This window comes from Thalia democratica, chromosome 5 (assembly GCF_965202585.1).
Source record: "Thalia democratica chromosome 5, ktThaDemo2.hap1.1, whole genome shotgun sequence".
Classification (NCBI taxonomy): domain Eukaryota; kingdom Metazoa; phylum Chordata; class Thaliacea; order Salpida; family Salpidae; genus Thalia; species Thalia democratica.
The window spans coordinates 50,037,721-50,109,809 of record NC_139169.1 but is presented as its reverse complement, the minus strand read 5'-3'; the positions used below and the strand labels follow the sequence as shown (position 1 = coordinate 50,109,809).

Sequence of the window (72,089 nt, the reverse complement as noted above, 5' to 3'; positions counted from 1 at the left end):
TTCAATCTTTATATTACTTAGATTTTTGGGTTATAGTTTCACTATTAACACTATTAAAAGATTATTCTTTTTTAAATTTTTAGAACTTAAAATGTTGTAATGAAAATTCTGAATAATATAACGCACTTATAAAATATATGAAAAAATAAACGCAGTAATTTTCTTTAAGAGCAGATATTAAAACTATATAAAATTTTACGTACTAAAACAAAATAAAGTTATTTGTACCAAACCTATTATTTTAAATTTAATAACAATTATACTAAGTTACGCTTTTTTTAAATAAGTTTCACAAACTTAAGTTAATAATTGAAACCATTTGTTAACTTTTAACGGCTCAAGTAATTTTAGATATACATAATTTAGTTTCATGTGTTTCTGAAACTAATAAAAATAAATCATTTATAGAGTACATAACAGTTTTTTTTGTCAATAATGTGACTTTAAAAATTTTGATAATTTTAATTTTATAATTTATATCGATAAAACAGCATTTAACTAAGTGCAGATTAAATTAATTCCTTGTAACTTTATAAATAACATTTACTTTTTTTGTTATTACAAAAAGGCTTTTTCACTTTATAGTAAACATTCAACAACTTTAAAAAATAGCATTTTTAACTATTTAATACATCAAATAACTTTTAATTCAATATTAAGACTAAGTACAACAACATATTTTTAGCGTCATTTACATATAATTGCAGGGTTTTATGATGTAGTCAAAGTTTTTATTAAAAAAATAACTTTCTATTCTAAACAATGGTTATTGATTTTTTATAATTAGAATCTTACTTTTATTATACAAAAGCTATTGAAAAATAACAAGTGTTTTACAAAAACATGTGCTATTGTGACGCAATAACGACGAAAAACCGATATTTTTCCGACAAGTTCGAGCATGAATTTCTTTATTTGCCTTATCTTTATAGTTAGAAATGTGTTTACTCAGGCATGTTTCAGTTTGTTACGTCATAAAGCTTTTTAAGCTAGAAACTTTTTAAATTTACTAACTTTTAATTTAAATTTACGTGTACTAACACAGAGTAACTTATTTTTAGAACATAAGTGTCTATAAAAAAGTAAGTTAGTTTTTTATACTATCTATTTGAAATTTATTTAGTAAAAAAAAAATTGGATTATAAAGTAAAATAATTATACACTATTTATTACAGGTTTTATTATCTTCATGCACAAATTATAATTAATTATTAATAATATGATAGTTATTAGTGTTTATTGTTATACAATTAAGACATAAGTTATATAGAGTTTACTACTTAAAAATTGTTTCACACTAAAGCGATGATCACAAGTAAACAAACTAACAAGTTGCAATGGACAAACAATTTATATAGTTTTAGGTGAGTAATTAGTTGATTAGGTAATTAGTTAATTCATTGAATTTAGTAATTTTCAGCAAAATAAATTATTATCAACATAAAATTCAACAATAACAAAAAACAAAAATAAAAAGACAATATAAAAAACAAAATTACATAACGAAAACAAAGGTAGGTAAATTAAACTTAAATTTAGTCAATTAAGATTTCAAATAAAATTTTGTGAAATGTCTACATTTTCCCACCAATTCTGATCTCAAATTTAAAAGTTTGTTATTTTATATAAAACATTTAGCAGTTGAGCTAGAATTTTTTAACCCTTAGTATTTTCACACTTGTATTCTAAAGATTTAATTTGATCAAATTGTTACATATAAATATACTATTGTTACCTGGTAAGTCCTTTTATTTTTGATAACCAACTGTAGATTTTTGTGTGTTAAATTTTTTCCTGATTTTTATTTTAACTTAAGCTTAAAATAATGTAGGGTAATTTTTAACTTTATGTAAGGAATCAGCGGTATATTAAACTAACATATTTTTTGTGTGTCAACAAGTTAACAGACTTTAATAGAGCTATGCAAATCGAAGAGATACGAATTTTTGATATATATTCCAGTAAACTTCCTTCGCTAGGGTCATATTAGCAAACAATTAACTTTAAAATTTCAAATATTTAGTTATTACATGAGATAAATAAATTAACTTACCTTATAGGATGTTTTTTTTTTAAGTTAACAGGTATATCTTCTCTAAAAAATATATATTTCTTGATAAAAACCTCGATAACTTTATATTTTATATAAATGTTCAAAATTAAATTTTCACTGAACTTATAAAACCATTTAAATCAGTAAAACATTCAGTTTAAGAAAAACTATTAGTATGTGTAGTAGTTTGCAATTAGTTTTTTTGATATTTACTTGTATGTGACAATAAGTATCAGTTTACATGTAATATTAATACCTGAACAGTATTTAGTTCCTTAGAAACATAGTTTTTTTTTTTCATTTATTAAGTAGCAAGCTGTAAAACGTTTCTATAAGCGTGCTAACTTTTTACTTATAGTAAATTTTACTGCTGTTTAACAAAATAACTCATAAAAATGTTTAATTAAACATAACAACGGTAAAACTTTATTATTAATTAGTTTACTCTTATTTTTCAAATTTTCATAGTTTAATTGTGTTGTACTACTTTAAGAAAAATTATAGGCTTTAGTTTTGCCATCTCAAGCATAAAAATAAAAATAAAACTATATTAAATATTTAAGCTAAGTATGCCCTACAAACTACAAAAACATTTTGTTTTAAAACTATAATAAAATGTAACCCTAAGATAAATGTATATTTTCTTAAGAGAATAGTATTACAAACACACTAACTTATCTTGTTGCTTTTAGTTTGTACATTTTTGAATTCTAATTATTTTTATTTTTAGTTTGTGAATAATTTTTATCAGTAGAGACGTATGGTGCTATTGGTTTTTGGTAGGGGGTGCTGCAGATTATTAAATCTATCTAGTTTGAAATCTACGTATTAAGCTAGCAGTAGTTGTACTGTACAATAGTAGTCAAAACTTCGTAGTGCTCAATTTTTTTTGGAGTAATATAAAAAAATAAAATTCTTTTATAGTTTAAGGTCTTAAGAACAACATGAAAAATTTTCAAGGTTTAGGTTAATAGCACCGTTGTAATTATTTTTAGGCTTTTTTGTTCTTATTTTTGTTATATTTCTAATAAATAAAAGCAATCAAATATCATTCTACCTTTGTTATTAATCCTATTTTAAAGCAAAAGTAAACAACTTAAACCAACAAGTAAAAGCAACTTACTTAGTTAGTTAATTAATTGAACGTTATTCATTACGTTTTTAACCATAGAAGCCTTCTTAATATATTGATTAAAAAAATAAAATAACAATTTATTATTGTGCTATAAATTTACATTAGCCTTACAGTCGTCTAAAAGATAAAATACGAATTTTCATTACTAATAAGCAAGTATTTTCAAAATAAAAACTGGACTGTAATATTTTAATTTTTGGCTAAAATTTCATAATTAATGTACAAATCGATTTTTTACTAAAGTCCTTCTAGTGGTTTAAAACAATATACTAATTTTTATTACTATCGAACATGCAGTTTCGAAAAAAAAAACCTGGCCTGTAATATTTAATTTCGTGAGTATTAATTCATAGTTACTGTATGTATCTACTGGAAAACTTTTACCGAAGACCTTGTAGTTATCTAAAAAACATAAACAAATTTTTATGACTGTCAAATGAGTATTTTTGGAATCTAAAACATAGATTGTCTTATAACTGCATATAAAACAAATTGGTATAATTACACTAAGTACTTACCATGTGTAACATAATCTTATTTAATTAACTAAGTGTTGCTAAATGAGTAAGTTTAAAAAAAAATATTAATTTATTAAGCAAATACATTTTTTTTTAATTATTTTTAAATTATTTTAATCAAAAAAAAAACCTACCTATGTAAAATCATTATCTAAACTAAATATGAAGTTGTAAAAATTTTTTGCTTAAATGTATGTAAAATAAAATAAAAGTTATTTTGTGTTTTATTATGAAAAGTTTAAGAAAAAAATAATCACATTGTAGTAACTTGAAAAATTTAAAAGTAATTAAAATAAGTTAACTTTTCAGTCTGAGTTTTTAATTAAAAATTTAAAATTAACGCTTGGTGCAATTATTTTCATAAAAACTACAATTGAATACCTAATACCAATTTAAAAAATGCATAAAGCTGTTTGGTTTTACATTCGGCTTTATATAGTCCTGAATAAATTTATTTTAATATAAACATATATGCACTTAAATTTTAATAGGTTGCTTTTTAATTAGAAGCAAATCTTTAAAAGAGTTTTTTTAAATAACTTAAATAGTGTGACTGCAAATTTAAGCAGAAATGTGCAAAATTATGATAAATTTTTAAGCGGTAATTCTGTAATGTTTTTATTATCACCAAGTGTTTGAATACAGATTTATAGATAATACAAAGGTACTTAACATTAAGTTTAAGTAAAAACAAGGAGAAACTAGCTAAATGGATACAAAAGCAAATGACTAGTGTTATAACGATTATTTTTCAAGAACAAGTCATAGCAAGTCTAATTTTAAATTTAAATAAAAATTTAAGTTTTGTAATATTTGTTTTAAAGCACACCTTTCCAAAAAAAATACAATAAAAATATCAATAAAAATTAAACTGAACTCTTTCTTGTTTTATTTGTGTTTATCTGAAGTAAAAGTTTAAATATTTGTTTTGTAATTTCTATTAGTCAAATACTTTGAACTATCATATTTATTGGTATTAACTTTATCTTATTTTACTATATAGGAATACTAATATTTTAAATTATAACTTTTTGAAAATTTTTATTTTAAAAAAATTTACTTTGAAAATTTTTATTTTTTTACTATGAACATTTTTTGTTCGTTTCACTGCGATTTACATAAATTTAAATTTTAAAAAATGTTTTTTCACTTTATGGTAACTGTAACAATAGTATAATCAATAACTTTAAGAATTATAAAGAATATATTTTAAATCAAACAAATCATTTGCTTAACTTTCTTACTTTTGTCTTATTTTTTACATGATTGACAACTTTAAACTTATAGAATAGTTTACTTTTATAATCAGTTAAATTGGTACTACACATTTTATAAAGTACTGTATTCTAAATTTTAAGAATCATGTTGAACAACTAACTTTTCTACAGAATTAAAACTTACTGTACCTTAAAATGTTCTAAATTTAAAAAAGGTTTAATTTTCAGTATCCTTTAAAATCGAACGTCCTTTTATGTTAAACACAACATAAAATTTTACATAACAATAACGTATTATTGTGTACAAGTTTATATTTTATTAATTTTCAATTATTTTCTTTAAGATTTTACTAAAAGTTTACTTTTAGATGTTTCACCCAGAAAAAAATTTCAGTTTCACAGCAAATATTCAACTTAACAAGACCAACAACAACAACATCATCAGAGACAACCTACGACCGATTTCGTCCTAATTAGGATTCATCAGGCAATCAAAGTACTAAAGCGACCGTTTGTGAGTAAAGTTGAAAAAATTGACACAGCTAAATCAATCACAACGGTTTTACATTGTTATTATAGTTTATTGAACGACAAAAAAAGACGCTCAAAATGTTTGGTTCTAGGACTTTTAGAACTTTTTATAGGCGGTAAAGTACTGCTGTGGTTTTTTTTTTAGTTTAAATAGTTTCTAATTAAATTTATATATAAGTATATTTTTTAAACACTAAATTTGATACTTTTAGTAGTTTCTACAAAAATATATTTTTGTATTGATTTTAAAAGATAACAACAAACTTTAAATTCACTCGAAAAAAATTCTTATGTGAAATTTTTTAGTTACTATTGAAAACTTATCTATCAAAAAATTAACATATTATAGACCTCACAGTTATTATAAGGTCGCTTGTAACTTCTTTAAACAGTTTCACCTCATCATACGTCAGTAAAAAACCAGAAGCAGATAAAATCATTTTAGTGAAACTATAAAACAGCTTGTTATTAAAAAAAAATTTAAGATATTAATACATGAATCACTAGACGCAAAAATTTATAGTTTACATTTTCTTTAAGACAATTAAAATTTTTATAAGAAAAAATAATAGGCCGATTCTCAAAAATATTTTAGTTTAAAAAAGTTTATAAAACGCTGATCTTAATAACAAGATTATAAAAATAAAAAGAAAAGCTTTTAAATGAAAATATTTATAATTACTAAAAACTAGTGATCTACGGAATCCAAGATTCGGACTCGGATTCGGCCGAATCCCAATTTTAAAATGAGATTCGGACTCGGCCGAATCCTAAATTTCAAAATAAAACTCGGACTCGGATTCGGCGGAATCAGAAGTTTTGAATTCGGTAGACCACTTTAAACTTTTTGAATTTAACTTAATTGTTTGTCAAAATATAAATAAAATATAAAACAAGTTAATGACTTCACACTTAAGTGAATAAAAAAATGGTTTTTCACACTTATAAAAGCCTTACCAATTTTGATTTAGAGTTTTGCACTTTTTATGTTTGCTGCAACTTAAAAAAGAAAAAAAATGCAACTTAAATATGTAACATTAAAGCATATGCTTGCATACTTTTAGCTATATAGTTTTTAATAATATTTTATCATTTATTTAAATGATAATTTTATCTTATGCGAATATGTTATATCTTCAAACATTTTATTTTAAAAACTATGTTCTAAAGAAAAAAAATATGTTAACAATAAAATCTAAATTATTTGTAATGAACTGCTGTAATTACTTGCATTATTCATTGTTTAACTCTGAATATTTAGAGTATATTCAGAGCTTGCTGCAGTTATGATAGATAAAGCTTAAAATCAATGACGCAATAATTTATCAAAAAAATTTGCCTAGTGATTTATAAAAGCTATAAAAGCAGTTATATTTTTTGATAAAGAAATTTTCTAATATCGTTTTTTGGTTCTTTTGTATAGTAGTTACATCAACCAAACTAAAAATTTCATTTTTAAATTTATTTATTTACAAAGGCAACAATGTTTCTCCCCTAAGGGATCTTCAGGCCTGTAAAATAAAACAAACATAAGACGATGGACAACTTAAAAAAATACAATAATGCAAAAAATTATAATTGAATTCAAATTAAAAAATGCATAGTGCTATTACTAGATAATTAATTAACAAAATTAAAAGTTTTATAATAATGAAAAAGACTTTTTAAATTTTAAATATGAATTTTACTTACAATAGATGATTTGTTCTATATAGATTTGGATTCAGCTTATAACAACACAAAACAAAATGGCGCTTAACAAATGAGGGTACAAGTAATAACAAAAATAGAAACAAGTGATAAAAGAATTAATACGCTAAGTTTTAAAACAAAATTTCCTAAAGTGCGGGCAGGTGTAGAAGAGCTCTTGTCTTTTGTTTAAAATTCGTTTCTTATTAGCAAGTGCTATTTCTATTTTTTCCAAATTGCAAGTCTTACAGATTTTACCTATGTTCTTCATTTCTCTTATCTTATACATTATGCTCCATCTTAAATCGTAGCAGGTGTTATTGTTTTTTAGTCTCCAAATGTACTTAGAAAGCTCTTTTCCCTTGTTTTTTCATTCTTAATGTCACTAATGTGCGCATACCATCTCTTTTTGAGCTGGCCTCCTGTGGATCCTATGTATTCTTTTGTTTTGATCTGACTGGTAATCGTCGCCTTATAAACAACATTCTTCTGCAAACATTTGCCACTTAAGGGGCAGGAGTCTTTGTCGCGGCAGTTGCACGTTTTATCCTCTTGGTTGTTCTTATGATTCAGTTTATTTAGTATCTTCTTATTGTGGCTACTTATTAGTGATTTGACATTATCCATACAACAGTATGATATTTTGCAATTACTTCTGTTGAAGATCTTTTTCATGCTCTCTGTTTTGAAATGTTTGTCAATTAGGTCTAAGAATTTCCTCCCAATGTTGGTTTTTACATTAGTTTGATTTCATGATTACTTGTTTTAATACTTATAGTTTTCCAAAAATTTATTTAATGCCTACTTGTCCCATTATTTAATATCTAATGAAAGTCCATCTAAATATGACTTATGTTATATATGTTGAAAATGAAAACATAACATATAAGAGCACTATGATATAAATCAGGTATGCTATTTAAATTTAGATCAGGGTTTCCTAAACTCTTTTTGATAGGCCCTCTTTGAAGAAATTAGAAAAGTTATGGTCCCCTTCAACAATATTTAAAAAAAATTACTATTAAAACTGCCTACGACCTTTTCTTTTTGCTCTTCAATATTAATTACAGAATATCTAGTGTAAGTTTCAAATTATGACCTCCCCTTGTACGGCTTGTAGCCCCCAAAACTGCCTAAATTTTTTCCACAATATCTAGAATTAGTTTCAAAACTACCATTAAAAATGCCCAAGACCTTTTGTATCTTTTTTTATCTTCATCATCAACTCCAGAATATCTAGCGTAAACTTTAAATTTTAGTTCCCCTTTTTACGGCCCACAAAGTTTCTTCAATTATATCTAGTATTAGTCTCAAAACTACCAAAAAAATGCCGAAGACCTTTTTTTATACTCTTTATCATCAACTCCAAAATATCTAGTGAAGTTTTCAATTTATGACCTCAAAGCCCCCTGTGACCCCTTTACTGGTTACGGCCTTTTTAATTTCTGTAATATCCCCCAAGGGGTTACTTGGCTTAGTTTGGTAAACCCTGATTTAGCTAAGTAATGTCATTTGAAAATTACAATGATTTTAACCTCTTTTTTGAGTTATTATCAAGGTAAATACATAAAATTTAATCTTCTAATATTACCTTTGTACCTACAAGATGTTTTCACATGTTCAGTTGATAAAATACAGAAATAATTAGCAACTAAATGATAAATTATTAATTTCCACTTTGAATACTATTTATTTGTAACTATATGTTTTTAAATCTTAAGAATTAAGTTATTTTTAGTACTTTTTCAACTAGTATCTTTTAGTGTACTATTATAGTGTACAATCTTATAGTTGCCTAAGATACCCCTAAATTTATCACCCAACTATTATTTGAATGGGGCGTAAATATTAAAATTTTATTATTTATCAAAAAAGCACACTTTATCTACATATGAAAAGTTTCTGTTTAGATAGCGTTTTAGATTAGGGGTGGGCAACGTACGGCCCGCGGGCCGGATCTGGCCCGTAGAGTGAAAATGACCGGCCCGCGAGCGAAGTGAAAGGACCGCATCAATATTACAATTTTTTTTATAAAACTTTGTATCATATTTTTACAAGACAAAACTGTAAGAATCTAGCTTTAAATTCATCATGCTAAAAAATTACTTTATAAATTAATGTGTACTAATAATTTCATCATTTTATCCTAATATTTTGTGTTGTTCTAACTTGGTTGGAATATCTTTTTGTTAAATTACCCCAAGCAAAGTGTTTTTTTAAGTACGATATTATACATACGTACCTTTGTCAATTCTATTTTGTAGACATTATTTAAACATATGACATGTCTCAATCTACATATAAAGTTCTCAGACTTGAGAAATTTTTTGAATTTGAAGGAAACAATTCAAAAAAGCGATCAACTGTATCCATAAAGTTAGATTCCGGCCGGATCCAAAACTTTTATTTGAATTAGAATCGGACCGGATACAGATTTCGACTTTTAATTATATCTAGTCGGATTCAGGTCTAAAAAGTCGTTTTTTGGCAGGATCCGGTAAATCACTAGCTTGAAATGCTCCGGCCCGCAAAAGACTAAATTTTTCCGGATCCGGCCCTTAGAATGAAAAATTTTGCCCAGCAACATTTTAGAAAAATAATCTAAACTTCTTCTTTTTTCTCCTTTCCTTTTCGGGGAGTGCACAGACACCAAGAAAAGTGGTTAAAACACAGCTCTGGGCTTTTTTTTCATGTTTTTAAGTTACTATATTTTTAATGAGAGAAATGTTTTTTTAAACATATTAAATCTATACTTTTATAAAATTAACTTTGTTCATCCACTAAAATATCATTTTTTCTTTTATAAATTAACTCACTTTCAAGATTCAGTGCGTACCTTATCGATGTGTCCCTACTGTACAATGAAGAGTATTAAAAAAGTGAAGTATACATGTGCATGGTTGCCACATATCAAACTGAGAAAATTTTCCTGACTTTTCTAAATCAAACTCTTAATTTAAACTTATTCTAAAACACATAATCTAACACTTGAAAAATAGAAAGAAAATAAAGCTTTCGATCTAATTTTAATACAGGTAAAAACAGTTTTTTGCTGATTCCAATCATCACTTGAACCATCTGTGTATGATTGATGTATTTGCAATAAACGGCTCTATCAGCAAAATATTACCTTACAAACACAGCTTAGCTGAAAAAAGACACAATTTTTTAGCATTTTCTAACATAAATGTAACTAAATAAACGACATATAAGGAACTTTTACAATAAAAACCTTAAATTAATAACGAACTTTCATAACTTAAATCTTAAACAATAACAAGCTTTTACAATTAAAATCTTAAAACAATAAAGAACTTAATTAAACACGGTTTTATTTTTAAATGTACTAAAAAAATTTCTCCGTTTGTTCATTAGCACTTCAACTAATTCATCTAATGAAGATATGGTTTCCTTCATCTGGTCTTCTCTCTTTTAGTACTTAATTCAAAAAGTTAAACAACTTTAAAAAAAACTATATAGAGGTTTAGTATACACATCAACTTGTTACATAAAAATTAAACTAACTGCTTAATTATAAAGAACTCGATTATTTACTTAACAAAAAAGCTTTGATTCCAAAATTATGTTAAATAAAGTCTTGTGTATATATTAGTTTCACTATGGAAGTGTCCTTGCTACAGATCATCAATACTTAAAATAAAAAGCTTAGAAAAAACTGCTTGTTCAAGTAGAGTACTTGTTCAATATGTTTATAGAAAAGTTTTGCAGTTTTATAAAAGATAAATCATTAATTTATACCAAATGAAGGCATTGGCAATTAAATAATTTTGTAAATTTCAAGGAACATTTTGCAATTTTAGTCTGACTTTTAATGTATTTTTAATTAAATTTTTAACATTTGAAGGCTTTGGAGTTTTGTAAATTTAAGTTGACGAAATCTGACTTTTTTTTAAACTTTGTCAAATTTCCTGACTTTTTTTCAAAAATCCCTAATTTCTCCTGACTTATGTCACTTTTTTTTAGTTTATTCTGACTTTTCCTGACCATGTGGCAACGCAGCATGTGCTCTCAACTTAAAAGAATCATTATTATTTTAAATCCCTTTTTATTCAGAACTCCAACAAAATGTGCGTTTATCACACAGAAAAACGGGACTAGTCTAATAAACTGACTACTTCCCAATAATGTAATTGATCTAAACTCGATTCATTTTGAGGTTTTTTAAATAAACATAATTATTACAGCATACGATATTTTTCAACTTTTTTTTAAATTCTGTCTTCTTGAAAAAAAAAGTAAAAAATTGATAATTAAAACTATAACATTATCTACTAATTCTTATCGGATTATATTCTAAAAAACGTAATAAGAATTCCTAAATGCAATATTAATAATGAACTTTACCGCAAGATCAACAAAAACAGCATCCGAGACTAGCTACAGCCGGTTTCGTCCTAATTAGGACTCATCAGGCAGGCGTAGTCGCGTGACGATGGCTGCCTGTTGATCAACTCTGTTGATGATGGCTGTAATAACTACTGGTTAAAACTGATCAAACGAGCGCAGACTATAATCTCACAATAAGCTGACAATGTCTAAGAAGTTGGGCTGTAAATGATTTAGCTGTGTTAACTTTACCCACAAACCGTCGCTTCAGTGCTTCGTACTTAAACCCGCTTGGTTAGATCTCAACAGCGGTTTCACGCGACTATTCCGGGTGGGTGTCAGAATGACACAGCGACAAAATGACACGGTGCGTCACTTTGACACTGAGGGTCACTTTGGCACGGCGACAAAATGACACGGTGCGACACTATAGCATGGATTAACAAACTTATAGGCAAAACTAAACTTCTTCAGTTTTATAACTTTTAATTGTAAAACTTTGATAGTAATTAGTTAAACAAAAAATTTATTATACTATAGTAACTTGATACATTAGAAACTATATATGATACAATGCTTTAAAAATTTAAGTCATAGTATAAAAACAATGATATTCTTAAGTTTTAATTTTTTACGTTTCACGACTTTTCATATTTATGTAATAAAAAAAATTTAGCACTTTTTGTAAAACGTTTAATTAATTATTATCAGGAATTGTTATAAAAAATAACTAAATTTAATTTAATAGAGAGTTATTTCGTTGTAAGAATAAGTCATGCGTGTATTAACTCTAGTTTTAAAAATACAGAGTTAAGCTGCTTTTGTAGTAACTAGCCAGTTATATTAAATATGTTTAATATTTTAACCTAGTAGTTTGTTTAGACATAAAAGTTTTTAAAACGACGAAAGGTTATCGCTCGAAAAGCTATACCAAAGAACATTTCAGTTATCGAGTCGTAAATCACATGCTTTTATAATCTATTACGAGCAGTTAAAAATAAAATTCCAAAAACATACAAAAAAACATTGAACAATAATTATTAAGTTAGGATGTTTACTTAAAACTCTGTATTGAAAATGTTTAATAAACTTGTCTGAATAGAAATAATTAAAATAAACGATCGTTCGTGGCGCCTAAATTTATGAAAAAGTTAAAAATAGTATTATGAACAGTTGAAAGAAAATTAAGAGTCTGATGCAACCATTCATGCGCATTTATATATTTATCACTTTTAAGAAAATTAAGCACTAGAGGTTATACAACTTAAGTCCTAATAAATCAAAATTAGTTGTTCTTAAAAATAGTGTATAAAATGTTAAGTTTATCGTCAATTTAGTTAATTCTATTAAAGTTAATACTATAAGCCTTTTTTACTTTCACAAAACTTTGTAGCCTAAAATATAAAGAATTAAACTTAGAGTATGACAGTTATTATAGTATTTTTTTCATATAAGGAATTAAATAGCATTTATACTATTAGTTTTAGTATTATAACAGTAAGAAAAGTTGTATTTTGTTAAAGCAAGTCTACAATAGTCTATTAAAAGTGTGTAGTAGTGGCTTATTGAGTTTTATTTAAAGAGATGCTTGATGTAGGAAATGTTTTGCTAAAAAAACTAATCTATTTGCGGTTATTTGTACTTATACTTTTATCTATGCATTTTTAGTGCTTAGGTGCACAATTTTATTTGCGAAAGAGCATTATATTTCTATTTCTAAGTGCACGATATATGTTGCAACCAGGGACGTAGCTAGCTCAAAAAAGTTACGAATCTGCAAAAACTAAAACATCTGAAATACCACGTCCTAGCGAGAACACAGCAATTTAAACTACCTCTAATATTATTAAAATTAATCTGAAAATATGCAGTTAAGTTAATACATCAAAAATGGAATGTCGAAGTACGAGCCCTGGTTGCAACTAACATAAGTCGCATAGAGGCGCAAAATTTTGACCTTTTAAGTCAAGTGCACAATGATTTTTTGAAGATGTTGCTACTAACGTTTTGAAGTTTCAAATTAAAGTTTCACAACAAATCGTTCCCTCCCTTATTAACCACCGTTTCATTTTGTCGCTGTGCTAAAGTGACCCTCCATCCCAAGGTGACGCACCGTGTCATTTTGTCCCTGTGCCAAAGTGACTCACCGTGTCATTTTGTCGCCGTGCCGAAGTGACCCTCTGTGCCCAAGTGACGCACCGTGCAAGAGTGACCCACTGTGTCATTTTGTCGACGTGCCAAACTGACGCACCGTGTCATTTTGTCGCTGTGCCAAAGAGACGCACCGTGTCTATATGACGACCTTGTCATTTTGTCGCTGTGTCATTCTGACCCGCTCCCACTATTCCTGCCTAATGAGTCTTAGTTAGGACGAAACCGATTGTAGGTAGTCTCGGATGCTGTTGATATTGCGGTAAAGTTCATTAATTATTATTGATGGCGCAAAACATCTCAACTCTGTTGGTGATGGCAGTAGTAGTAACTACTGGTTAAAACTAAATACAATATTAATTAATTCGAAAAACTTAAAAACGATTGCTCTAAAGTTGTACGAAAAGATATAATTTTATTAAGCTAGCCATTATTTTGGACCTTTTATAAGAGCACATTAGTGCTTTATATCTCAAAAAATACCACAAATAAGTTTTTTTAATTAATAAAAATCAACATGTAGTTAAGTAAAGTTATATAAAATTAATTATAAATTACCAAGATAAAACCCTTATGGTTGAAATATTAAAACCTTTCTTTAAACTTTTTAACAGTGCATACTAGTGATTTTAACTTTTTTTATCAGTTTTACATATTAATTAATTTATAAACTAGATAATAAAAGTATTATCAATATAAAACAAATATTTTATTAAAATAAATCAAGTTTTATTATAAACACTTATAAACAAAAATTTTTTAAGCAGAGTAAAAACAGTTTTTTCTACAAAACAAATACTGAACTAACTCTGGAGTTAATAAAATTTGTTCAAGTAATTAAAAAACACGACTAATAATGAGTAAAATAATTTAAAAAAAGCTTTTAGCATAATAATTTTTGTTCAATAGTTAACTAAGAAATAAATATTCATGTCTGAGTTCATATTAAACTTAAAATTTTTAATATAATGTTTAACTGTTTTAAAGTTATGTTGGGTATGTAAATAAGGTATGCTTTCATTTTTTTTATTATCAACATTCATGAAAATTCCACATCTTATCTATCATTTCAAACTTATCACTCGTATCATGAAACTCGAAGTGTTGCAGCAATTTATTTTTGACTATGATTCCTCTTAAATTGTTAGAGCTGCTTAATTGTGTTTTCGTGGTGAGCATCAGGATATTTTTAATAACTTTTTTTTTTTTGCTCTCATTTATTGAATCAGACACATTACAATAAAACTTGTTTATTTTGTTTAATTGATTTTTTTCTAAATTTTTTAGCAACGTAGATATTTTGTTAAATAATTCCTCTAGATGTATTGATTTTTGTTGGATCTTCTTGTTCTTTTCAGTAGCTTTTGTAATCTTTGATGAGTTTTTTAAAACCTTTAGGTTTAAACATTTGCTGTTTCTTTTAAGTTCATTAACCAACTTGGTTTGTTTTTTCTGCAAATTTTATTTTTAACTTAATTCTTTTTTAAAGACTGTAGAGTATAAAAAAACCACAAAAATATAAATAAAATTTATGACTCTATTTATTAAACTCTTTGAACATAATAATGTTATTTAATTTCTTTGAACTTTTTAGTTGCACTGATGTGCACGGAGTAATCATGTTTCAAGGGTCGCAACACTTTAGAACAAAAACAATTTTGGTCATAAAATTTAAGCGATAGTCTTTACAACCTTGCTTAAGTAAGCTTAAGTTTAGACATTTACTGAATAAAATTTAAATTAATTTAATGTCATAGGGAAGGGTAAACCACCTTATTCACAATTTAATCTAATTTTATATAGTTTTTACTAAACTACAAGATGCTTTTTACAGATTTAAAAAATTCAAAATAATTTTTGAAATATAGCAGGTCAAAGTTGGAGCCAACAATAGGTTCCTTATCGGAGCTATCACCAAAACGGCAAAAAAAAACTATTTACTAAAAATCTGTCTTCTTTTGCATTTTTTGAGATAAATACCTCAAACTTTAAGGAAATGTTCCTTGGAATATTTAACAAATTCGGTCGGAATTTTTTTCTTAATTAAAAAATAAAAATCTTATATAAAAATTAACAAAAAAAAACAGTCTTGCTTTTTTTTTCATAAAAATTAGTTTCAAACTTTTAGTTCTAGTTAATTTTTTTTAATGTTTTCACATTGTTACAGAACAACTTAACTTAATTGAAACAAATAAAATGAGTACCTTTATAATTATACAAATTATACAAAAAAAAACTAATTTATTAGCTGAAAACTAACTTAATTCATGAACTTGTATTAAGATAAAAAACATATATAGATACAGTTGTTCAATTAAATATAAACAATTTATTGTCAATACATTTACTGTAGCTTCTTGATAAGGAGTAGGCAATGTTAAGTTTGTGGCCCAGATCCAGCCTGCAATCTGAAATCAGTGGCCTACAACACAAAAAAAAACATATACTTTGCAAATTAATCTTAAATTAAAAAAGATATTTTAAATGCAATCCTTAGTACAGAATAGTACTTTTTAAACAATTGCTTGATTTTAATGTTGTTTGGAAACTTTCTTAGCTTTTTAAATGTTTTCTTTAATACTCAGTCTGTAAGTATACAAGTCGCCTACTAATACTCATTAAAAATAAAAGCAAGTTATTAATGAGTAAGTTTACTTTAAAAAAACATGATTTATACAAAAATGATAATGATCAAAAACATACATTTTCACCCGAGCACATTTTTCTAATTCTGTTTGTTACCTCTTTAATATTTAAGCAGTTTGTTGAAGTTAGTGCATCAATATTTTCCACAAGATCCATTTATGGTGTAGAATATAGTTTAACTTTTAGTTTTAACTCTGTATATATTTTTTATGATAAGGAATATATACATAAATAGTAATTGTATCAGGGTTGCCACTGATTTTTGAGAAATTTATTCCAGGTTTTCTTAACTTTTTCCAGGTTTTTGAAATTACATGCTTTGGGTCTATTTTAACTTTAAAACTGTGTTAAGTTGTATATCAACAATGAAAATATACTGTAAAGCTACTTTAAATGTGATTTTAATTAAAAAAATTTTGATGTTGTTAATTTTTACATCCTTATGATAGATTTTTTGTGTTAAATCAGCATTCTACTACTTAATATGTAAAAATTGTTAAAATGCCACGTTTTTTAGTGATTTTCTAGTGATTCAAAATGCCAGGTTATTTTCTCTAATTTCTCAAATTCCATATTTTTACAAGTTTTTAAAACTCAATTGTCAAACTTTAGGAATTTCCAGGACTCTTTCAACAACCCTGTTGTAGGTAATTTTATTTTTAATTACAAAAAATTCAATGGCTTCTGTATCAAACACTAGACTACAGGGCAACCATCAATAAAGATCCAGGTGACATTCTGCAATCTAGTTTTACCCTCATAAGGATTTTTTAGGGTAACATAATTATAATGAACCCAACTACTCAGGGTTGCATAAAGTGATTAAGCTATAAGAAGTTTCTGACTTTTCTCTAAATCAAACTTTTAATTAAAACCAATTCAAAAATAAAAAACTAAACACTTAAGATGAATTGCAAAATCAAATTTTTTAGAAAATAACATTAGCAAAATGCAGTTTTAGTAATGATTAACTTTTAAACTTTTCTTTTTAAGAGCATGTTAGGGGTAACATGATTAGGGGTAACAGTGATAGTGTATAAAAAGGTAAAAAAAATTATACTAAACAAAAAGATAAAAAGGTACTGATCAAGGGTAACGGGTAACAATGATATTAAAAGATAAAAATTAATGAAAAAAAGAAAAAGCTACCAAGTGTACAGGGTAACAATGATAGTAATAATCAAAAATAAATTAAGGGCATAGGGGACTCTACCTTGATTTTTACAAGTTAATCTTATTTTGTAGAATTTAATCCAAGTTATCAGACATTTTTTAGCGATTACAAAATTCAAAGTAACTTCTGAGATATATGCAATCAAAGTCAGGTTCCTAATAAATAAGGCAAACCAAACACAAGACTTTTTCACTAAAAATCCATCTTTTTCTTCATTTTATAACCAATATTTTTCAATTTTTTACAGTAAGTCCAACACTAATAATTAAATGGATTGAATGCAGGATATTTTTAAAATTTAAATGATAAAAATCTATGAAAAAAAACATTTGTTTTTTGATTTTTTCGATTTAAAAATTTTATCTTTTAATACTAATTACATTGCAACAGTCAAAGTCTTTTAAACTAAAAGAAATGTTTCCTGTATATTTGAGGTCTCTAGTTCAAAAAATTAAAATAAATAGATTTTTTGTGACTTTTAAAACTTCCAAGAAACTAGATGATGATAAAATTGTGGTCCACACGTTTGTATTGAATTTTTTTAATAAAAGCTAATTCAGGGCATAGGGGGGTAAACACCCTTTTTTGGTTTTTGATCTTATTTTATATAGTTTTTACTAAGCTACAAGATGCTTTTTACAGATTTTAAAAATTCAAAACAATTTTTGAGATATAGCCGGTCAAAGTCGGAGGCAACAATAGGATCCTTATGGGAGGCGCAAACTAAAACGGCAAATAACTAGAAATCACTAAAAATCTATCTTCTCATATGTTTTTTGAGATAACTACCTCAAATTTTTAGAAAATGTTCCTTGCAATATTTAAAAAATTATGTCGGAACAGAATTTATAAAAATTAAAAATAAAAATTTTATAACAAATATACTAAGAAAAAACTTTTTTTTGTTTATTTTTTATATCAAATTTTTATTTTTAATTTTTTCAAAATTCCTTCTGACATAATTTTCTAAATATATCAAGGAACATTTCCTGAAAATTTGAGGTAGTTATCTCAAACGATGTAGGAGAACATAGATTTTTAGTGAAATAGCCTATTTTTGCCGTTTTAGTTTGCGCATATTGCAAGGAACATATTTCAAGGACTTTGACCGGCTATATCTCAAAAATTATTTTGAATTTTTTAAATCTGTAAAAAGCATCTTGTAGCTTAGTAAAAACTATATAAAATAAGATCAAAAACCAAAAAAGGGGTGTTTACCCCCTATGCCCTTAAACTTTTATATTCAATAGAAACTGGCTTTTAGTTTATACTATAATCTTTGTATAAGTGCAAATATTATTTTTTCTAAAAAAATGTTGGATGCATACCTATGTCCTTGATTAAAAATAATAAAATGTACAAAAGTGCCTTTGTGCAAATGTGACCCCTCATGCAAAATTGACGTGCTAAAGTGACTAAAAAGGCAAAATTAGACAATTTCACTATAAGTCTATCTTCTCCTTTAGTTGTTAAGCAATTGTATTAAAAAATTTTCAGAGCAATTTTAAACAAAATTTATACAAATTGAAAGAAATAATTTTTTTTATGAATATTTCTTATTAAAATGTAATGTAAATGGTAATAAACCAAAGTAGTGCTTAAACATTTGTTTTATTATATAAAAACCAAAAAAAAAAACTTTTACTTAGTCACAATTTTAATCTTAAGTAATTTTTCAAAAATCTGCTTCCTACAAGTTGTTTGTAATATTTTAAAGTATACTTTCTGAACATTTGAAGTAAATTGAGGAGTAGATTGATTTGTTTGTAGCATGTTTTGTGGTTGCTCTTGTAGAAAAAGCAACAAGAAAAATGTGAACATAAATGATCATAAAAATTGAAATTTGAGGGAGGAGACGGTGTGGAGCCCATGGTAGACTATGGTTTTCATAGACTGGTCATTATTGATTAACAAGAAGTTGGCAAAGTATATTATGTATGCGTATAACACTTTTAAGTACTTAATATAACTTTTAAGATCTATAAATTTACTTATGGGTTCTTCAGGGTTCTAAGTTATTACTACAAAGTTATTGTAACCGATTGAATTTTTATGCTAATGTTCAAGTACTTTATATTAACTTTTAAGATCTAAAAATTTTCTTAATGGTTCTTTATAAATGCTTTATAAATGTTTATAAATGTTTCATAAATGTTTTTAATAAAACATTAAAAAAAGCAACTAAAACAACTGATTTGCGTAGGATAATAGAATGAATTTTAGTTTTTGCAATTATTATGCTAACGTTCAAGTACTTTATAATAAATTTTAAGATCTAAAAATTACTTATAGTTTCTTCAAAGTTCCAAGTTATTACGACAAAGTTTTTGTAACAATTCAATATTTATTAATAATAAAAAACCATAAACAAAAAGCAACTCAAACCAATATTTTTTTATTATTAATAATTATAGAAATGTTACAAAAACTTTGCGGTAATAACTTAGAACTCTGAAGAACCCATAAGTAATTTTTTATATATTTAAAACTAATATCAAGTACTTGAACGTTAGCATAATAATTGCAAAAACTAGAATTCATTTGATTATCCTCTGCAAATCAGTTGTTTGAGTTGCTTTTTTTTAATGTCTTTTAATTATTAATAACTATAAATTGTTACAAAAACTTGTAGTAATATCTTGAACTCTGAAGAACCAATAAGAAAATTTTTAGATCTTAAAAACTAATATAAAGTACTTGAACATTAGCAAAAAAATTGCAAAAACTAAAATTCATTTGATTATCCTATGCAAATAAAAACCAGAACCAATAAAAGAAAAATTAATGAAATCAATGTACTCTTAAATAAAGCACTCATGTGCATTCACTATAAAAAGTACAACAAGTGTAAAAAATTTGAAAGTGACAAAAAATATATTAAATTTTGAAAATTTATTTAAATATGAGTTTGAAGATTTTATGTTCAAATTTATACATAGTTTTTTATTATTAAATTTTAAGTGTTACTTTTGAAATATAAATAATTTACATAGCCATTCAACAAGGTGCTTAAAATCAATTATTTTCTTACCAACATTTAAAAGTAATGGTCATAAATTACTAGCTTATCAGGGTAGTAAACTTTGGACAGACCTACCTATCAAGTTAAAAGACCAAAGCCATTTTGCAAGGTTCCAGGTAGAACTAAAAGAATAACTTATTAAATGATCAACTAATTCAATAGAGTTTACATAAGATGAACAGGAACATTTTTTTTATTAACAGTAGATTAGTATTCATTTTTTATCTGAGTAGGTGTTTTTTTTAGAGTAGGGGTTTATTAACTGGGTTTCAATAGCATTGGTCCAGTCTAGTTTGTAAAAAGTTGTAATTTTTTTTTCTGTTTGTTAGTGTAATAGTAAACAATTACATTCCATAGTCTACATATTATAAGTGTAAATAAAATTATTAGTCTCTAAATTTATTTTTGCCAGAAAACAAAGAAAGTTAAAAGTTTAAATCATGAGCTGAAATCACTGATAAGATTTTAATTTAGTAATAGGTTGACTTATCTTATGATTATTAGTGTTTTTTATTTTATTTATTTATTTATTTTTTTCTTCAAAAAGAAAAAACTTATTTACTATTTTTTTTACTCTTTTTTAAAATGTATAAAAGATTAATTTATTTGCCAAAATAATTGATGAATTTTAAAATTAAAAATTTCAGATAAAAACATAACCTTTTAACGTAAAGTTAGATATATATTTTATGTGTATATAATGTTCGATGTATGTGTGTAGACAATTCTTTAATTTTTTTGGATATATATTTATTTTATTTTTTAATTTAAAAAAAAAAAAATTAAATGTTGTAAAGTTTAATAGTCTCATTATTCATAGAGCTTTTTGTTTAAAAGTTTAAGTTTTTCTTCTTTTTCATTTTTAGCTCATTATAATTTTGATTAAGTTTGGTTATGCAACTCGATGACCAAGAGGTCTTTTTGCGTATCCAGGTCACTGCACTAAAAAATTTTAGAGCAATTTTTTTTTTTTTTCTGTTCAATAAACTAATAAATCAATTGTTTGAGTTACTTTTTTTTTAATTTTATTATTAATAATTATTGAACTGTTACAAAAACTTAGTAGTAATATCTTAGAACTCTGAAGAACCCTTAAATAAATTTTGAGATCTTAAAAATTAATACAAGAACTTGAACATTAGCATTAAAATTGCAAAAACTAGAATTCATTTGATTATCCTATGCAAATCAATTGTTTGGTTTTTTTTTAATGTTTTTTTTTTATAATTATTGAATCGTTACAATAACTTAGTAGTAATATATTAGAACTCTGAAAAACCCATAAGAAAGTATTGGTAATTTCCTAGGATGATGTTGCACCAATATCAAAGTGAAAATATTTTACACTTTTAATTTTCACTCAGATAAGACAATTATAGAAATGAAAAGCTCTAATTAAATCTAAACCTTCATTATTGAGACCACAAGGTAATTAAATAAGAACAAAAAAAAAGCTACTGATCAAGAAAAAGAGTTAGGTATAGCAATGATAATGGAAAAAAATATAAAAAAAATTATAAAAAAGAAAACTAAAAGATAAATCAATAAAATAACAAGGTAAGGGGTAGGGGTAACAGTGGTGATAGAAATAACTAATCAAAATTATATAAAAAAAATCTGTTAGAATTTGAGTAATAGTGTACATTACATTTCAACTCTATACTTATCTTATCAAAGTATAAAATTGAAAGTGTAAAATATTTTCACTTTGATATTGGTACGTCATCATCCTATGAAATTACCAAAATTCTAGATCTTAGAGATCAATATTAAGTACTTGAACAATAGCATAAAAATTGCAAAAAAAAAATGTAATACGCATACTTATATACACTGTCAACTTTTTAACTTCATTATTGGCACAAATGGATTAAAAAAGGGTGCTTGCAATTTTTCAAAGTTAATTTATTACTTACTTGGTTTATTTTAAAAATGTATATATAATTACTTGTAAAGTTTTTTGATTTTCTTTCATTATTGTTATAAAGTTTTCTCCAAGTACTGACCACAAGGAAATGATGTGCAGCTCAATGACAGAAAGGTTGGTAATTTTTTTAAATGATTTCGCACCAATATCAAAGCAAAAATATTTTACACTTTCTAATTTTACATTCTAATAAGACAAGTATAAAATTGAAATATACAGAAGACAATTACTCAAATTTAGACAATAAACTTTTGTTTAATAGTTTTTATCAATTGTTTTTTTATTTTTTATTATCACTGTTACCCTTAACCCTTACTCCTGATTGGTAGCTTTTTTAATTTTCTTTTTTATAATACCTTTAATTAGTTTATTATTTTAATATTACTGCTACCCCTAACCCTTATACTTGATCAGTAGTTTGTTTTGATTTTTAATTAATTTACTTTTCAGTTTTATTTTTTAAATTACTTTCTATTATTTATTTTTATCTTTACTATTACTGTTACCCCTAACACTTACCCTCAATCGGTAGCTTTTTTAATCAAAATTCATTTTATTTACCTTAAGGTCTCAATAATTCAGGTATAGTTTAGATATAGAGCTTTTCAACTCTATACTTATCTTATCAGAATGTAAAATTAGAAAGTGTAAAATATTTTTGCTTTTATATTGGTGCGAATGAAAGTTCACATTTATCTTTCTTTATAACTATCAAAATTAACGGAGCATATCTATCTTTCAACCCATATATAGACAAATATATACCGGGCTTATTATTTATGCAGGTACTATATGCAAAATTTAGTAGCTTTAGCTCTTTTCAATGAGCTATAAAAATCTACCCAGGGTTGCAAAAGGTTTTTGAAAATAATTTCAAGGTTTCTGAATTTTAAAGGTTTTTAGAGTAAAATTCTTATTGTTAATTTTTAGGTTAAGTTAATTTAATTAAAGGTAAAACGGTGTGTTAAATGGGAAAAATTTAAAAGATAGTGTAAAGCTACTATATTTTTCATTAACAGTAACTAAACAGGGAAATAAAACATTGAAAATACTAAAATATGATAGGTTTTTGTATCTAATCCAGGGTTTCTCAAACTTTTTTGCAAATGGCCCCCTTTAAAAAGTTTGAAAAAGCAATGGCCCCCTTAAACATATAGGTTACTCATAAACTACGATAAAATACACATAAGACCTTTTGTTTTTTTTTTTTGCTCTTCATCTGCAACTCAAGAATATCTAGTGTAAGTTTCAAGTTATGGCCTCATGCCCCCCCCTCTTCCCCCTTTGCTGCTCATGGCCTTCTGGGGGGCCACTTGGCCCACTTTGGGAAACCCTGATCTAATCTAAAATTCATTAGCTTTAGCATAAAATTTATATAAGTTTTTAAGTAGTTTTGGCGAAATTTAAGGTATTGAAAGGTTTTTTGACAACTTGCCTACAAGTAAAATATTTGTTTACAATGGAGAATTTAAAATTTGTCAGCTCTAGATTCAAGCTTCAGACTACGAGATTAACGAAAACTTTTTTTTAATGTCACTGAATTATGCAAAGTATACTGAAGCTTTTGTCTTATAAAACATTCAGGAGGGCAAACAAACAACTTAGAAGTTACAGTTTTAAAATTTTAAAGACAAATTATAATATATCAAAAATAATTAGATTCAAATACAACTTAAACAAATTTAATGATTTAAATAAATATATATACATAAAACATAATAAATCGATTAAAGCTTTTATTTCTATTTTATTTATTATGTACAAAAAACAAAACTTTAATAAAAACTATTTAGATACAAACTATTCTTACTTAATTTTAAAACCTAAAATTGCCAATTAATTTTATTAATGTGTTTTTAAATAATATTTTGAAAAATTATTAATAATACTTTTAAGTTAAAATTTTTAACGTTCTTAGATAGGTAAAATTGGCAACATTAATAATATAGATTCAGTATTATTTAAATAAGTTTTGTTTATTTATGTTATTTATATCGTTTTAATTTTTTGAATTGCGGTAAATTTATTTAAGTTTTGTGCTTAAATAAACGTAAATAAATTTTACTATAAATATTTGCACAAAACTGGTAAACAGACTAAAAAACACAGATTTGTGTAAATTTAATAAATATTTACATAAACTTATAAGATTTGTGAAATTTTTATATACTATCATTTTTTATATTATGATTTTTAAAGAATCATGATTGGCCCTCAGAAGTGTCCAGTATACTTAAAACTTCCTTACCTTGGAAATAATTCTGAGAGATTTTCTATAAAAATTTCTGAGAAAATAAGCCAGGTTTTCAGCTCTGTTCGTCTAAGAACAATTTTTTATACTGATCGACCTCTAAGTGGAATTTACATAGATGCTTCTCCCACCCAAGAAAAAAAATTAACATCATATATGAATTTAGTTGTCACTGTGGGAAAAACATCTCAAAGGTTTCACGTAAGAATCGATCAGCATGTTCCAAAAATCTTGAAAAGCTGTTTTGATGGTTGTTCGGATAAACCTACGAAAAAATACTTTTCGGCGATTGGAAACAATTTGTTGGAGAATCAGAAGTGTGCAAAAAGTTATAAAAAGGAGAACTTTTCAGTTTTGGTTAGAGTGGAGAACTCTTTTCAATCACATATTCTGGAAGCCTTATGCATTCAATGTTTAAGGCCTAGTTTATGTTAGCAGAAAAAGTTCCTATACCAAAGTAGAATTTTTAAATTCTTATATTAAGTAGTCTTAAAGTAAATATTTTCTCGTAATTTTTTTATAGAGTAGTTTTATTTTTACTTTTATCGCTGGTTTATTTTAGTTTGATTTTAATCTAACGAGTTGTTTTTTTGGTATAGCAAAAATTCTACAGTATAAGCATTTACTTAGTTTTTAAATTCGATTATTACGTCATTTTATATTTTAAAACTTAAAAAAAAAGTTGTTTGAATTCAGTTTAATTTAGTAAATACAATTTTTGATGAGCTTTACTACGAAAGATCTTAAATTAATTTTAGGAAAAAAGTGAAGTGTGTTTTGTTAAATCTTTAAAATAAGTTATGCACCGGAAAAAAACTGTTCAAATATTGTACTACTACAAATTTAACAAATATGTTATGTAATTTCCTTAAATTTTTTATTTTATACAATATGAAAAACAGTAGCACCCAAAAAGCAAACGGCATATAGAAAATTATTTTAATGTTATAAAATTTAATAACATTTTTAAATAGTTTGTTTTTTAATTACTTACTAATAAACAACTTAACGAAAAAAGCTCCTTAAAATGTACAAAAATTTGCACAGTAGTTGCTTTATTCAACTGACACACATTTCTCTGAATTTATCAATCATCACAGTTACACGGAGTTTTTTGAAACACACACTGCGAAAAAGAATAGAAAATAAATAAAAAAAGTATTTAAAAATCAAGAAAAAAATTTTACATAAAGTATTTTAACTTAAATTTTAACTTAAAGAAAAATTTGAAATGTCAATAATATTTATGTCATAGTCAAGTAGTTGAAACGATATGATCAGTGTTAGCAAACTATGAGAATTAAAACCTGAGAAACTATATATAACAAAATCTTTAAAAAAATCAAATAAAAGACGTGCAGTAATCTTCTTTAGTATAATTCAGTTTTTAATTGAACTTTATCTAAAATAAATGAAAGCTTTTACATACGTTCATTTCATTCAAGTAAATCAGTGTAATTGAACTGTAGTAAAACTACAAATTAAATTTCAAAAATGGTGCACAATCCTAATTTATTTACTAATACTAGAACTTTCATACAAAAGTTTTATGCAAGTATGCTAAGAGTTTCTTTTTGTAAATAGACTCTCTTAGGTCCTAAACTTAATATAACGTCATAAAAGAAACTTAAATAAAACTAGTTTTAAATTCATAGTTTTTATTCAACACTGTGTTTCATGCGATATGCAATGGTCACGAACGAAAAAAATCTATAAAGCAAGGCAGACAAGGCTATTTATACTGTTATTTTGTGTTATTAATTAGTACTAACTAAATTCTGATTATAATTGGTTAAAGTAAATAAGTTTGTTAATTTATCAAAAGTTCCAATGTACTTGATTAACAATTAAAGAATTGTTCTAGAACTATTGTTTTAAGTTATTATAAGGGTTAGATAAAAGTTACAAAAAATACTTATTAGATATAGTATGTAATTATTAAAAAACAATACAAATACTATAAAAATGCAAGCACAAATAATATGAATTTTTAAAAGGGTAAAAATTGCAAATATAGACATGACAATGTTATGATTTTAAACAAAATTTAGCAAATTGTCTGCATTTACCTATTAATTTAGTTCTTAAGTTGAGGGATTATTTTTGTCAGCGAATACTATTTCCAATTTTTTTATAATGTGTAGAGTACATATTCTACCCTGTTTACGTTAATTATTTTTATATATTATCTTCCATTTAATATTGTTCTTTATCATATCTACGATGAACTTAGAAGTCTGAATAAATGAGCTTAATTTTGTGAATACTTTCAGATTTTTATTTCTGAAGCTATGTTTATGTTCGTTGTATCTTGTTTTAAAGTTTCTGGTGGTGGATTTAGTATAACGCAGTTTTTTATTATTATATGTGACAGTAGCTTTATGTATGACACTTTTGGAAAAGCATTTACCTTCTACTGGAGATGAAATTTTAATTCTACAACTGCAAGTCATTTCATTTTTTTTCTGGTTCTTACTTTCTTCTACAATTTTAAGATATAATTTGGCAATTTCGGATTTGATGTTAGGCATACATGAACAGCTGATTTTAATTGTGTTCCTGGTGAGAATTTTATTGAAAGGCTTGTTTTTAGGAAATGCTTGTCTACTACTTCTAGAAATTCTTTACCTATGTTGGTCTTTAATGTTAAGCTAAAAGGAGGGTTGTGGTAAATCACTTGCTTTTGTCTTCTTTTTCTACCAGCCGTGCCATCATTTTGTTTTGAGTATTCCAAGACATTATTGAAGCCATTGCTTTTTAATGCCTTTTCATATGTATTTATTAAACATGGTTTTGTTTTTTGATAAAGCAGATAATATGTCTTGTATCATATTAGGTAGTTCTTTTTTGGTGTTTGGCGGATGATTGGAGTTCATATTTATGTATTTTTTTATTTGCGTGTGGATGTTTTTTTGATATTCTGTGGGGATGATATAAATCATTCTGTAAATCAAGTAATTCATCCAGCATTTCCCTAAAACGGACCTTTCAATAAAACTCTCACCAGGAACACAATTAAAATCAGCTGTTTATGTATGCCTAACATCAAATCCGAAATTGCCAAATTATATCTTAAAATTGTAGAAGAAAGTAAGAACCAGAAAAAAAATGAAATGACTTGCAGTTGTAGAATTAAAATTTCATCTCCAGTAGAAGGTAAATGCTTTTCCAAAAGTGTCATACATAAAGCTACTGTCACATATAATAATAAAGAACTGCGTTATATTGGATCTACCGCAAGAAACTTCAAAACAAGATACAACGAACATAAACATAGCTTCAGAAATAAAAATCTGAAAGAATCCAAAAAGTTAAGCTCACTTGTTCAGAACGCTAAGTTTAACGAAGATATGATAAAGAACAATGTTAAATGGAAGATAACACATAAAATTAGTCAACATAAACCGGGTAGAATATACACTCTGTGTAATATAGAAAGATTGAAAATAGCATTATCTGACAAACAATCATCCCTCAACTCCAGAACTGAATTAATCAGTAAATGCAGACACTTTGCTAAATTTTACTTAAAATCATAATATTGTCATGTCTATATCTGCAACTTTTACCCTTTTTTAAGTTTGTTGTATTTGTGCTTGCATTTTTATCGTAATTGTATTTATTATATACTCTATCTAATAAGTATATTTTATAACTTTTGTCTAACCCTTATAATAACTTAAACGAATGTTCAAGAACAGTTCTTTAATTGTTAATCAAGTACTTTAAAATATTTGCTAATATAACAGACTTATTTAATTAGTTATAATTAGAATCTAATTACTACTATTTAATAACACTTAATAACAGTATATATAACTAACTGCCTTGCTTTGTAGAGTATTTTAGTTCGTGATCATTGCATAACGCATAAAACACTGTGTTGAATAAAACTCTGAATTTAAAATTGTATCATTAATATTAATTTGCTTCTTTTTAATTGAGCTGTTTCCTGTGGAATTATAAAATACTGTAAATTTATCACCATTAAAACTAGTTTAAGCTTTTTGTAAATAACGCACTTTTTAACCTTGTAGTAGAGGCGTTAAAAACCCAGTGTTCTAAACCATCAAAACAACTTGAAAAACGATCGAGTCAGCTATTGTGTTGTTACCAACCTCAGTATTAAAGTGTTTTATTTCCTTTTAAATTTTAAACATTTTGTTTGTTATGTTTTTGGTAATAACTTATACTTACCTTAAATTTAGCCAAAGTTACTTGTTTATGTTTAAATTACCACCCGGACTTTTAACTTAGTATTTTTATTTAAAACTATTTTATACTACATAGATCAGGGTACGATTAAAAAATTAAGGTTTTCCCCTTAATACTTGCTGAGTCGGCATTTTTTCTTTATACCTTTATCTCTAACTCACTTTATCAAAACATATTAAAATTTAACCAAAAAATGAAATTATAGAAACTTATGTTTAAAATAACATCTTAAAAGATTTTTTTGCAGACTCGGCATATATTAGGGGAAACACCGAAGCGTTTCAACAAGACTTCATAGTGCATAATAACACAATTCTAAGCTATTACGACTTTATTTGTAAACAATATCCAATATTTTTCATAAATTAATTCAATTTTATCTATGAGTTATGTACAATAGCCTAATTAGCCATTTTATAGTATAGTAATTTAACAACATGTTTTTCTAAAATTTAACTGAATTTTACCAATATTTGCATAGTTTGTCATTTAAATTATTTTTGTACAATCCTATTTTGAAAATCTGTTCAGCTGTGAAACTGCCTAATTTTGAAATAAATATATTTTTCAATAGCACACGACACCAAAATGAAACTTTATAGTGTTTATAAGATATTTCACATGTAGTTATGACATCTAGCTAATTATATTCATAGATATTTTTCATTTTAAAATTTATTAACAAAGCACATCCAGATGTACTAAATTTTATAAAATTTCTGATTCAACAAAGTTTTTATTGATTTTTTTTTCAAAGGTCGCAAAGGCTCTTTGAAACAAGTATAAACATGCCTCTTATTATGGGTTAGTTTGGCGTTTTATGAAAAACTTAAATATATGGTTAACAATGAAAACAAGCAAATTTTATTAAATTTTTCAACTTTAAACGTATCTAAATTTATATAGTTGATGTATTACTAGTGTAGACACTGTAGACTTTAAAACGAATGTTAAGTTAACGTATTAGTTTTTGTTGAAAGTTATTAATTTTTAAAATAGTCTTTTTACTTAATTTTTTTAAAGAATACGCAAATTTTTTTTATTTTCAATTACAAAGTTGTATATGTCACATATAAGTATAGTTTTCTAAAAAATATATTGTAGCCTTTGTAAAATAGTTCATTCAAACTTTTTAGGTTACGAACAGTATATTTTATAACCTATAAAAAAACGCATACTCTAATCCGTTGAATACATTATTACAATGATTAAATATTTCAAACCTAGATATTTGATAATCGTTGCACAATCTTTATTGTTTTTTAAGTGTTCAGCTATTTAAGTGCTTTTAGCAGCGTTTTGATTGCTTTTGTCTTTGTCTGAAGTTTTTTTCAAACAGTTTGAACACAAATTTAGTAAACATTGAACTTCACCATACGATTAACAACAACAACAACAGCATCCGAGACAACCTACGACCGGTTTCATCCTTGTTAGGACAGGCATAGTCGCGAGAAACAACTATTGAGATCTTACTAAGCGTTTCTTAAGCATCAATTTGTGGGTAAAGTTTAAAAGATTGACTTAGTTAAATTGTTCACAGATCAACGTCTCAGACATTGTCAGCTTATTGTGAGATTATAGTCTATGCTCGTTTAATCAGTTTCAACCAGTATTTATTACAGCCATCATCAACAAATTTGAGATGCTTAGCGCCTCAATAATAAATATTGAACTTTACCACACGATGAACAACAACAGCATCCGAGACAACCTACGACCTTAATTTATTTTTTAAATTACTCACAAATGGTCGTTTCAGTACTTTGTACTTATTCACGCTTGGTAAAACCTCAATAGCGGTTTCTATGCTTGTCTGATGAGTTATAACAAGGACGAAACTGGTAGTAGGTTGTCTTGGATGCTGTTGATCGTGTAGTGAAGTTCAATGCTTATTATTGATGGCGTAAAGCATCTCCACTTTTTGTTTATAATAAATTTTTGATAATGGTTAAATATATCTTTCTAAATTATATATATGAACTGACGAGGTCCTTGATCGAATTTACGTTTACTGATTAAAGTCTTGAAAGAAAAAACTAGATAATAATTAATTTAAGAACAAAAAAGTATTAAAATTTAAAACACTACACATAAAAAGGATTGGACTGCAATAAAACCAAGGAAGAAAAATTAGTAAAAATCAGCATGCTTTTATTGATACAGTTAAAGTAAAAATATACCAATAAACAGTAATAAGAAAATTTTTCTCAAATTTTTTGTATCTTCTATAGCAAGGAGAAAGTTCAAATAATTGTAAACCTACAATGTAGAATTCAATTAAAAGTTTTAAGAGTTTTGGTACAGTGAACTTGTTTGTGCCTTTTGATAGTTCTATTGTGTATTTTAATGAGTGTTTTGTTACAAAACTATTGTGACTTTTTCTTTAAATAAAGATATTTTTTCCACAAAAAACTAATACTGATTCTTTAAATTAATTATATCAGTAACAAAATTATAATATTTAAGTTTCTCAATCGTCCTTTAGGTATTTCTATGTATTATTCTTTGTGAATTTTTGTCTTTATTTTAGTTGCTTAATATAAAAACTATCACTCTTCAAAAAATCAACAAAGTTTTTATACACTCATTTAATTGCTTGAAGTACTTTTGAATGTTTCCTCAGTAAGTAAGTTGAATATAGACTGAAGGACAACAACTTTTTATGGATATAGAAAAGTTATAAAAAAGCCTACTATGTATAAATATAAAAAACAAATATGAGGCTTACAGTTTGTTTACCTGTTTTACAAAATATGAATTCAAATTTATACACTCATTTAATTGCTTGAAGTACTTTTGAATGTTTCCTCAGTAAGTAAGTTGAATATAGACTGAAGGACAACAACTTTTTATGGATATAGAAAAGTTATAAAAAAGCCTACTATGATGTAAATATAAAAAACAAATATGAGGCTTACAGTTTGAATACCTGTTTTACAAAATATGAATTCAAAATTTAAAAAATATTAGAAATAATTAAGCATACTGTTGTTTCTAGTTTAAACCCGAAAGTTAAAACAAAAGTAAAATCAAAGACAAAAGACTAAACAAAACTTATATTGTTAGACTTTGACGTGTTAAGAAATTTGAAATATAAACAAAAACCTTTAGAAGTATATTAAAATATTGGAGCTAATTTTGGATACAATTTAATACATAAAAAATAAAAAAAACAAACAGAGCGAACTAAAAAAACTCAAGTTGTAACATTTTGACTTTAACATATTAAGAAAAGTACAGTCAAAATCTTTAAAAATCACTGAAAAATGTTTTATAAGTTTACTTAAATTAGTTATCTGTAAACCACTAGAAACCATAAATTGAATAATCAAAAAAACAAGTATTATAAAATTACAAAACGATAAAATTGAAAAATACTTCAATAGTAAAAACTTTAGAATTTATGCAGTTCAAATGTAGTGAATGCGAGGAGTTCTTTGACGGTCGGACAATCACGTCCTTTTCACAAAGATGTTGCTCTCATAGACACAACTGGAAAAGTACGATTACAGATTATGTTAATGATAAAGCACACTTAAACTTCACTACGCCAAAAAACACACAAGATCGAAAAAATTTCTAACGAGGCTTTTTTAATTATTTTACACCACTAAAAACCAAAAGGACTAACAGACTGCAAACAACAATAAATATAAACAAAACAATATTAGGCTTTACAGATAATTTAAGTAAACTTATTCAACATTCTTTATGATTTTAAAGTTTTTTGCCTATACTTTTAATAATTATTTTTTTCGATTTTAAACTATAACCAACAATAAGCTTTATTATTTCTATTGATTTTCAAGGGTTTCAGTCATATATTTCAAAATATATTAACACGTTTAAGTCAAAATTAAAGTTTCGTTTTAGTCCTTAGTCTTTGATTTTACTTTTGTTTTAACTGTTTGCTTTTTAAATCATAGAAAACAAACAAGCTTTATTATTTCTATTGTTTTACGGATAATTAGTTAAAGTAAACTTAACAATTTTTGACTGTACATTTTAAAATATCTTATTACGTTAAAGTCAAAATCTACTAATATAAGTTTCATTTAGTTTTGTCTTTGATTTACTTTTATTTTGACATTTAGGTAAAAACTAGAAACAACAGTATGCTTTATTGTTTCTAACAGTTTTCAAAGTTTTGAAGTCATACATTGTAAACCAATTATTTAAAATGCAAGCTTCACTTTTAATTTTTATAGCTACGTCAAACTATGTTATTTTTAATAACTTTTCTACATGTATAAATTCTGTGTTCCTTTAGTTTGTATGATACACTGATTTTATACACTTAATGGCAAAAACATGTTAGAAATATAAAACACGTCTGTTTAAAAAGTACAATTCTATAACAGGCTAATAAATATAGAAGTATTTGTCAAAAACAACTTATATAGTTTACACATAACACATATATTATAAAATAAATTAATACAACTTACCGAATTTCTGGTTTATTAGAAAGATCTAAAAATTATGAATGCAAAGCAAGAAATGTCAAATTGTTTACAAAATATAAAAGAACTAGGATAATCGAAAAAGTAGAGTATAGTCAACCTCCAAAAAAAGTAAAAAAATAATTAATTAGAAATATAGGGCAGGAAAACTGAAGAAGAGCCAAATAAAAAATATTGAAATACAGTTTATAATGCCAGAAAATAAAAGTTTTATGTCATGAGTGTTTTAAAAACAATGTTTAACAAGAAAAAAAAGTTTAATAGTTTTAAAAGTAGTTCCTTTGTTTTTCAGATACTTATGTAAGAAATACACTTAGATAGATAAAAGGTAATCAGATACACACTTATCTAAAATAAATTATTATTTTAGAAGTTAAGAAATTAGAAGTATAAAAAGAAGTATTAAGAAATTGTATAATTCTTCAAACTCTACAAAAAATAATAAATTGCTATCTATGAAAGCTAGAAAAACTTTGAAGATTTATTTTTCGTAAATATAATTTAAATTCTAAAACAGAAATTTACATAATACTAAACCAAAATTAATACTTAATGACTTATCAAAATTTACAATGAATTAACAAATATTCTATATTTTTCTAAAAAAATTAGTAAGAACTGTAGCTTTATACATTATGATTTAACAAAATGTACATGTAATAAATTTTTTTTTTTTTTAAACAAACTAAAAATTCTTACTTGTCATATATTTAAAACATTTATTAAATTATTATTACGTATAGTGAGCAATTCGATAAAAAAAAAATTATATCATGACTTGCAGAATTAGCATAGGGCCAAACTTTTTTTTTACTACAATAACTAGTTTAAACTAAAAGCAAGTACACATTAAAGTAAATCTCTTTAGAAAAACTTTTAATTATTTTGAAAAGGAAAACAATATAACTTAAAGACTACTAGCTTTCTTCATAAACTATAACAGAATAATTTTGCCTTTTAATTAGTCGTTGCTTCTCATGTGCGAGTGATTGAAGAAGATCATTGTTTCTAAAAGAATACCGCACTTTAATTAAAAAAACAATCGATATTATGATCCACAAGATCCAACAAATCCAGCTTAATACCTAAATGAAACCACAAAAATAATGGTAAAATATCGAATTTTTCTTTAAACTGCTTCGTATTTATAAAAATCAGCCTTTATTTTAAAATAAGTTAAAATTATTTCAGATTTATAATATACCAATATACGTACGAAGTGTATATAAATAAGTTATATAAAATGCATATTTAATTTTTTTAATTATTTTCAAAAATATTAGTATTTGTGTTACACTCTTTTGAAAAAAATAAACATACAAACAGAAAAAAAATGTTAAAATACTTTTAAGCACTTAATGCAAACATACTTCATAGGTTTTCATTGAATAGTAATTTGAAGAAAAGTATCCAGAACTGTAGAAATATTTTATGTAACAGTTATATTAATTTTAAGTGCAGCTTAAGTTTATAAGCAGATAAGTTGATTTATTCCTATACAAACAAAATTAATTTCCTTACTTGTAACTCCTAGAATTTTCTTAATCAAGCTTTTTGATAACAAAGAAATTGCTGGCTAAATGTTAAGTATTACGTTCTACAACTTCAACAAAAATAAAGAGAATAAAAAAAATAGTAGACTTTAATAACCTTTTTTAACTGCAATAACTTTTATTTTCAGCGTTTAGTCACGGTTGCCACGCAAAATTTTGTGATTTAGCTGGACTTTCAGGATAAAAAAAAATTAGCCTGACTTTTACGCATTTGGAGAACCCACTTTCAGAAATTACGCATTTTGAATACGCATACTTTGACAAATACGCATCTATATTATGCTATTTTATGAAATACGCATTTTAGTATGCACTTACTTTTTTTTCTTATTTAGTAAGCATTTTTGAATCAAAATGAAACAAATCTGTCAGGTTTCTTTACAACACCGGCAATTCTTAGCTACAAACTTTTTATTGAGTAGCTGCTGGGTTTAGAATGTGTACTTCAGCGGAAAACAACTGCAATTAGTACTTATTGGAATGCAAAAGTATATAATATTAACGTAATTATAAAATTTTTTGCACTAAACTAAGTATACTTTTTTCTCACTGATAGATATACTTAAATCTTTGCTAATAATCTCTTAGTTCACAAATGTGAAGTAAATTACTGGCAAGGAAACTGTTATCAAATACTTAAACTAAATCATATTAATTCCTGAAAATTAAAAAAATTTCAATTAATTCTTTTTAAAATTATATCGTGATGTATACTAAAAAAAGCCATGATAAAATGTTTAAATAAACCTTACAAAAATAAATAAAAATAAAAAAACAACATGCAATAAAATTTTAACTATAATTAATATATATTATAAATAATTATTATGAAACCTTTAAAAAACAAAAAATAAGTAAAAAATCTGATTTTACTTATTTTCCAAATTAAAATAGTTTGGTTTTGGTACTGGTTTTAATTAAAAAGTTTAAACATAACTGACTCATTTTCGAAAAAAGTTTATTTATTAATTTCGTTTAGCTCTCTTCAGAATAACATTGCTAAAAACTATGAATATTGTAGAGTATTTTTAGTTATATATAATGAATTTGAAAAGTCTAACAAAAAATAGTTACGTCATAAAGTATAAAAGTCTGTTTAGAAAAAGTTTGAAAAATAGAATAGAGCTGTACTGAACTAACTTAAAGTAATTTATAAGACAAAATTGCTAAAACAAAAACATTTAAAATAGTAGAAATTTTTACCTTAAACTAAATTAAATAAAAAGCACATTAAAAAATACGACATTGGCAATTTTATTCTGACTTTGGAAGGGATTATTTTTTTTACCACTTAAAGGCTTTGGAAATAAAGGAATTTATTATCAAGTATTCAAAACATTGATTTAGTTATTAGTAGTGATGTACCGGACCCACAATTTTGGGTCCGGCCGGACCCGGACTTTTTTTTCAAACTAGAATCCGGCCGGAACCGGATCCGGACTTTTTTTTCAAATTAGAATCCGGCCGGAACCGGATCCGGACTTTTTTTTCAAACTAGAGTCCGGCCGGAACCGGATCCGGACTTTTTTTTTAAATTAGTATCCGGCCGGATCCGGATATCAGACAAAAATGGCAATATCTGGCCGGACCCGGATAGTGAGTCCGTTACATCACTAGAATAAACTAGCCTCAGTCAGAATGAGGTTTTTAAAAACTGAAAAAAATAAACTTTAATTTAATATAATTAGAACAGCTAGCCACAAGGTTTATAAATTTAGGTGTTATTTACAATTAAAAATCTGAAATCAAATTCTTGAACAAAATACACTAGAAAATTACAAAATATTGAAAACTGGATCAGCTCAAACTCATTCAAAATCTAAAAGAAAACTAACCTGAGTTTTTATAAAAAACTACACTAGCCTGAGGCAGTCCAAGATTTTCTAAAATTCCCAAAAATTTTCAAACTTTCAGGGTTGTCACTGTTTAAGTCAATAAAACTAGCTAGAGTGAGTATAAACAAGCCTGAGTCAGAATGAGGCTTTTTAAAACTGAAAAAATTACTTAAGTCTAATAATCAGTAGAACAGCTAGCAAAGGTTGACAATTTGGTAGTAAAGTTGTGGACCGATTGTGGTACACTTAACTTATTAGCACTACCGATCATAATTAAATCCTACCTTATTTACTTAATATCTAACAAATACTAAATTCTAACTGAGACTACTTTCTATAATTAGACACGACAGTTTTGAATGATGAATCTTTTATATAAAACACAACAAGAAATACTAGCATATACAAAGTTATTAATTACTTTGGTAACACTTTAAAAACTGGAAGCTATTTAAATCTATATCAAAAGACTTAAAACAAACAACTAAAAATTAAATAAAACTTTTTGTAAACAAGAAACTGTAAAATTTTAATAAACTACTAAACTATAAACCTGGCTTAAATATTTAAACAATTAAACACCTGTTGAAATATTTAATTTTAAAACAAAACACTACTTACAATAAGCATTCACAAAAACGTTCAAAATATTTTGTTGCTTCAAGCTACACACCAAACTAACTAACTGCTTACATATAAACTGCCTGTCATGTTCCGATGTTTTGTTTCATCAGTATTTAGTTTGAAACATTTCGTCATATGATTCTCATTGGCTCGTACATTCAACCGTATTAACTCTAAATATTCTCTGAGCTGAACTTAAAACAATAAATAATGCAAGTATTCATTCAAAAGTTTTCAATTTTACAACATATGTAAAGAGTTGCATTTCATTAAATGTTTATTTTATAGTTTAAATGTAAACAAATGTAAATTAGTCACGTGTACAAAATAAGCCTATCACGGTAGGTGTTAAATTTTAACTGACGAAAATGACTCTTAGTAATTTACACAAGTAAAATACTTTTCAGTATGCTCTTTTTTACTAACTAGATCCGGACTTTTTTTTTCAAATTAGAATCCGGCCGGAACCGGACCCGGACTTTTTTTTCAAATAAGAATCCGGCCGGAACCGGATCCGGACTTTTTTTTCAAATTAGAATCCGGCCGGATCCGGATATCAGACAAAAATGGCAATATCCGGCCGGACCCGGATAGTGAGTCCGGTACATCACTAGTTATTAGTTAGTTGATCGATTTGTTAAAAACTAGTTGAATAATTAAAAACAAACACATTGATCAGAAAAAGATAGAGTTGTTTTGTTTGTTGTTGGTAAATTGTTTCGGTTTTTAAATCTATTAAAGGTTTGTTTAAAGTTTATTGAAAGTGTTTAAATCTTTACTTCCTATATATTTAGTTTATTCCCTGTATTTACCATTCGCAACGATATTTTTTAGTTTTGGTGAGTAATAGTGAGTTTTGACATATTTGAAATATACAAACCGAGGGTTAGAATCCATCCCGAATTTTATAAACTTGAACTGAAAAAATATGACATTTTGTTATTTTGACTTTAAAAATGACATTTAGCTTTTTTTATCTTAAAAATGTGCTTTAGCCTGACTTCTTCCGAAAAAAAAATGATACAGCCTGATGAGTGGCAACTTTAAAAACTACTTTACTGTATTATAAAATCATTGACTGGAAACTTAGTGGTATATTGTTTCCTACAGACTAAGTTACTTAAAAATTATACATAGATTATCTTTTCGCAGACTTTGCAAGTAAATAAGTTGGGTGCACGACTATTCAAATTCGGACAATTCAAATTCCGACAATTCAAATTCTTAAAAAAAAATTGAAAGGGCCACAACTAAAAAAGTAATGTATATTTGTCAAATATAAAAAAATACATATGTAAGTCCTATTAATATCTTCAAGCAATTTTTTTCTTTTTGCAAAACATTGAATACTTTTTGGTATATGGTTTAAATAAAGTAAAAAACATAGTTATTTTTAGTAGTTTTAAAATATCTTAAAAAGTATTTAAGATTTTGCAAAAAAATAAAAAGTGGCTTGTAGATATTAATAAGGTCTACATAAGCATTTTTTATTTTTCTCAAATTTCAATTATTTTTTGAGATATAGTCTTCTAATTATTTTTTTAAGAATTTGAATTGTCGGAATTTGAATTGTCCGAATTTGAATTGTCATGTAACCAAATAAGTTTATTTTTAACTCTTAAATAATCGCTTATATTTCAAAAGTTACTTTGAATTTAATTATAAATGGAAAAAACAACTGGTAGCTTAGCTATTTTTATAGAAAAAATAATTAAAAAACAAATATCAAATATAATAAATAATATCAGTTGCAAAACTGTAATCACCTATGTTAGTTATGCTTTATTTAGAATTATATCTTTTATGTGACTTGTTTAAATAACACAATAGGTTTTTTCAATGTATAGGGAAGTAATATTTTTTATCTGCTTGATATCTTATAACTTAGGCCTTTGATAAAAGTTCAACTAATAAATAGTTAAATCTAGTTAAAATTTAAAAAAAAAAATACTTACTTTTGTTCACAGTCATGGAAATTTTTGCAAGTAGAATTAATACCATCACTTATAAGTATGCAGGATACTAGAACAAAAACACTTATAAATACATTTGCTATCAGCATAAGGAATGTGGAAAACGATGTTCTAATAAAAAAAACTTCAGTTACTATTTATAAACATAAACAGTTAAAATTTCATCAACTTGATGGTTTTGTTTAACACTATAAATAAATATTTAGTTTTACTAAGACATAGTAAAAAAAAATTATTTGTTGTTAAAAAATAGTTACGTACCACATTGTATTGTAATTAGTTATCTAATATTATTATCTTTTAATCTTCGATTATTTATAAATAAAAAAATTACTTAAATAAGGAATCTTGTTTCATGAACTATTTTTACATGAACAAATGAGACATTAGTTTAATGATGAGACATTACGTAATTTATAGGTCATCATTTCAAGGATGACATATCAGATAAAAGATAAGACAATAACTTATTTAAAGTAAATTGCATGACTGTTAAGTAATTGATTAGTTGGTGGATCATTTAAATTAAGTATTTAATGAATCAAAAGAGATCATTGACGTTAAAAAAAGTAATGTTCGAGTTTGTGATTTTAAAAAACAGATTTTTCTCAGACCAGATTGATCAGAGGTAAAGTTTGGGCATCTTCCTTATATGCAGTAACCCTGCAACTGTTACCAGACTGCTGCACCAGTAACACTTACAGGCTATTAAGAACTATAAACCATTGATATAGAATTCAGGAATGCCTAACCAGAGAGTAGGGGAGCTAAAACCTCTTTATGTTGGTGATAATTATCTACTACAGAATCAGAGCAGTGCACATCTACGAAAATGGGACATGAATGCTGTGATAATGGGGTGCTACCACACAATAAATTTATACTCAGAATTGATAGTTCACAGAGACTCACTTTGCGAAACATCAAAAGGTTGACAATATCTTGTAAACCAGAATTGATTTAATACGCTCCGTGGTAGTTATAAAAGTCTACGTGGTCATAAATTTTTATGGTCTTCTGAACAGATTTGATGACCATTCAAGTAAACTAATTGCATGCCAAATAGAGGAAAATTATTGCTTTTACTAGTACTAAACAAATAAAAGGCCTCCATAATCAAAATATGTACTTAGAAAAGATTTAAAAAAACATAACTAACAATAAAAGCACAATAAAACTAAGAACAACAGACAATACAAAACAAAAAATCATTTTTTGTGAAATAACATTTTGAAAATGGTATGACTAAAGTTAATTCATTTAATACGTCACAATATGTTAACTTGTAAACTTTTAGAAAATTTTCCGTCAAACTTAAATTGCTTTGACAACTGACACTATTTTTGTTGAAACAGCTGTCAGCAATGTTGACCTTTTTTAGTAAACAAATATATATAAATATTTTCAATTTTATATTATCAATAGCTAAAAAATTGTTGTATGTGACAACTAAATTTTAAATTACATTTAGAGTGTAAAATAACATTAATCATTCTGAAAAAAAAAACTTGAGTTAATAGGTTATTAATTTCCATACACTACTTTAAGATTATCTATAGCCTCATTAAACTTTCTTTATTAAATACAACATTGACTCTTTTACAAGAGTTTCAAGTATAAGTTTAAAGTAACTTTTCATAGAACATAAACATTTGAATCAAATTTTTAGAAACATTTAATTAAAAAATTTTTTTTTACAAATGTATAGACCAAAATTTTAATTTATAAGTTTATTTTTCAAAATTTTAAACTTAATAAAACTCTTCCACCCTCTTTTTTATTTTTAAAACTAGAATCTTCCAAATTAAGAGAATAAATTTATATTGTAATAAAATAAAAATAGGCTTGTATATTTTTCTGCCTTTTGCTCAAAAATATTGTCAGTAATTAGTATACAATTTTACATGACTTAAACTTTTTTAAAGATTTATTTCTTAATTTAAACTAAAAGCGAATAAGAAAACAAATTTTAAAAAAACACATTTTTTCTACCTATTTTAACAAATTCAGCCTAATGTTCTTGACGTGTACAACCTCTAGTAATTTCATTTAACTTGAACTATTTAAGAAAATGTTCTGAAAATTTTTAAGGTAAATAGTAGGTAAGAATAGAATGTACACCTACAAATAGTAGGTAATAGTTTAATAAAGTTTGAAATTTCCAAAAAACAAATGAAAAAATTGTGGTTCATAAGTTTGTTTCAAAATTTTATGGTAACCTAATTATAACTTATAAGCTAAACTCAACTTTTGGACTCAAAAATGTTGCGTTTTAGTTAATGATTCATAGTTTAATTAATAAGTCAATGTTATTTTTTGTAAAATAATTTCCTATAACCTTAAATTTTTGAATTTGTTGTATAAACTAAATATGTTTTGGTAAAGTTGTCAACAAATTCACTCTTGAAAAATGTTATAACTCAATCTTAATTGGGGTTAAACAAGCTTGTTGATTTATCATACAGGCATTTTGTTTATAAAAAGATAATGCTAAAAAGGAACACAAAACAGTAGAAAACTATACAATATAAACTAAGAAAAATTAAATTAGTTCCATTTCATTTTATTTGTTATAGAAACTTAGGGGTAGGGAGTTCTTGGGTTATGCTTGCTGGACTTATTTTGACTTGCTGGACTTATTTTGGCTAGATTAAAAAGAATTAAAAAAAAAATACCCAAAAAAACTGATTTTTACCCAAAAAATCACATATTTGATGATTTTTGACCTTAAAAGTAATAAAGTCACTTATACATGTCCTAGAATTATAATTTATGTCTTCAAGGAAAGCTTATACTTTTAGAGATACATTTAAGGACATTTTAACTGCTTTTGATGTATTATGACTTTATTCTTTGAGGTCATTTTTTTTTGCCTTTTAGGACAACCAAAATATTGTCAGGCTTGTTGTTGAAACTTATAAGAGGTTGGCCTGAGCTATTAGTATCTCTTCCCAAGAATCAGTTAAGGGCATAGGGGAGGGGGGGGGGTAACACGTGGTTTTTTACAATTTTACCTTATTTTATATAGTTTTTACTAAGCTACAACATGCTTTTTATGGATTTTAATAATTTAAAATAGTTTTTAAGATACAGCCGGTCAAAGTCGGAGGCAACAATAGGTTCCTTATGAGAGGCGCAAACTAAAACAGAAAATAACTAGAAATCACTAAAAATCTATATCCTCCTACGTTTTTTGAGATAACTACCTCAAATTTTAAGGAAATTTTGCTTGCAATATTTAAAAAATTCTATTGGAACAAAATTTAAAAAATATATATACATATAACAAAAACTTTTTTTTTGTTTAGTTTTCAAATAATTTTTTTTAATAATATTTTTAAATTTCGATCTGAAAAATTTTTCTAAATATATCAAGGAACACTTCCTCAAATTTTGAAGTAGTTATCTCAAAAGACTTAGGAGAAGATAGGTTTTTAGTGAAATAGTCTATTATTGCCGTTTTAGTTTGCACCTCCCATAAGGAACCTATTGTTGCCTCTGACTTTGACCAGCTACATCTCAAAAATTATTTTGAATTTTAAAAATCTGTAATAAGCATCTTGTAGCTTAGTAAAATCTCTATAAAATAAAATCGAATTGTGAAAAATATGTTTTACCTCCCTATGCCCTTAAACCTGTTTAGCTTTAGCAAAATACAACTTCAATCATGACAGATTCAGTTAAAAAAAAAATTAACATTTGGGGAGGAGTATTCTAAAGTTTTAAAATCAAAACTTCCACCTCCAACTCATTTGTAATGCAAACCCATCCAGTGGAGGCCTTTGATCGTTCTAACTTGACAGTATTGGCTGAAATAGAATCCAATATAGACTTTTATAAAGCTTCAAGATTTAAATCTATCAGTTGAACCACTTTTGTGAGGAAAAAAAATAGTGAGTGTGCAATTTTATCCATCAAGCAGATATCTTTGATTCCATTCTAAACAGAGAGAACCAAGTTAATTGCCTTGCAATTTATCACAAAGGCAGGTTTACTAAACTTGGGTATTCTGCTACATCTATTTTGCAAAGCCTCCTGTTTATTTGCATGCTCATAAATGAAACACATCTAAGCAACCAGCATGTGGAAGTTGTCAAACTACTGCTTGACTCAGAATTTAGCTCAACAAGACTTTCTCAAAGTATTTCTTAAGCAGTATGAAGATCACAGCATTGGAATAACAAACACTTTTGATGCCTATGTAGTATATTATCTACATATTGTTGTTAAGGCCAATTTCTGAGTTGTGTTGTGTATAAGTATTTACCTAACTTTCATTATGTTTTGTTTTACAGATTTATCATATTGTAATTAGTTGGTAAATAAACTTAAACAAGAAAGATATTTATTTATGATAAAATGTTTATCAATTGAATTGAATCAACAATGCCTGTGATTAAATGCCCACTGAGGAGTTGCACATATGAAACACCAGATGTCAATGCTTCTGTAGCTGCCTCTTTGCTTATCATACACAACAATGTCTATATTAATGCAATTTCTTTAAAACCAAAGCCTCCAAAGATGGACCGTCCTTGAATAAGGAGAGACTGCAATGAAGTAGGTTGGAACATATTTGTGCAAAAATGGACTATGTTTATAGACAGCAGAGATGACAGAGACAAAATAATTTTGTCAACTGTACCAGTGCTGTGAGGAAGATCTAGGCCAGGGGTCGGCAAACTGCGGCCCGCGGGCCAACTGTGGCCCTCAAAGGGTAAATCTGTGGCCCGCGAGCACGTTTAGTTTTTGAATGGAATGCGGCCCGCGGAAGAAACTTTTGTGGCCCGCAAGCATGTAAATGTGGCCCGCTGAACAAAAAAAATATTTTAAGCTAAACTTAATTTGGCTTTTTGTTTAATTTTATTAGTTTCGTTTAAGTCCCTGTTTGACATTTTAAAACAATTAAAAATTTTTACAGTATTAGCTTAAAGATGTAAAAAATTTAGATTAGCATTCCACCAGGTTTTTTTTCAGTTTTATCATAATTTTTTTCTTACAACAGCAAGTTTAGATGTTGTTTACATGTTTTTTAAAACTAAGTTTCTTTTATAGATATTTTATTACTAAAAGTTATCCTTGAGTGGGCACAAAAACATTTAATATTACATATTAGTAAAAAAAAAGGTTTATTTTATTTTTACACATTTTGATTTTTTTAAAGTTTTTTTAGCACTTTAAATAAATTCCTATGCACACAAATTACAAAGATGCTCATATTTTAATCGGCATACTGACAATTTCTACTAAGATCATTTCCCACCCAATCAAATTCTAACCGCGCAGAATTCCCACTCGAAAATATTTTTAACTTTCTTAATTTTTTTTTTCTAATATTTTTTTTTTTTCTATTAATTTATGTTTTACTATCACTGTTAACCCTAACCCTTTGTTAGTAAGCGGTTCTTGGATTGGATCGGGTGGGAAATGAGCGGTTCCCATTTTAAAACACTATAAAATTATTTAAAACTTAAACTAGATTAAGTTTAGTTAATTCATAATTTTCTAAAATTATTGTTTATACATGTAGTATCTAGGTCTGTTAAGACACATTTAAAACAATACATTATATAAATTAAAATATTTTTTGATAGGTATACATTACAATATACAAAACAATGTTTTTTTGACAAACTATGTTAATTTTTATGCACTAATATACAGAGTTACTGTTTATTTAATACAAACTAAATTTAAGGTTGGTAAATTTGTAAGGTTTGTAGATTGTTAATCAAAGTAGTTTAAATTCAAGCAAATAAACATTGCCACACACTTCGACTATGACTATCTGTAAATTTCAAATCTCAAGTCAATTTAGTCATTTTTTCAGTTTTTAGTTGAAATAAATATTTGTTTACTAAAATATTAGTCTAGTTTTTGGTCATTTAGGCTGGCGAGTTTTCTTCATGAGTGGCAAATTAAATTTATGATGTATGTTTTATTCAATTTACAGTGTTGGTTTGAATAATATATAATAAACTTTAAGTCTTGCAGCTGATAAAATTTTAAATTTTATATGTATAGTTGTATACATATAGGTGTGACCAATTAGTGTTGCTAAAAAAACTTAAATCCCGGAAAAGCTTGGAATTTGAACATTTATGATTAATAGTTCTGGAAAAACCTTGAATTTGAGAACTTATGAAAAAAACCGGAATTTTATACAATTTTTACGTGCCAAGTAATGAAATTTCAATTTGACATAAAAAATTACTATATAGATACAATTTTTAAACACACTAAAAGTAGCTTAACAGTATCTATTTAGTATTGCTATATTACTAAAGACAGTTTTTTATTACATATAATTTAATTTTATACCAAAAAAAAGGAGAAGAAAATTATACTTTTATAAACTTTATGTAAGTGCATTGCATCTTTGCTTTTAAAACGCCTTCACCTATTGTTGTGCATTGGAACTTAACTTAGAATCTTTTCTAAAAATCAAAGTCAGTAAAAACACCTCTACTAAAAACTCTCAGTTGAGCAGTAGATGTTGTACCTGTTCTCTTATCTTAACAGATTGATTAAAGTTCTTATTTGATTTATGCTGCTTTATAATCGTCAGAGACTTAATAAACACGACTTATTGTTATCATTGAAGAAAAGAACAAAAATATTTTACTACCGCCAACATAAATTCTTCAAAAGTTCTAATCGGTATCTTCTTTTATAATATAATTTGTTTTTATTTATATTCCAGTGAAGTTACTTCACTAGGATCTTTTGTTAGCAAACAATTAAAACTATATTTTGAACAGTTATCTTCTTTTTAGTAATTATTTTTGCTACTTTATGACTTGCCTTAACAGTTTTTTCTGATCAGTATGTAGTTACTAAGAATATAATAATTTGCTTTGTTGAAACTGACTTTAGTCATTTGTTTTTTATTTTGTTTCTTGCAATAACTCCTAACTAATGTTTTTTACTTTTTAAAGCTCGTCTTATATTTCACATTTACTCTTTAAATACAACATCTTTAATTCAGATAAAGAATTACTATAATGTTTAATAAAAGTTAAGTTTTTCTACTTTATTTCTGGCTTAATGTTAAAAATGTTTAAGAAACGTAATTGTCCATCCAAGCTGACTTATGACATTATTTTTGTTATATATTTATTTCACCTTAGTATTTTTGATATTTCTTTATTTTGTGACTTTATTTTAAAAAGGGCTGCCAAACATACAGTCAGTTGAAAATTTGATAAATTCAAACTAGGTTAAACCTGTTTGAGACATTTAAAAGAAACTCAGGTAAGCTTTTATTTCAAACACTTTAAATAAATCTTCGAATACTCAGAACATTATTTATGACTTTAGTGTAGTTTACTAACTGTAAATTTTTCTGGCCTACCTATACATTGTGTAGTTTTAATACTGATGATGTTTTAGTTAGGTATCTGAGCTTGATTAGTTGCAAGTTTTTGCACTTTTTTTTTAAAGTGGAAACCATGTTAAAAGCTAATTAATTACTAATAAGGTACTTTATTAGAGTATTCGAGCATTAATTATGTTACAAAAAGTACACAGTTAATTAAGACTTAAGTATATTTGTCAAAGTAAATGTTACTCCAATAAATATTTATTATTAAAATAGGCATTCTATATGTAGCTAAATATCATTAAAATTAATAAAGTGAACAAAAGTAAAACTTTCTTTAATGTGACTAAAACTAAAACCAAAAAATTATTCAAATGTCACTAAAACTAAAAATGCGGTCTGCGAAGATTTTGGAAACTTGAAATTTGGCCCGCGAGCACCAATTGCCTGCTGACCCCCGATCTAGGCGATGCTATTTTAAATTGACATACAGACATAGTAAATTTAAGTGAGTGATAGCTTTTAGGCATGATCAAGCAGCTAGCAGTTATTCCTATTTCAGTTGTTGTCCAACGGTCAGACTTTCTTAGTACAAGACAGGATTTGACTGAAAACACCAGATCGTATGCTGCCCGTTTAAAACAAAAAGCCAGTACATGCTCTTACATGTATATGAACCTGCCCAAAAGATGGCTGTAATCAAGTAATAAACTTCACATACATAACCCTAAAAGATGCTATGGTGACTGGTCTAGTAAATGTAGATATCCGTAAAGAGGTGCTATAGTACGGGAAAATCTAGATGAAAAAAATGTCAATTAGACAATCAGTTTTATTGAAGCAAAAGAGATGGCACGTGATGCAATCTCAAAAACCTCTGTTATGAAATCAGTTTTCTCATAAAATTTCTTAAAGAAAACCACACAAAAACCAAGTGGTAAAATAACTTGTAGCATATGTAATAAAAAAGTCTATCAAAGCGACAACAAATATGCTGATGAGTCAAATGCACTTCTAGTTGATAGATTGTATACACAAAAATTTGATAGTCTTTGTAGCTAAAGTCTTAGAAAAAATATGTTCGAGCTAAAAAAAATCAAAGAAGAAAAAGGATGTACAGGGACAGAAAAACATACCTCCACACACTGGATGGAGACAAAAACCTTACCAATCCCTAAGTAATCCTTGACTACCTTTATTGAACCATTGATTTTTAAAGTTCACTTTGAATCGATTGTCTGTGATTATTTCTATTACAAAAGTTGGTACAACTTTGTACCTGCTGACAGACTTTCAGGTTGAACAGAACAAAAAAAATCAAATTAGGTACAAAAAGTCTGTAAAGCTTTGTATTATATTTTTGTCACTTTTGGTGTTCCAGTTTAAGTATCTTAAGTTAGTGTTCCAGAGTTTTATGCAAAAGTTACCAAGGATTTTCGAAAACAGTTAGGATACACTATCATATTTCATCTGAATATCATCATATGTCAAACGGTAGAGCAAAACTAGCAGTAAAGGCCACTAAGCAATTATCAATAAAGAACGTTGGTCCAAATGGTGAACTACAAAACAGCAGAATAGTACAAGCTTTACTAACCCAGAGAAATACGCCTGATCGGGATGCAAACTATCCCCTGCACAGATTCTTTTGGGACGAAATTTACAGAACACATTACCTTACAGAAAGAGTGTTATGACTTACAACTACCTGCCAATTTCAAAAATGTGACGTGATGTATGGAATTTAAAGAAAAAACCTCTTAAGCGTCATTATATTAAACTACTTTAAAGTTTAAGTGAGTGCACAAAATCATTGCTACCACTGAATTGCAGTGATCATGCCATGATACTAAACCAAACAGGTAACTTTTCCTACAAATGAGCGAAAAATGGAATAGAAGTGGAACTAAAAGACTACCATCAATATGTTGTCAAGATTGAAGGATCAGGTTGCTTATTTGTTCGAAATCGCAAGTTTCTAACAATATTTAACCCTCCTGGTTGCAAATCTCTAAGCAGTATCTCTTATCTGAAAATAGTAAACATACCACTGCAGAAGTCTGTCTCTTCTGCTAATGAGAAAACAGATTTCAAGGAAAATTTTCACTCCCAGAAGGTAATAAGTGACAAAGCAGGAGATAACTATGGCAAGATTTGCAACGCAAAACCAGCTACCTTCCTTTAACCTAAGGACTCAAATTGCATAGGTGCAAGCCAATGCTCTACAAATCAGAGAAATGGTGTATTGTCTCGTTTGGATCCTTTACCTGGAAGAAATTTTGTTGACAATGGCATGTGGCCAAAGAATCAACTGTGTTGTTCTGGTCGTGTAAGAACCTAGAGAAGGATCAAAATTGAGAAGGAGATGATGTCAAAATCCGTACCTATAAACCTGTTTAGAGTGCAGTTTAAAATTTCTTATTTAAGTGTAAACTAATTTAATTGTAACATTTCAGTGATTTTTGAGTTAAGTTTTGTTGATTTTTAGAACTGAAAAATGTTTTAAGTTTACAACTTATTCATAATAATTTTATTTTGCTAGCTGAATGTATTGTTTTATCTCCTTTTTTGATAAAATCTGGGGGAGATGTATAAGTATTTACCTAGCTTTTATTACGTTTTGTTTTACAGATTTTTTCATTTTTGTAATTAATTTGTTAATAATTACAATAAAAACAAATTGTACAGTAATCTTCATTTATTGTTGAAATATATGTTTCTGTGTGTTAACGAATCAACACACTTCAACTGGGTTCTGTAAAAAAATAATTACTGTAATAAAAGAATAGAAGCGTAGAATAAAGTAGGTATATACATGTTTTCATTAAAATAAAATATTTTCTACAAATAGTAGTTTTTAATAGGTAAAATACTTAACATTAAATCCGACTGTTATAAAACTATATAATATTTGTGATTATTAAGTCTAAAATGAAGTAAAGTAAACTAAAATAGACAACAAAACACTAAATAATAATGTAAACAAACAACTCACGTTAATGGAAAGGAAACTGATTCAAATTAATAAATGAACAAAATACATTCATTACATCTAATAATTACGTCACAATATAAATGAGGTTATTTCAACTATCTAGTTAGTATTGCAAAGTATATTAATTTAGTTTTTATGTTTTTAATCTATTTTGAACAAAATAAAACATTAACCATTAGTTAGGGTATCAATAAAATTTAATAAAACTTAACAATGAAAGTCACAGAAACTCGATGTAACATGTATATTATATATTAAGTGTTTGTAATGATTAAATCAAAGTTATATACAATTAGGAAGCAGATTTAGTTCAAATGTAAAATCAAAATTTAAAAAATTAAAATTTAAGAAAACAAAACACAAAAAAAAAAAACTTGTTATTGAGCTTACAAAGTACTGAATGATAATTAAGTTACAGCGACATACATAAAATCACAATGACTTCATAATTATTAAAATAATTGATTGATAAAGTAGCAGTCAATTAACATACTTTGCAATACTAATTAAATAGTTGAAATAACCTCATTTATATTGGGTCGTAATTATTAGATGTAATGAATGTATTTTGTTCATTTATTAATTTGAATCAGTTTTCTTTCCATTAACGTGAGTTGTTTATTTATATTATTATTTATTGTTTTGTTGTATATTTTAGTTTACTTTACTTTATTTTAGACTTAATAATCACAAATATTATATAGTTTTATAACAGTCGGATTTAATATTAAGTATTTTACCTATTATTAACTATTATCTGTAGAAAATATTTTATTTTAATGAAAACATGTATACACCTACTTTATTCTACGCTTCTATTCTTTTATTACAGTAATTATTTTTTTACAGAACCCAGTTGAAGTGTGTTGATTCGTTAACACACAGAAACATATGTTGGTACAATTAAGGAAGATTACTGTACAATTTGTTTTTTTTTATATTCCAGTGAAATTACTTCACTACGATCTTTTGTTAGCAAACGATTAAACCTATATTTTTGAACAGTCAATAACTACGGGTGGGTGTCAGAATGACACAGCGACAAAATGACACGGTGCGTCACTTTGGCACGGTGCGTCACTTTGACACGGAGGGTCACTTTGACACGGCGACAAAATGACACGGTGCGTCACTTTGGCACAGCGACAAAATGACACGGTGGGTCACTCTGGCACGGTGCGTCACTTTGGAACGGAGGGTCACTTTGGCACGGCGACAAAATGACACGGTGCGTCACTTTGGCACAGCGACAAAATGACACGGTGCGTCACTTTGGCACAGAGGGTCACTTTGACACAGCGACAAAACGACACGGTGCGTCACTTTGGCACGGAGGGTCACTTTGGCACAGCGACAAAACGACACGGTGCGTCACTTTGGCACAGCGGCAAAATGACACGGTGCGTCACTTTGGCACAGCGACAAAATGACACGATACGTCACTTTGACACAGCGACAAAATGACACGGTGCGTCACTATAGCATGGATAAACAAACTTATAAGCAAAACTAAACTTTTTCAGTAATATAACTTTTATTGTAAAACTTTGATAGTAATTAGTTAAACAAAAGATTTATTATATTTTTTCCAAACTATAGTAGCTTGATACATTTGAAACTCTATATGATACAATGCTTTAAAATTTAAGTCCAAGTATAAAAACAAAAATATTCTAAGTTTTATCTTTTACGTTTCACAACTTTTCATATTTATGTAATGAATAAAATTTAGTATTTTTTGTTAAATGTTTAATTAATTATTATCAGGAATTGTTATAAAAAAAAACTAAGATTTAATTTTATACAGTGTTATTTCGTTAAATATGTTTAATATTTTAACCTTGTAGTTTGTTTAAACATAAAAGTTTTATTATTACTGTTTTTTAAACGACAAAAGGTTATCGCTCGAAAAATTATACCAAAGAACATTTCAGTTATCGAGTCGTAAATCACATGCTTTAACAATCTATTACGTGCAGTTAAAAATAAATTTTTTTAAAGTTAAGTCCTAAATTTCTTATACTTTAATCTATGCAGTTTTAGTGTTAGGTGCACAATTTTATTTGCGAAAGAGCATTATACTTCTACTTCTAAGTGCACGATATATGTTGCAACTAACAAAAGTCGCATAGAGGCGTAAAAATTTCGATCTTTTAAGTCAAGTGCACAATGATTTTTTGAAGATGTTGCTACTAACGTAAATCGTCAGGAAACGCAGTATTTTAGTTCAAAATTGTCAGCTATTAAGTCGTCAAAAGAGCGCAAGTATCACTTTTTTTAAGCATAAAATCGAAAAATAAGAACCGCATTAGAATTTAGAAAATTACAACAGCAGAAAAGTTGTTTTCGATAACGTCTGAGTTTTAGTTTATAAAACAAATTATCCTCTGTGTTAACACCTACTAGTTTATTGTTTTGAATCGCTGAATGATTGATCTAAAATGTAGATTGTATTTTTTAAATCAGAATGTTGCAGAAGTTTAAAAAATAGGTTTATATGAGTTTTTATCTTTTTAGTCGTAAAATGGCAAGTCATTTTTCAATTTTTATTACTCGTATCAAGTTCTAGTACAAAACTGTGTTTAAGTTTTTCCATTCGAAAGAAATCAAAAACAAATTCCCTTTAACTTTGGCATTCGTATTTTGTTAAAAAAATGGCTGCTTTTGCATCTTTGTAAACTTTGTTTTATACAAATAATTATTTGTCGTTTATTAAGCACAGCTTTTAAGCACACCTTACACCTTGCTACTGCTTAAAAATGAGTATGTTGTTTATAAGTACAACGATGGACAATAGAAGGTATAAACATTACGTGTTTCACTTTATTTTATGAAGTCACAATCAAAAATTCCTGCGGTCTTTGTTTTTAAAGTTAATCGATATGATTGTTGCTGATTCTACAAAACCGGTTAGAAGACAGAAAACCGAAAAGTTTCCTAGAAAAACAAGATCGTTGTCCATACCAGTGAAGATTGAAGTTTCACAACAAATTGTTCCCTCCCTTATTAACCACCGTGTCATTTTGTCGCTAGTTACCCTCCGTGCCAAAGTGACATACCGTGTCGTTTTGTCGCTGTGCCAAAGTGACCCTCCGTGTCAAAGTGACGCACCGTGTCGTTTTGTCGCTGTGCCAAAGTTACCCTCCGTGCCAAAGTGACGCACCGTGTTGTTTTGTCGCTGTGCCAAAGTGACCCTCCGTGTCAAAGTGACGCACCGTGTCGTTTTGTCGCTGTGCCAAAGTGACCCTCTGTGCCAAAGTGACGCACTGTGTCATTTTGTCGCTGTGTCAAAGTGACCCTCTGTGCCAAAGTGACGCACCGTGCCAGAGTGACGCACCGTGCCAGAGTGACGCACCGTGTCATTTTGTCGCTGTGCCAAAGTGACGCACCGTGTCATTTTGTCGCCGTGTCAAAGTGACGCACTGTGCCAGAGTGACCCACCGTGTCATTTTGTCGCTGTGCCAAAGTGACGCACCGTGTCATTTTGTCGCCGTGTCAAAGTGACCCTCCGTGCCAAGGTGACGCACCGTGCCAAGGTGACGCACCGTGCCAAGGTGACGCACTGTGTCATTTTGTCCCTGTGCCAAAGTGACGCACCGTGTCTATTTGACGACCGTGTCATTTTGTCGCTGTGTCATTCTGACCCGCTCCCAATAATTACAACCATGAAAGATATTTATCTTGTTGTAAAATTTTTATAAGATGTGTAAAATTCTAAATGAGACTGCAGCAAAGGTGGGTAGCTGAACAAAAAAAAGCTCAAGCAGTAAAAAAAGAAATTGAAAATGGGAAGAAAAGCGATCAATACGTGCAGAAGCGTCTCAAACTAAGTAAAAGTAAATAAAAGTTGTGGTTGGCCTGTAGTGAGCGAGGAAGAGCTATTTTCTATTTTAAAATCTCATTCTGGTCAAAATAAAATTATTGCTTGTAATGAGTTAATTTACTTTAGATAGTCACATAAATCTAAAGTGTTATACAGTCTAGAAATTTTTCAAGTAAATGGTAATACCCACTAGGAAAGACTTCTTAACTTATGTGGTTTTGTTGCAGAAGATGATGAATGCTCTCTGTGTTCTTTACCAGCAAACGGTGATGCATTAATAATTTTAGAGGCTTCTTCCCCCAACATACAAAAAAATAAAGATATTGTGGTAGGGCGTTATTATGTCACATTAATTAGTAAAGTGTCATCAGACATATGATATATTGCTACTTGTGAAGGTAAAAATGATGATGGGACTTACAAGATGGACCACCTCATGAGAATTCAAAATGAAAAAAATCATAGTGAAAACACCTACTTAAACCTAATTTGATGAATTTGCTTGTAAATTCCATTCCTGATTGTAAAATTGATGGCAAATAGAATGTTTCTAATAAAAGATTTATTACTTTTTCACAGACAAATCATATTTAAATAGATTTTTAAGTAAAACAGATATATTTTACAGAAAGTTAAATTATATTCTTTTTTGTATTTTTATGGATATTATGTTTACCTAATTATTTCAAACAGACAGTCCATTAGATTTTATCAATCATGTGACAGTTATTTAATTCTATTATTTTTATAAGTGTCAGTCATTTTGAAGTAATATTAAGTGTTAATACTAATTAATACAGTGCAATGTTTTTTTTATTTTGCAATGTTCTTTATTTCTTTATTATAATCTTTATTTTGCCATCATTAACTTAATGTTTAATGCAATACAAAATTATCTTGCCTATTATAAATTATAACTCTTTAATATTTTGTTTTGTTTTTGTAATGGAAATTGAAAAATTTTTCAAGTGTTTTCAAACATTTATCATAAAAAACAATAAATTTTAAATGTACAAACATATTTCTAAGGTACACAAAGTAAAATATGTCATTATCTGTTTATAAGCACAGTCTTAATAAGAGATTTACAAAAGTTGGAGGGTTTTTGAGCTATAAATTTATTTGAATAAGCAAACTTTAGATAAATTGTATTAAATATAAAAAAAGAAAATCTTTATCCGCTTATTGCGTCATAGAGCCACAGTTTTGTACTGAGATTGCTAAAATTTTGATCAAAAAAACAGTACATTTTTTTTGTGTCTTTACACTATATGGTGTCACTGTTTTGGCTTTCAAATTTCAATCACCAAACAAAAAACATAATTTGTAGGTATTTTCACATATCTTTTAACTTTTTCTAAGGATTAATAGAGTGTTTTTAGAATATTGTAAACTTATAGGTATTTATAAGGAAGTGGGAACCCAGTAAATAAGATTAAACAACCAGCTATGCATTTTTTATTTTCCAAAAAGTACCATTTTATAGACAAAATTTGCATATTTTGTTTAATTATGCCGTCATAATACATCAAAATCAGTTATAATGTCTTTAAAGGTATGTCTCAAGTATAAGCTTTCCTTTAAGACATTAAATATAGTTCTAGGACATGTATAAGTGACTTTATTACTCAGGGTTGCCACTCGTTTTTTCTTAATTTTTCCAGGTTTTCAACATTTTATACATGTTTTTAAAAGCACACAGTTTTGGGTCTATTTTAAGTACAAAGTTAAGTTTAAGGTAAGAAACGGTGTTAAATAGTATAAAAACATTGAAAAAATACTGTAAATATGTTTTCTAATAAAAAAAACTTTTGATGATGACAATTTTTTTTTATATGACAGGTCTTTTGAGTCAAATCGAAGTTTTATTACTGAACATGTGAAAATTGTTGATATTTTAAGTTTTTTAAGTGATTTTTGTTCAAAGTTCCAGGTTTTTTCAAAATTTCCCAAATTCCAGATTTTCCAGGTTCTTTTTTGCCTAAATTGTCAAACTCCAGGTTTTTCCGGAATTCCAGGTAAAGTGACAACCCTGATTACTTTAAAAGTCAAAAATCATGAAATATGTGATTTTTGGGTTGAAATTAGTTTTTCGGGCAGTATTTTTTTTTGCAATTTTTTTTAAAATTCTACTTCATAAATCCAAAGCACACCAAATCATATATCCAAATTTGAATTTTACAATATGATTAAAAAAGTGTGCTGTTCTCCTTACCCTAACTAGCCAGAAATTAAAAAAAGGTAGCATAATTTTCTCAAAAAAAAGTCTAAGTAAATCATTCTTAATTTAAAAATTCAAATAAAACTAGATTGAAGTGACCAGAGATACTTTATTTGTTTGAATTTAGCTATTTAGCTTAGTTAGCCTGAGTGTGTGGCAAATGTGATTAATCTACAACTCCATAATTAAAGCACTTTAGTAATACTACTATTTTAATAAAAACAATACTATTTATTTAAAACATTTAAAATATTTAAAAAAACCTGTCTATTTGTTTTCTGATTAGCCAGTAATTGCTCATCATCATGAAAATAGAAATTAATGTTGTAATTATAGAAATAGAAGCAACATATGAACAGACACTATTGCTAGCCTTTAAAATTTCTTGACTAAAATTACTGCTGTTTACTGTAAGTAACATACATTTTTTTAATACTAATAGAAAACTTTAAACTTTTACATAACTTTACTTTTGTATAATTTTTTTTCTGTAAACGTATATAATGTAAATGAAATTTTTAGCTATTAACTTAGTAATTAGAAGTCATTGTAAAGGTCCTGATTGAAAAGTTATAATGGATTATTAAAAAAGATTTTCGATTTATTAAACTAAGAACTCTACAAATAATTCAAGTCTTGTTTATTAAATAAAAATTTAATTAGAATTTTTGATTTAACAACATACAGATCTCAATTAATTAGTTCTTTTGGAATATGTGTAAGGTGCTAGTTTTGATTTATCAACTTAGAGTTTCTAATTTTTATATATTAAAACACTCTGATTAAGAATTAAATTAAAATTTGATAATTTAATTTCATAAAAAAAACGCTCAATTAAATACGAAATTTCGCTAAGTTTTAAGCTTTAATTATACTACTACTTTTCTTGATTAAAGTTTCATTAAAAACATTTATTAACTTAACCTGTACCATATAGAAAGCAGCCTCCATTTGATTCAAGTAAGCTACTTGTAATCATTAACAGAGCAACAAATGAAAACACAAATATAGTGGAGTAGTAAAGTAAAAAACATTTTGGTGAAGGATTCATTTAATTTCCAAACAAAAGTAGTTGTTTACCTCTTTTAACATTTAATTATAGCATGTAATTAATAAATAAGCTGCGGTTTGTCAGCTGATCAACTGTTCTTTAATGCTCAGACTTCAAATAGTTAGTTTTTAACAGTAGTTACAGGCAGCATTTTAGTGAGTGAAGTTAAAAATATAATGAAAAATAACTTTTTTGCTTATTCAGCAAGTATGCAAATCAGACTTACTTTAAGTATACTAGCCATTAAATTACTTTTAAAGCTCTATAAAGTTATACGAAACAAAAACAAACAATAAAAGTTTTATTTACGAATGTGAAGTTAGCTTGGTAACATTTTTCGAGAATTTAAAAAAAATGTTTAAGCTTTAGATCCAATTATTTATCTTATCTTAATAGCTAAATAAATTAAAAATATTTTATTTTAGAGAACGGTCCTTTGTCTTTAACTCAAAAAAAAAATCCATTTGACTTTTAGTGTGGGGCCCCTTAGAAAAAAATGAGTTTTTTATCAATTTTTACTTAGCTCGAACTAAAAATATTTTTTTTTTTTTATTCATATTCATTAGTGAATAAATTCTGCACAACACTTTTATTTTCCAACTGTTAATATTTTGTACTATTTAGCCTTATTCTAGATTTCCTAGTTCCGAAATAAGGCCAAATAAAACAAAATATTAACAGTTGAAAAAAAAATTGTATAACACTATTAACATAAAAATAAAATTTAACTTTTTTTTGTTTTTAAATTTGAGCTAAGTAAAAATCAATAACATACTCATATTTCGTACTATTTGGCTACATTCCGGAATTAGGAAATCTAGAATAAGGCTAAATAGTACAAAATATTAACAGTTGGAAAAAAAGTGTTGTACAGATTTTGTTTACTAATAAATATGAAAATTAAAAAGAAGTAAATTAGTTTTTAATTAATTTTTTTTCAATTCGAGCTAAGTAAAAATTTCTAAGGGGCCCCACACTAAATGTCAAACCCCAATAAAATGGATTTTTTTCTAAATTAAATACAAAGGACCGTTCTCAAAAATAAAACATTTTTTTATTTAGCTATTAATATAAGGAAAATAGTTGGGTCTAAAGTTTGGACATTTTTTTTAAATTTTTGAAAAACGTTACCAAGCTAACCTCACACTCTTGTTTTATTTTAGAGTCTATTAATGCACGCTCTACTTTGCTAAATACTATCTTGTATAAGACAAACATCTACTTTAATCTGATTGAATCAAATAACCTTAATTCTTTAGTACGCACGGTTACGTTACAATTTTACATTTGATAGGGATGATATGCAATGACGTATTGGAAAAAAAATCTATTGATTTCTTTTAATAATATTTGATTTTGGACACATTCCTTTGTACTATTATTACCTTTTTTAACTATTATCGACTATATCGATTGTCAATTAATCTTCAAGAAATTTGTTACTTGATGTTGTTCTTCATTAATATTTCTACTACTTTTTGGTCAAAAATAAAAAGTAATGCAATTATTGTAAGTGAACTTGTATAATTAAATCATTAGAAAAAACAATGCTGTTTTTTTGAAGTATAAGAAATGTATATTATTTTATATATCAAAACCCATCCATGTATACTGTAAATTTTAATTGTTTCGAACTACATTTAAAAACATATTTTGATATCAAGCTATAAAATATTTTTCTAAATATTGAAAATTTAAAACTAAAAAAAAAGTTAAGAGTCTAAAAAAAATTAAACATTAAAACTTTTGTGACTTTTTAAGTTCGCCAAAAACTTTCACTAGATTCTGATTTCAAGTAGTGTGAGAGCGACAAAATAATTTTGTATATTACAAATTTTATCAAGATAAAAAGCAGTATTTATAATTTAGATTACAGGTGAACAACGTTTTTAAATCAACGGGCTGGATCCGGAAAAATTTAGTCTTTTGCGGGCCGGAGCGTTTCGAATTAGTGATTTACCGGATCCAGCCGAATAATGACTTTTTAGATCCGAATCCGACTGGATGCTAATTTTAAGTCAAGATCCGGATCCGGTCGGATCCTAATTTAAATAAAAGTTTTGGATCCGGCCGAAGTCTAATTTTATGGATACAGCTAATCACTTTTTTGAACCCTTCAAATTCACAAAACTTACTCATATCTGACAACTTAAGATGTAGATTGAGATATGTCAGATGTTTAAATAATGTCTAGAAATAGAATTGACATAGGTACGTATGTAAAATATCGTACTTAAAAAAGCACTTTGTTTTGGGTAATTTGACAAAAATATTTTCCAACTAAGTTACAACAACAAAAAATATTAGGACAAAATGGTGTATCTATAAGTACACTTTAATTTATAAATAAGTTTTTTAGCATGTCTTAAAGTCAAATTCTTACAGGTTTGTTTTAAAAATATGATACAAAGTTTTATAACTGTTTTGTAATATTGACCCTTTGCGGGCCTGTCACTTCGCTCGCAGGCCGGATCCCACTAAAGTTTAAAAAACGGTCGGAGCCGGTAATTTTCAGTCTGCGGGCTGGATCCGGCCCGCGGGCTGTACGTTGCCCTCCCCTAATTTAGATGGTTATATGAGCGTCTACAGTGTAAGTTCATAGGGTAATAAAAAACTTTTAATTCAATTTATTTATTAAAAATACAGTTTGTAGATTTGTTTTAAGGGAAAAAAATGATTATATTTTTTTTTGGTAGATATAAAAAATAAACTTAGGGACTTTTTTGTTCTGGTTAAAATATAATTTTTATTTTTTTCAATTTTTTTAACTATAAATGTTATCTGTAACCTTTACCCTTAATCGGTAACATATTTTTTTTTATTCCTATTTTTGTTTTATGTGTCACGACCCTAACCCTTACCCGTGGTCAATTTTTTTCTTATTAGTATTAATTTATTTTTTACTATCACTTTTACCCGAACCTTTACCCTTAACTGGCGCTCGGCAACTTTGTTATCATTTTTTTACTCTCGTGCAAATATGACCCTTCGTGCATATTTGATCCGTCCAAATTTTACTTGTGCATAAAGCTTATAAAAAATGTTGTGTAATTAGAACATAGATTGAAAAAAAGCATTTCTTTTGTTTTCTAATTTTGTATTGTTACAATGTTACTGCATTGTTTATTAAACGATAGAAAATGCGCTCAAAAAGTTTGGTCTAAGGACCTGGTGTACAAAGGAACCTTTCGGTTATCGAGTCTTATAAAATATATAAAACTTTAAATTAACTTATAAAGGAGATAAACAATGCTAATAGCAAACATGTGAGTACTTGAATGATAGGTTACAACTTCTTTAAAGAAGCTAAAATATATTTACATTAAATTTTATCAGTATTTTGTGTTTAAAGTGTTTTTTTTTTTCTTAATAATTTTTCTTAAACAGTAAAAATAACTTTACATTTAATAAATAAAGTACTGAATAATTCTAAATTATATGAAAGAAGCGAATTCTACCATAACTAGACTAACTTTTATAAATTAAAATATAAAGATAAGTACTGTAACATTTAGGCTTTCACTAAGAAAAAATAAATAATATTGAATAATAATAATAATAACAACAACAAACTTCCTTCTATTTTAAAATATAATTTTTTATATTTGAATACGTGTCTAAGTCTAAAATTGTAATAAAAGAAAGCAAACAATATTTGCAGACAAAAAAAAGAAGAATTTTTTTCTTTGATTTCCTTAGAAAAAAAAAAATTAACATAAGTTTGCTTGAAACAGTTATCTCAGCTTACTATTGAAATACTTAATTTTCTGTTAAATCATATACATCTATAACCCTTTTTTGTTACATTGGCATGCTAAAAAACAGTTTGTAAGTATTCTGAAGTTATTCAAAATAGTAATCTTAAAAAATAATCTAAAAAATAATCAGATAGAAAATGCTGCAATCTAGACTAAATCACTGTTTTGTAACCAAACAAATCAACTTTTGAAAATAAAAACAATGTTGGGTATTAAATGACAAATACTTTTAACTCCTTAAACAAAAGTAAATATACGAGTAGCAATATAGCACTAATGACTTTGATAGTTACTACTTTATAGATAACTTTTAAGTTTATCCTGGAACTTTCCAAAATAACTTATACTCATTAAAAATAATGGTAGCTTAATCCATAACTTAATTCCTTGGTAGGATAGCGATTTATGACCTATTTTGCTGTTTAATCTAGGTAGGAAAAAATTAGTTTCTGAAGACCTAGTATGATAATTATGAGCATTTTTTACACTTTTATAGTAATTATTAAAGTTAGCTAGTAACAAATTGTTGTTAAACTTTAACATAAACAGACCTAATTCATACAGATACAGAATTTCAACATTTAATATTTTTCTGAGTTTTTAGTTCTCTTACACTATCATTATATTTCTTATAATGTGACACCTTTTTTATTTCTTTATTAAATCTTTTACTATCATTTAAGTTTGTGTTTTTTGTGAATATTTTGTATAACATTGTATCATCTTCAAAGTTGAGGACGCTAAGACTAGTGTTATTCTGTAAGTCATTTATATGTTTTAGGAATAATAACGGCCCTAACACTGAGCCTTGTTGGCCCCTAACTACACTTTTTTTCATAGGTTGACTCATATCCTCATAAGCTAATGAACTATATCCTTCCATCTAGATATGAACTAATTAGTAGATGCATATTTCCACGCCATAAAATTTTAACTTAGTAAGACATTTCTATCTACACTATCAAATACTTTACTTAAATCCAAAAAGAATGCACAAACTGCGTTTCTTTTATCAAAATTGTACAGAACCCCTTCAACAAATTCAGGCAAAGCTAAAGATTATGTCGAAAGCCAAATTGGGAATTATTTAAAACTTTATTTTTAGAAAAAAAAACAGTGCAGGCGATTATAAATTACTTTTTCAATAATTTTATTTAAATTAGATAGAAGTGAAATGGGTCTATAATTTCCAAGTAATGTTTTTAATCCTTTTATTTTAAAATTTGTATTACTTTTACAAGTTTTAGGATAATTGGATACACACCTTCAAAAAATGCTTGGTTAATAATTTGCTTAGTAATAGGGATATAAAATTGTTTAATTTCTGAAGGATCTTTACAGCATTTTTATCTTAACAGGATCTTTACAGTATTATTACTTTAAGGATCTTTACAGAAATTTTATCTTTGATTTTATTTATAAAAAAGTTTTAGTTTAAGTTATAATTTTTTCTTATCGTTTTAAATAGGGTTCAGAAATGTACGGTTCGAACTAGTTATGACGTAGTTTTACAATTAGAGTGAGTTAGATTTAAGAAAGTAAAACTCAACTTTTTGTTACAAATATTTTACAGTGTCCTTTTAGTCAAAAATTTTAAAACATTGTTATGCTTAAAAATAATACACGATTAGAGTACATTTTCATGCTTATCAAATAATATTGTCATTAAAATTTTTTTAAAAAAAAGTATTTTAATCTTTTATAGTATACTATTATATTACGCAGCTTGCAAATAAATTGAGTAAATCTAGACTGCTGACTTAAAGGGTTGCCTACTCAAAATTTAAAGCAAGATTACAAACACAATAACTACAAAACTTCACAATCTTACAAAAGAAATAAAAACATAGTTTAAAAAGTATTTTAAAACTATACATTTAGTTTTAATAAAAAAGTTAATCTGAAAGTTACTTGCGTTTTCAACCTTTAAAATAATAAAGATACTTTTTAAACAAAGACTATATAAATAAATTGATATTAGTCAAGATCGTTCAGCTAATTTTACCAAAATGTTTATTATAAGGAAAGCTTTAAGCATAATAATTTTTTTTTTCGAAAAAATTTGTTTGTTAACTTTTACATCTAAAATTGTATATTTAAAATTTTATACTTAGTTTCAGACCAGCTGCTTTTAAGAAGTCAGAATTTTCTATGGCAGTATTGCAAATTATTGTCTATTCAACGGGCAAAATTGGTCATGTTTTTTTTTCGTTAGCTTATTTGTAGCTTGATACTGATTGCCTGAGTCTTCATCATAATGATTAAGACGCAATGTTTTAATCTGATGTTTTACTTCTTTATTCATCTGCTACTATTACTGTTTGGTATATTTCTCAACATTTATTTATTTATTTGATCTTCCTATCTATTTTGGTTTGATTGAAATCTAAAAACTTACTTGAAGTGTCAGCACTTATACTACTAATACTAAACTTAACTTTTTCTTATTTTTCAATGAACCTTGAACTTTTTGTTATAGAACTGTTTTTTGATAATGGCAATCTACTGACATATATATAAGTGATATTTATGTTCAAGCGATTTCCTTAATGCTTAATTTTGCTCGGTAGTTTTTTCTTTATCTTCAAATATTGACTATTTTCGTACACATTTGATCGAGTCTTATTGAAATTCTAGGTGTTTCCCAATATTTGATGAGTCAGCATATAAAATATTAAAATTTTATTTTTCAATTAGTTTTTAATATGTTTGGGTAAGGTGGGTTAAGTTTAACGTGTGAATAAAAAAAAAATAGGTAAGGTTGATTAGGATTAAGGGTGTAAATAATAAAGAAAATTAGGGGAAAAACCTGTAATTTCATTAAGACTCGGTCAAATGTGTACGAAAATAGTCAATATTTGATGATTAAGAAAAAAAATACTGAGCAAAATTAAGCATTAAGGATATCGCTAAAACATAAATATCACTTATATATATGCCAGTAGATTGCCATTATCAAAAAACAATTCTATAACAAAAAATTCAAGGTTCGTTGAAAAATAAGAAAAAGTTAAGTTTGGTATTTTTATGGTTAAAAACACATGCCAACAAATGCAAACTTTACAAATGGATATGAAAACCTAGTTAGGTGATCTAAATACGCTGCAGGCAGAAGAATAAAGTACAATCAGAGTTTTAAGGACTAATAGTATCAATTTTACAGATACTAGAACAACAAAAATCGTATATATAAGAGCTCTCAACAGCAATATAGGTGCTGACACTTCAAGATGATGACTTAATGCAGGGTTTGGCAAGCTACGATCTTCGAAAGGTAAAACTGCGGCTCGCGAGCATGTTAATCTGGCCAAATCTTGAAGTTAACACTAAATATTCAGGCGTTTGTAATGAAATGTAGAAAAACAAGTCTCAGGAATAATTGACGGGAGTTATTAAACTTACACTAGATGTTCTTGGGTCTGTTATGAAGAGTAAAAAAATGGTCACATGTCTTTCCTACTAGTGAATAGCACTGAATTACAACAAGGGATGCATAGAAACTTATTTTGTATTTTAGTGGGCATATATTTTGATTGGTTTGAAGACCACTGATACATATCACTGTCCTGATCATCACAATAAATGAAACTATAACCCTAGCAAACATTAAACTATACTACTTGACCAGTTACTTCAAGTAAAATAGCTTATTTTTGACTTAATCATTTTTTTTTGTGACACTTTGTTTCCAATCAGATGTTTTGCTTAAAAAACATAGTAAAATATTAAACATTATTATTTTTAATAAAATTAAAGAAATTATAATGAATATTAAGTTAAATTGTAGAAATTTTAAATTCAACTACTATCTTATAATTTTACACACAAACGGTCGTTTGGTAAGATCACAACATCCGTTACTCGCGGCTATTCCTGCCTGATAAGTCCTAATTAGGATGAAACCGGTCGTAGGTTGTATCGGATGCTGTTGTTGTTGGTCGTGTGAAGTTCATTATTTGTTTTTGATGGCGCGAACATCTCAACTTTGTTGCTGATGGCCGAAACAGATATTGGTTAAAACTGATCAAACGAGCACAGAATATATTCTCACAATAAGCTGACAAAGTCTGAGACGTTCGGCTGTGAATAATTTAGCTGTGTCAATTTTTTCAACTTTACTCACACACGGTCGCTTCAGTACTTCGTATTTAAGCCCGCTTAGTAAAATCACAACATCGGTTTCCCGCAACTATGCTTGCCTGATGAGTCCTAATTAGGACGAAACCGGTTGTAGGTTGTCTTGGATGCTGTTGTTGTTGGTCGTGTGAAGTTCATTTTTTATATTTATCTTCTAAAATAGAAAAAACCTTGAATACTAAATAATTAATTTTATTTTGACTGACTAGCTAATTTACATTATTTATTTACAAAAAACATGAGTATAAATAGTATTCTATGCTCTGTATTGCGTAATAAAACTGAATTTTAACTTTAAAAGGTTTATTCGAAAGCTTAATCTTAGAAAATTTTGTTTTCAACCATAAAACTAGTAGTGGTTTATAAAACGTTATTTCAATGGTATTTATACAATTAAATAAAAGGTCCATAGTATTTTAGGATACACATAATTTAGAATAATGTTTTTCAAAGTTTGCACCTTTGAAACCTGGAAATTACTAGTTTAGAGCAAAATACTCTTAGAAAAAAAAGAACTTATAAGTATACATTAGTATTGATACTACAACCCAACAGGTATTGACATTTTTCGGAGTTTAATAAGTTATTAATAGTACCAATTAACAGTAAGTTATATTAAGAATATTACGTAAAAGAAAAACTAGCTTTATTTTAAAAAATTATATTGACACAGTTGCTGGTAACATTATGTTTAAGTATACATATATTTTATTTTAATCTGCAAATTTGTATTTACGTTTTTTCTAGAAAACCTTTAAAAATATTTTTAGTTTTTTCACTGCTTTTTTTTTCTTAAATAGTTGTGTGTGTTCTAAATTAAAAGCTCTATTTTATTTTAGTTTACTTTTATTTAATCGGTTTTATTATTGAAAAATAGTAATATTGAAAAAAAAAAATGTTCTTATGTTGTTTTAACTTTTCTTATTGTCTAAAAGAAGAGATGTTTAACAATTTCGCTGAAATTTTTAAGAGTTTATTCTTTAAAACTTTTCTAATCTTTTTTCAGTATTCCTGTTCAATTTTGTATAAAGTTATACTTACTTAAATTTAAAAGATAAAAAATAATCAATTTAAAATTTTAAATTTTTTCAACAAAATAATGTTTTACTCGTGTGAAGTAAATCAATCGAGTAAAAAACATTGTTTTGTTAACAAGATTTTAAAATTAAAATAGATCATTCTCCTTATCATTAGGTCGAGAAATTTTATTGTGACCTATAAAGTAAAAAGTACACAAGATAAAAAATAATAAAGTTTCTGTATTAAACTACTTATAATACCATTAAATAAAAAATTGGGTAAGATACTAAACCTAAATACTTTTATGATTTAATATATCAGGTTTATTTTTTGTTTAGTGATATTGTTATTTATTTTAATTAAAAATCACTAATTATGTTTAAAAAAAAGTTAGTCAATGTTAAAAGCAAACATTAAGTGTTTATTATTGATTTTTTAATTTTAACAAAAGTTAAAGTATAAAGTAGTTTTAAAAACTTTGCAAAAGTTTTTTTTTTGAAGACTTTTTTCATAAATAAAAGTACATTGTTACTTAGTAGCCTTACTAGCCATTAGTATAAATAAAACAATAGCCCTTGAAATAGCAGCTGTCTTGTGCTCTTCAATCGAGTGGCTTCGTTCTGATGTCTAGTTAAATGTGTTTCTGTTGAAACTTTGCGCATTTTTCAAGTAAACTCGTGAACAAAAGATATAAATGTAAAATAAAGGTTATACTTAACTTATTTATCTCTGTTTTAAACTTTAGTTGTTATTTTTAGCTATGATAAATAAAGTGAAACTTATTATGAAATGAAATTTATATAAAAATATAAATTTTGATATCTAGCTTATATGCTAAATTTTTTTGGCATTTGTTGAAAGAATATGGCATAATTATTTTCGTTGCCTTAACTTTTCTGATTTATTGTAAAGCGCAATTTTTAGTTTTTATAAGATGAAAGCTTATTCAAAGTTTTAAATAAAGAAAATAACAAAAGTTTATATTTCATAAACTAGATATTTTTAAACACTTCTACACTAATAAACTTATCATTTTTCCGTGGCATCTTATTATAATATTAAAGATGGACGGAGAACTGATAAGGACATTCGTGTAGGACTAAACTACAACTAGTTTGATGATGAAAACTAGATAATCTATAAAAGTTTCTTTAGTAAATCAAAAAGTGAAAAATGTGTTTTAATTTCAGACTGCTAACATTATTTACTGAACTTTGGAAAATTATAACATAGTGCTGTTAGTCAAAGTTGTTTTTAATATAATTTATTAATTAGTTTGTAAACTTTAACAACCTATAGTTTACACTACAGTCCTGGACATGACGTTAAACTGTTCTGGTGTATGACTCGATAACCGAAAGGTTTTTTCGTGCATCAGATCCCTGGACCGAACTTTTTGAGGGTTTTTTATCGCTCAATAAACAATATACATTTCAAACAGGTAAAAGAAACTATTTTCACCGCTCTATCATCTATTTAAATTAAGCAAAGCGTGATAAAATGTTTTATTGAAACTATATTTTCTATTATTATTCAAAGCTTAAGCTGTAAAAAGCTTTGTGATCGATACAAAAAAGCACGTTTAATGATTTAATAATACAGAAAAAAACTTTTAGATCAGGGATTTGCAAATACATTAACCAAATCGTCTACTGGCAATATTAAAAAACAAAAGTCGCCCACTTCATCGAATGTGTGTTAATGTGTATATTTTTAGTATATAATATTGTTAAACAATTATTACAGCTACAATATTCAATAATTTTAAATAATTCATTTCTATGAAGTATTTATCTTTTGTAACTTAGTAGAAGTGTGTTATCAATTTAATATTATAAAAAAGAACATCAGTTGTATTAATCAAGTAGTTTGTAAAGTTTTATTACTATTCCAAATATACTTATATCGTGTTCATACTTTTCATAATAAATTTTACTGTTAGCATTATATTAAAATAAAAATTGTCATACACAGGGAAATGCAAAACTGTTTTACTATTTTTAAAGCTTTTAAACTAGATTAAACAGAATTTAAAAAATAGAGTTCAAAAACTTATAAGCAGAAAATATCTATTTCTATTTTGTGCAGAGAAAAATATACTTGTGCATACTGTTTATGATTTAGTTAGCACAATCAGCCAATATAAGTAACAAGAAAAAGTGTTTTCTCACACTTACATAATTTTTAGAGCTTTTAGTTTATAATTATAATTATTATACTTACAGCAAACCCAAAAGTACTTTTCACAGCTTTGACTCTAAAACTGTGGAGTTTATTTTAATAAACACCTTTAAAAATCGTTTTTAACTCAAGTAAGCTGATAAATTTAGGTATATAAGAAATTTTTAAGTATAAATAGATAGTACTTTCACAATATTTATAAATATAATGCTTATAAGTTTATATCATTTTTTAATATACTATGTGTCATAGCAATATTTACGTATTAAAAAAAGAGCTATTTTAATTCTGACAACTCTGACTTACTATTTTTAATAGTTATTCATTTTATTTTTTGTTAAACACTTTTTTAACCAATATCATTGTACTAATATAAAGACCTACATAGGTGTTTTTTATTTTTTCAAACTTAATTTAATTTTGAGATGCGGCACTTTAACTTTTTTTAAATTTCAAGCTTTCAGAATTTGGATCTTCTTAATTTAAATAGTCATCTTACCAAGAAAAACGTACTTATTTACAAATCTATACCGCAGAAAAACAAAATAAAAAGTAAGCTAGAATTTTAACAGCAACTAAAATTAATATATAAAGTTTTCCCCTCTTGTGCCCAAATATGATATATTGCTTACTAATCTACTAAGTTTTCCAAAAAAGGGCAATATTTCTAACTTTTGAAAACCCTGTTATTATTGTAAGGTGAAATTTCTCTAAACGTTCCAGTTTTATTTTTTAAATTTCTTTATTTTATAATCATAACAAGTATTTTTAAAATATTTTTTAAAGAATGTCTAAATTTTTTGAATATCACTTATCTTTTTGCTAGTTTGAAAATTAATAAAACTAAAATTTATTACTCCATTTTAAAATAATATCTTCGAGTAATAAAATACCGCTACAAAGCTTGTTTTCGTTCGATGTGTAATGAAGAATAAGTTACTAGTTCTTGAAAAGAAATATTTAAGTAGTTATATAAGTTAAGTATTTAATTAAATATAACTTTAAATACTACAAATTATAAAGTCTATATTTAAAAAAAAAACTATTTTTGTATTTAGTTAATGTAAAAATAATAGCTAGATCAAGTCTAATATAGTTATAATATAGCTGTTTTGTATGATGATTTTTTATAAACTAAAGAAACATTTTAATCACAAAGTTAATCTTTTGGCATATGTAAGCTACTAGTTATATTTTTAGGTATTTAAATCATCTTTTTCGATGTAATTAAAAAAAAAGTTTTAATTTATTGAATTTTTGAATACCACAACGTATAAGCTTGGTCTTGAGGTCATTTTTTAGTACTTATTATTTGTAATTCATATTTCCGGTTATATGTTATATGTTATTTCCGGTTATATGTACTAAAAATCAGCTATAAATAAGTACAAAATGTCTTATAAAACTAAAAGCTCGAGTATGTTTATTATAGCTGTATAAAAAATTTAAAAAAAATACATTAGTTATAAGCATTTATTTAAAATAAGGAAATTTTGTTTTATTAATTTTTTAGTAACCTAAATCAGAAACGATGTCAGAATGTACGTTCTTGTTAAGATTTTTACTATTTATACGATAAAGCAAAGACTTTTAAATTTTGTACTATAAGTTTAGACTATAAAGGAATAATAAATTTAAACTCGTGGCTTTTAAAATTTATAATAAAGTATGACTTAAAATGCATTAATACGATAAAATATTAAAATAAAAAAACTATAAAAGTGATTTTTTATATTTAGTTTTCAAACCTCGTTCTAGAAAGTTTACTAGATCTTTTTTTTACTTTTAGCTTATTTTAATTACATCATAGAAATATTAGTAACTTATAAACTTTTTAAGGAATATTATATTTATAAGTAACTAATTAAATAATATATTTTATGTTTAATAAGCTATTTCTGTAGAGATCTAGTACAAATTTCTTAAAAAAAAGTACAATATTTATTAAAGACTACATAATTTTTACACTTATTGTTTTGTTTTATAGACAATTTTGTAACTGAAACTTCAAACTAATCTGTGTTTTTTTTTTGTATATTGTTTAGCTAGTTCTGGCGGTAATTATGTTTGATTAATGAAATAGCCACGTATAGCTACTTTGTTTAAGCATATTGTACAGATTTTTAACCCAAAATTCCACCTGCTCACTTAAAACTCTTCAAACATTGTAATTAATCTTATTAACAAGTATGCGCTTAACGAAAGTGCAGTTAACAAGTTGTTATAAATGTTTTGAACAGGCAGCTGAAACTTGTTAAAGTTAAGTGTCAGGTGCAAAAAAACATTCAAGTCTTATTATTGTCAAAAAATTTGTATCAAAGTATATATACTTCTAATTTATTTAATCTAATTCCTTTTTTCATTGTATAAACAATAGTAATTTATCACAATTATTACGATTTATAACTCAAGACAAAGTAAAATTATTTTAATTAAGAACGAATGTCAACCAGTGAAAAAACAATTTGCTTCTAAAAACTCAGTAACAACTTTTTGGAGCCGATAATGAAATTTAAAACAAAACAATCAAATGTATAAGAAATCTTGTAATGAAAATAAGTCTTATTTTAGACTAGTAAATTTTTTTCATCAATGACATCGTAGTTCATGCAGCTTTTGTTAAGATGATAGTTCAGAGTTTTTAAAATACAGTTTATTTAATTTTAAAACTTAGTAGATTTGAACTAAAACTTTTATTTTGAAACTGTCTTTTTTAAATTTTTAATTAACTATTTTTTTATTTTTTATAGCTTGTTTTATGTTTTTGTTTTAAGTATTTACTGATTTAATGTAAAAATTATAAACTGCTTTTGCAATATTCAAAGTAGTTAAGTTGTTGAAAAGATTAAAGTGTATTTAAAAAAAAATTTGGAGATACTTTTATGTATGATAAATGATACCTAATGATGACAAAATAAAGCTTCTGGTAGTATGCTAATTAGTTAAATAGTAAAGATACATTTAATTTAACACATGTTAAATATTTGAAATATAACTTTAAAAAAGATGAAAGTCATCTCTAGAATTGACATAGATTAAAAAAAACTTTTTTACTAAATAAACTCAAAACAACTACAAAGCCTCAAAAATACATTTTAATAATCTTAAAAACGCGTAATATCTAGTGTAAAAAGGTTTTATTTGATCTTAATACCCTATGAAAAACTATAGATTAATTACTTCTAGTTTAATTAAACTTAGAAGCATACGAATATAGTCAAAAAACATACAAAGTTGGTTGCTGCCATGTATTTTGGCGTGTACTTGTTTTTTGTATAGTGTGGTACTACAAATATAGACTATTTTTTAAATTAACGAAAATTTGTAGCAATTCAAAATCAATTAGACATTTTTCAAAAAACATTTTTTAGAAAAAATATAAAAAATTCATAGCTTTATGAATAATTTTTATAAAATAAATATCGAATTATTTTTCTTCGTATAATGATTAAACTCGTTATATTAAAGTCAATAGTATAAACATTTTTGTAACAAAACTTTAAATAATTTTTATATTAATATTACTACGTTTAAAAATAGATTGTAGTGATAACAAATTTAGTTGTATGAATAGTAAAAGACGTAAAATTAAAGTTTAAACTAAGAGCGTGTTTAGCCTTATTCAGCGAGATTGCACTTTTTTTTTTGTTCAGTAATAGAGTTTTTTGTGTAGTAGCTTTTAATAATACACGTTATAAAATACATAACTGTCTACTACATAATTGTCTAAGATTTCTCAGGTACATAAAAATTTTAAAACTTTTAACAATCTAAAAATACCAGTAAAACAGAAGACAAAGTCTAAAAAGGTGATCGAGATCTTTAATTTTTAGTAAAATTATTAAAATATAAACCTAAGTCCTGTTTTTATTGGCTGTGTGAAAGTTTTGCTTTACGTTGTGAAGCTAAGAAAATGACGAAATATTTCATACATAAGAAACTAAAATCAAAGTACTAACTAAAACTAGTAATAAACTTGTTTTAATAATTGAAAAAAAATATTCAATGTTATGTAATTAAATAAATAAGTAATACAATTCCAGTTAAAATATTTTAGCTTAAAACGAAATTTAATCAAAAACAGTTAAACTATTGAAAATTAATTAATAGCAGACATGAACAGTTATTTAACTATTTATTGAAAAAAAAATGTAAAACTACAATTTTTCTAACATTTTGAAATAAAAACAATATGTGATTTGGATAAAAGTGTCCAAAAAAAAAAAAGAAACCATTCGAGTTGTAAAATAATTTA

General features: G+C 26.4%; 1 protein-coding gene across 1 annotated transcript; it reads right to left on the bottom strand.

Moving 5' to 3' along the window:
- Positions 1 to 33,357: 33,357 nt before the first annotated feature.
- Positions 33,358 to 56,784, bottom strand: LOC145835599 (transmembrane protein 179-like). Its single transcript, XM_082943267.1, has 5 exons — positions 56,612 to 56,784; positions 55,951 to 56,095; positions 39,310 to 39,438; positions 34,713 to 34,758; positions 33,358 to 34,427 (listed from the first exon to the last, which is right to left on the bottom strand). Exons 1-5 carry the CDS (start codon positions 56,736 to 56,738, stop codon positions 34,260 to 34,262), a joined length of 615 nt encoding a protein of 204 aa, XP_082799393.1. The 5' UTR covers positions 56,739 to 56,784; the 3' UTR covers positions 33,358 to 34,259.
- Between the last annotated feature and the right edge of the window lie 15,305 nt (positions 56,785 to 72,089).

Coding starts and splice junctions, on each gene's coding strand:
- LOC145835599 (XM_082943267.1), bottom strand. CDS start 56,738: ATGAATCCTTCACCAAAATGTTTTTTACTTTACTACTCCACTATATTT. Junction 39,439..55,950: donor ATCAGAAAACAAATAGACAG/GTTTTTTTAAAT, acceptor TTTTTTTATTAG/AACATCGTTTTCCACATTCC. Junction 34,428..34,712: donor ATTCAATGAAAACCTATGAA/GTATGTTTGCAT, acceptor GGTTTCATTTAG/GTATTAAGCTGGATTTGTTG.